The 72,089-nt window shown below is 35.2% G+C and overlaps 3 protein-coding genes across 3 annotated transcripts; all 3 read right to left on the bottom strand.

Annotated features, from left to right (window-relative positions):
- Nucleotides 1-28,502: 28,502 nt before the first annotated feature.
- Nucleotides 28,503-33,022, bottom strand: LOC127260356 (uncharacterized). The gene is made up of 8 exons (XM_051288082.1): nucleotides 32,962-33,022; nucleotides 32,715-32,867; nucleotides 31,402-31,705; nucleotides 29,947-29,993; nucleotides 29,793-29,854; nucleotides 29,628-29,719; nucleotides 29,442-29,531; nucleotides 28,503-29,359 (listed from the first exon to the last, which is right to left on the bottom strand). The coding sequence occupies exons 2-8, from the start codon at nucleotides 32,715-32,717 to the stop codon at nucleotides 29,286-29,288; spliced, it is 672 nt and encodes a 223-aa protein (XP_051144039.1). The 5' UTR covers nucleotides 32,718-32,867; nucleotides 32,962-33,022; the 3' UTR covers nucleotides 28,503-29,285.
- Nucleotides 33,023-53,698: 20,676 nt separating this feature from the next.
- On the bottom strand, nucleotides 53,699-55,089 carry LOC127260351 (mitochondrial uncoupling protein 5-like). Its single transcript, XM_051288069.1, has one exon. The coding sequence runs from the start codon at nucleotides 54,833-54,835 to the stop codon at nucleotides 53,894-53,896; it is 942 nt and encodes a 313-aa protein (XP_051144026.1). The 5' UTR covers nucleotides 54,836-55,089; the 3' UTR covers nucleotides 53,699-53,893.
- Nucleotides 55,090-70,818: 15,729 nt separating this feature from the next.
- On the bottom strand, nucleotides 70,819-71,283 carry LOC127260259 (uncharacterized). Its single transcript, XM_051287970.1, has one exon. The coding sequence runs from the start codon at nucleotides 71,281-71,283 to the stop codon at nucleotides 70,819-70,821; it is 465 nt and encodes a 154-aa protein (XP_051143927.1).
- Between the last annotated feature and the right edge of the window lie 806 nt (nucleotides 71,284-72,089).

Raw genomic sequence — 72,089 nt, 5'->3', positions numbered from 1 at the left:
AAGTCGAGAGAGAGAGAGGCTAGAGAGGGTAAGCTTTTTGAGAGAGAGTGAGTAAGGTATCGAATGAATTATATCTCTCACACTCCAAGTATATATATATATATATACAGGTCGAATGGACGGACAAGATCAAAGCCCCAGATCGGACGGCCAAGGACGTGGCTAAGAAAAAGACGCGGATCCTAGTCTGGTCGGATCAGGACGTGGGTCAAGGTCGGGAGGTATAAGGTCGGACAGTGGGTATGACTTCGGACGGTACAAGCCGGGACTAAGTTGGGCGGACGGTCGAGGTCGGACGAAGTCGGACGGATGGTCGAAGTCGGACGGGTGGTCGAAGTCGGACTAAGTCGGGCGGACGGTCCGACTCAGGACAGATCTCTGAATCAGGAAGTAGTCAAGCGGTCGGTGAAGTCGGACAGGTCGCTAAGTCGGGACGCAGCCGGACGGACAGTGAGGTCGGGACATGGGCCAGGCCCGAATGCGCTCGGGCTGCGAGACGAGTGTGTATTTGTGTATTTACTTTTGGGGTGGACCATAAGGACAAAAAAATCCAACAATAATAATAATAATAATAATAATAATAATAATAATAATAATATTCACATATTTCAAATTAATTTTCAAAAATACGAAGTTTTCAGAAATCCATATCCTTATTTAAATTATGTTATAATAAGAATGTTATAAATAAAACTTTTCGCAAATCAAACATTAGATCGCAGCGGAAAAAATATATCCTTACATAATTCTAACCATTGATCGGAAAATTCACAAGTTCAAAACTATGTTCTGATACCACATGTAAGTTTAAAACAAAATATAATCGATTTGAATTCGCAAATCTTAAACTTTATGATTCTCACAAAATCATATAAATGCGTATATATACTGACCTTGGTTGGAAACCATTCTCCCAGAACAACAGGTTGGATTCTCTGGTTGAGACGATGAATTGGATGCTCTTCTTTAGACGATGAGTTGGATCCTCTTCTTTAGACGATGAGTTAGATCCTCTGGTTTCTCTCTCTTAGCCTTAATGCCAGAACGCGTAAGTTTAAATTCTGTGTGTGATAGAATAGATATGTTTTGGCCTTCTATAGGCAGAGAAAGGACCAAAATCCTTTGCGTTAAAATCATTATCCCACGTTCTATCAACGTGGGATAATGATAAAGTGGTATTAAACCACTATTAATTTGACTAGACCAATTCTACTTAATATTATCATTTATTTATTTTATTTTATTTAAACCATCCATAATTAATAAATGACGCGAGGTCGTATCTTACAGGATCTTGCCGTGGCCGGCGGTGGCTGCGGATTGGTTGCCATCATCAATGTAAAAAACATCTGCAGGGCTTCCGAAATTGCTGTTGATCAGGGTAAAGGAGCTTTTGGAAAAATAATGAGTTTTGTCGGCAATGAACGAGTTGTTCCGCGCCCCCTGGTGTCTTAGAAGTCTCTCTAGCAAATTTTCAAACCTCACTCTGTATCAAAGAAAACGGATGCTCGTTGGGGATATCTTGATTCCACCGAAGGATTATAACCTGGCCGAAGCGTAGTATTTTAGGGGCTGCTAGTTTAGCCGCTAATACGGTTGTTCAATCCATGCATTCCTATTATTGGCCCAAGAACATTTGAGAAGTATTTTTTCAAGGACAGCACAGGATCGTGGAAAGCGGACCGCACTTCCATTCGAATACTCTCCCAAATATTTGGCACTGAAATGAGAAAATTATGCTCATCGGCCTCCGTCGAGGTAGGCGCCTCTATGTGCGGCATGTTCTTCAGCATTGTCGTGGTTTTTCACTGATGCATGTGTCATCCTTGGATTCTTTATTATTCTTGAAATTCATCAGATTATTCAATGCATAGCTTCGCAAATTCATGATATAGACGAACACGACGTGTCCCACCAAGCTTGCCAAACTGTTGTCGCTCAAAAATCTTCTTCGACGAGTTAGCGAATTGAGCCGGTAAAAAATATGATGAATTCTACAACTTTCTCGAAAAATGATTTAGAATCGTGTCGGGAATATTAATAATAAAAAAATGGAAAAAAAAGAGAAAGTAAACAAGGAAATTAAAGAAGAAAGCAATAAATAAATAAATAAATACAAGCAAAGCAAGAAAGTTACGATAAACTTGAATTGAATTTGGTGATGAATGTTGTGTATTTCTAGAAAGAGAACTAAATGTCGATATGTATATATATATATATATATTATCTCTTTCTAATTCTAATCCAAAAATTAGTTAGAATTTTATATTATCTATTATCTACTAATATCGTAGCAAATTTCCAAAATTAAATAATTGATCCAATTAATCTGAGCTGAAAGTAATAAACTTGCTTTAATGAATTATCATATCAAAAACTCTATGTAAATGTAAAAGAACAATCTATATGCGTACAGTTTATACAAACAATTTTGAAAACTTGTATAGTGACTTTTTCAAAAAAAAAAAAAAATTGTATCAAATTTATTTATGTTTTTCATAAAACATTAACTAAAATACTAATTTTTTACTATTTTTATTTTTTCTTTTCAAAATTTCAAAACCCTGTCGACGCAAGGGAAGTTTTCAAAGAATGTTGAGTATGCTTGCCCTCTTAAATTCATCCTTATTATGATTTGGTTGGTATTTAGTTATCCTCCCTCCGACCCGTGAAAATTGGTCTCCTGTTTTTTTAACACGAAGTTTAAGAAATATTATATTAGATGGTTAATTAGTTTGATTAATTTATACCGTTTTCGTTTCATAACAACTTATCTATTTTTCTATTTTGATACAAAGTATTCATTTTTATTTTTTTTTAGTAATTGTACTTTTTACTTAATATTACAAATATCTTTCTAATTTATAATATATTGCACAAATATCATTACCTTTATATCACACAATATTAATAAGGTTATTTTAGTTTTTTCTACTTTATTTATACCGCATTTTAATATAATACTAATATTTATAAAACTCAAGCAAATAGATAAATAGATATGGGATGGAGGAAGTATAATATTTATAATGTATTGTTGTTTTAATTATTTTTATTTAGTGATATTTGTTGATGTAATTTTTCAACAAAAATAAAGTAAAATTCAAAGATATAGAAAATATCCTTAAACTTGATTAATTAGTGCCTGAGATTAGGAATCTCTAAACACTGTATGGTACAGAAAATAAACTGAAAAATAAAAGACTGAAATTTAAAGTGGTGATCCCCAAATCTGACTTTGCTTTGTTGAAGTTGATTGAAGATGCCTTGCCAAATGATGATCCAAATCCTTAAATATTCTCTGGGAAACCGTACTGAAAACCGTCACCCGAACGGTTACAACGTCTCCTTCCCAACCGTCTTCCAACCCTTCTCCTGCTGACACGTGTCCTCAGCAGACCGAAATTATCCCTGTATTTCACTCTTTGAGCCGACCACAGACCTTCTGCCCTTTAGGCCCGACTGCCAATCCTCCCGACTTGCAAACCATCTGACTTGTTTGGATTAGCTACAGACATCCCGACTAACAAACCATCCGATTTGTTGGTCCTGCCGCAGAGTTCCGACCTGAGAACTTCCCGACCTGAGGCCTCCCGACCTGCGGACTTCCCGTCCTGAAGGCCTCCCGACCTGCGGACTTCCCGTCCTGATGACTTTCCGTCTTGAGGACCTCCCGACCTGAAGACCTTCCGACCTGAGGTCTTTCCGTCTTGAGGACCTACCGACCTGAGGTCCTTCCGTCCTGATGACTTTCCGTCTTGAGGACCTCCCGACCTGAAGACCTTCCGACCTGAGGTCTTTCCGTCTTGAGGACCTCCCGACCTGAAGCCCTTCCGACCTGAGGTCTTTCCGTCTTGAGGACCTACCGACCTGAGGTCCTTCCGTCCTGATGACTTTCCGTCTTGAGGACCTCCCGACCTGAAGACCTTCCGACCTGAGGTCTTTCCGTCTTGAGGACCTCCCGACCTGAAGCCCTTCCGTCCTGATGACTTTCCGTCTTGAGGACCTCCCGACCTGAGGTCCTTCCGTCCTGAGGACTTCCCTTAGAAATAAACCTATTTTCCTTGAGCCAGTTCAATCAACTCTATTGCCAGGCCCATTCTTCTTTTTACCTTGGGCTTTTAACCTAATTCTAAATTTCGTACGTAACAACTTGCCCGCCGCCAAAGGACTTTCAAACGCCATTTAACAATCGATGTTTGGAAGTTCATAAATCACCATCCTCTGAAAAATTCCCTTAGCAACCGCACCAGTTACTGCAACACTCCTGATTAACTTCCTTCTCCGCAATATAAGCCTTTGTGAATCACGACCTCAAACACTCCAACCATGGCGAATCGATACATTCCTGCCCTTCCCTTCGACGGAACCCTCCCAGAGGGCCCGTTTTCAGCCTCGAAAGTACTAACTCCGACGATCCGCCCATACTGCACGACTCCTGAAGACTCAAACCGGATGAGGGAAGTTTTGGAATCCCGAAATTCCTTGGCTATCAACAACCCTAACTACCAAGCAGTTCGCATTCGAGACAGCATCAAAACCCATCTCACAGACCCAAAAGATCCTTACCGCTCTTGGTATCGACGGGTAGCGGAACACTTCCAGACCCAATGGCGATCTCAAAAAATCGACCAAGCAATACTATTGTCCACCATGCCGATCAATCTGCATGAGAAGGTGCTCTTGGCCATGTCTGCCTTCTGGAATGCGGAAAATGGGACTTTTCTCTTACCATCGGGCCCCTTTGGTCCAACTCTTATGGATGTGGCAATGATCGCGCATCTCCCAGTCGTGGGTGAAGACCCTGTGATGGGAGCCCTAGATGGGCAGGAGCCATCAGAAGACCATCCAGGGTGGTCTTTACAAGGTGTGAAGGAATGGGGCTGGACAAAGTTCGCAACCGATCAGCAAGGGGCTCCAGGGACCCCCGTGACCGACCGGGAGCATACTGCCTTTATCCTTTTTTGGCTTTGTAGGTACGTCATTGTTTCCCCTTCTAAATGCGTTCTTCCTTCTCATCTCGACCTGGCCATTCATATCGCGTCGGGTCGGTTCTTTTCCCTTGGCACCCTGTTTTTAGCCAATCTGTTTGAAGGACTCACCAGGGTTAGCCTTCGTTTAACAGATAACGATAATAGAAAATTAGACACTGCCGCATCGGGTCCTTTTTGGTTTTTAGAACTTTGGTTCCGTCTTTACTTCCCCAACGCGTTCAACTTAGGATCTCCGCCCACTATGCCAATATCCGAAAAACATTTGGGATTAGCCCTCAACCGACTCTGCTCAGGACGCAATAAACTCCAATCTTCCGATCCAATAATAACCACAATTGTAACGGATACCCGCAGTAACTCTCGATTTTCTATGTATAAAAAATATGCGGGTTATGCTCCCGACCATTTTTGGCCCTTTCCGGCACCAAATCCTCTTCCGACTCCTGAGCCTTGTCCTCATCCCACCTATCCTTTTGCCTGGGACGTTGCCCTCAAACCCAGGTCTCTTTTTAGCAGCAAAAAACTTGATAAAAAAGGGCAAAAAACTTTTTGCACCTTTAATTATGAACCTCAATTCATGGCGCGCCAGTTCGGCTGTTGCCAAGGTATCCCTGGACCCGTCGCTTGTCCGCATATAATTTTTCAAAGTCCTGACCGACGAGTCCTACCTAATTCAATTCCTTCTTATATCTCCCAGCTCACCACGTATATAATTTCCAATTCTTATATTCCTTTCCGCTCCAACCCTGAGACTGTAGATACATTCAATGAATGGTGGTCGGTTGTATGGCCCCTGATTTCCCCTGATGAGGATCGGTTGCTGAACATACTCCTTCCCCCCCAAGGATTGGTTCTAGGGGCGGCTAGACATACTAACACTCAGCAACAAACAGCCGCCCCGGGAATCGGATCTAGTGTTCCAATGCGAAAAAGGAAAGCTTCCCAGCTGCAAACACCCCCGACCTCTGGGGCCGACCAGCAAGCTCCAGCGGACCTTGGAACTACTAAGACATCAGCAAGGACCCGACCCCGAATAGGTAATTTTTCTTAAAACCGTGAACCAATTCACTATATCTCAACTTTGATTTCACTCATTTCATTCACCAGAACCGACCTTGGTAACACCGACCACACAAACGACGCCAGCCCCAGCCGACCAACCTTTAGTCCAGACTGAGGCATTTCCTCTCCAAACCCCTACTCCACTTCTCACTTTGCCAATGAGCAGTCGGGCGGAGGACCCGACGAGGAGGCAAACTCTTCCTCCCGTACCGAGGAGTGGTCGGGCCAGGCACCCGACCAGGAGGCAAACTTTACCAGCACTGCCTATAGAACCAGTAAGTTCTCTCATCAACAATACTTAGGATTCTAATGATCAACCTTGATATATTTAACAACAACATTTCCATGATTTTTCACAGACACCTTCACCCATCACATCAGCAGCAGGGGTCTCTTCAGACAGCGAAGGGACTACTTCCCAGATGGGTCGACCGCCATACATGGCATCAGACTCATCCATTTCGAAGGAAGAACCAGCTGCCCTTGCCGAAGCTGACCCTCAAGACGACATCCCTGATGCTGCTGATCCCGAAATCGTCCAATCGGGTGCAGTCACGCTGGAAACCGAAAATGCCACAGCTGCGGCCATCCCAGTTGCGCCTGAGATACCAGCAGCGGCTTTGGCTTTAGACGCAGCTGCCCAACCTGCAGCCGCCCAGCCAGCAGCGGCGCTCCCTCCAGCAATCGAGTGGCAGGCAGAAGAACCACCTGTGGCAGCCCAACCTCCAGAAATAGAAGAAGTGTCTTCGTCCGATTCGGAGACTTCTGTGAATTTGGTAAGATTAAACCAAGCCATGCCACAATGTTTCTTTCTACAAAACACTAACTGTGTTATATACTACTTTCCATAGGGACCCAGGTCGGCACCTCAGCGACCATTCGCAGCAGCCGACGAGTCGGTTGCTGTTATACCAGCTGTCCGCCCTACTCGACCGACCTCATTGTTGCCCCCTTCACTGACAGCAGTTCGCCCAGAGGTGACACATATCTTATCTGAATAATTTTGCACCTTCCTTGGAATGCTTATTGAAACTGTAAGATTCGCAGGGGCCTTCGGACTTAGCCATCCTATCGACTGTCCCGGTTCCAGCGGAAGCCCAAACTATACTCACTGAGGCCATTAACCATCCCCTTTCAGAATTAAGATCCGACTTATTGGACAAACTCATTCAGACGGTTGGTGGCCTTCTTTTTTACACTCCGACGGAATCGGAAGCCGTCCCCATTCTGCATCGGCTGATGGAAAGACTTACGGAGCTCAAGACTGAAGTATTAGTTATTGGACTCCTGTCGGCCGAAACCCCCCAGCCTGTCTTCGATCAAACAACACTGGAGAATTCTTTGGCTAAAACCCGAGAATCCCTTCAGCAGACTACTGGAAGGCTGGGCGGTCTCCTTAGCACGAAGGCTCAAGTTGATGAATCCATCCAGAAAAAGGAGGCAGAATTGCGGGAACTAAGGAAAGAACAGTCTATCCTGGATAATCAAATTACCAATGAGCAGCGTCTGCTTGAGAAGTATACAAAGAACGAGGCCGAATTGGATCAAGAGCTGAAAATCCAAGCTCGATCCCAATTCATCAGGAGATATCAGACGGCTGCTAATACTAGAAGGCTATCCAGGGATGAAGTCAAATGGACACATATAAAAACTGCCCTAGGGGCACTTTTGTAACACTGCCCCCTCTGTAACAACATTTGACTTAGTAATACAGTTTTCCTTCTTCTCACAAAACAAGGATCACCTTTCAATTTCCAACTTTGTAGGAACCGAAACAAACTCCTTCCTTAAAAGAACACTGTTTCTCACATTTTAAGAAACACATTCCAGAGCATAATTTGAAAACCAAAACACTTGAAGTGTTAACAAACATGGCGAATGACCGACCTCATGTTCCATCAAGCAACTGGGAAGGTGTTCTTCAACCCTTCTTTGTAGGTAATCACCCTATTGGAGGCCATGCAGAAGACTTGTTACATATACTCAAGCAACTAGACTTCAAATTCCGATTCTCCCAACGAGGTAGAAGAACCATTCATCGCGTCATCCGCCTAATGGAAAAAATCATTGAGGGGTATGAACCTCTTCGTGACATCCTTGGTCGCATTCCTGACCTCCATCATCACATGGAAATGATTGAAAATCACGCAGCAACCATACTTCCAGACCTTGGTTGGGATAATATATTTTCCAATCAACGAAAAGTCTTTTCAAGATTGCGTACCATTGTTGACCGTGAATATCAAGCCATAACAGACATGCAAGCACGTACCAATCAAGATTTAGACGAAATGCAAAGCCAATGGGAGAGGTACCGACCAGATTTGGAAGATCTTATTGAAGAAGAACCAGAACTAATATCCACTCACTGGGATGAAAATTCTGATTCAGAGGCAGAAAATTTCTCACAAATACATGATGACTAACAGAAATGAACCTTTAAATAGGTTCGAACCCCACAAATGGGTTCTGAATAATATTTTGTTTCAGGCAGTTTTGTTATCTGAAAAGGCAGGATAATACCTCTTCAGATATTTAGCATTAATACAATCATGTACTCTTCTACCTTCATGATTTACAATAATGAAAGCGCCATTCCCAATATCTTTTTGAACAATGTATGGTCCTTCCCAATTCGGTGACCACTTTCCCAATTGGTCAGTTTTCTTATATGTAGGAAGGATGGTCTTCCAGACTAGGTCTCCTTTTTGGAATGTCCTGTGAAGAACTTTCTTTCCGTAATTCCTTGCTCTGATTTCACTCTGTTTCACACTTCGACTTATTGCATGAAGTCGGTTAACATCCAAATCCTCCAACTGTTGCAACATAAGTTGTTGGTATTCTTTTGTAAGATCACCATCAGTAAACTCTGTTCGGCCAGATGATACTCGGATTTCGGCTGGTAAAACAGCATCTTGGCCAAACGTGAGTTGGTAAGGTGAGAACCCTGTGGCCGTATTTCTGGTATTCCTATGTGCCCATAAAGCCTGAGACAATAACAAATGCCACTTTCTTGGGTTCCCTTCAACCATCTTCTTTATAATCCCAATAATAATCTTATTTGCTGCTTCCGCTTGTCCATTGGCTTGGGGATAATAAGGTGACGAATGATGTAATCGAACACCGAATTCTGCCAAGAAACTAGAGAACTTTTCCCCTGTGAAAACCAGGCCTTGGTCGGTTGTTATAGACTGAGGAATGCCATATCTGTAAATAATTTGATTCAAAACGAAGTCTATCACCTCCTTCTGATCTACATTTTTCAAAGCAACCGCTTCTACCCATTTGGTAAAGTAGTCAGTCGCGACCAATATGAAACAATGATGTTTCGATGAAGCAGGATGTATCTTACCAATAATATCCATAGCCCATGATTTAAAAGGCCATGGTTTTGCCAAAAATTGCAATTCGGTTACTGGCAAATGGTTTAAATTTCCATGTCTCTGACATTCCTGGCAGCCTTTGGCAAATTGTATGCAATCTTCGAAAATCTTTGGCCAGAAAAAACCCAAACGATGAATGGCCCATCTCATATTCAGACCTGCCCGATGAGCTCCACATATCCCACCATGTACTTCTGTCATTACCTCTAGAGCTTCCTTAGACCCCAAACATTTCAAAAGTAAACCTTCAAATGATCTCTTATACAAAATTCCATTTATCAATTGAAAACGTAAAGCCTTCAATCGTGTCGCAATCGAAACACTCGCACCTGGATTCTGTAAATACATGATAAGCTCTGTTCTCCAATCGGTCACTGTTTCACTGGCGTCTTTGTGTCCGACTGTACCTACGCCGTCGGGCTCATGCCCGACAGTAACTACGTAGTCGGGCTCCTGTCCGACAGTAACTTCGCTGTCGGGCTCCTGTCCGACAGTCTCCTGCCCGACCATAACTTCGCAGTCGGGCTCCTGTCCGACAGTCTCCTGCCCGACCATAACTTCGCATATTGGGTCGGTCTTTCCTTCTATGCCCGACTTAACCTCCGACCACATATCCTCCAGAATTCCTTTACAGGCCCTTTGAGCCAACTCATCAGCACGTTGGTTTTCTTTCCTTGGAATGAACTCCATTATTACCTCTGAGATTTTTGTCAGTAACCGACCCACAATGTCCCTGTATCTGCGAAGATGAGGGTAATTGCAAACATATTGATTGTTTACCTGGTTGATTACTAATTGAGAATCCCCTCTTATGATTACAGACTGGACCTTCCTGGTTATTAAAGCCTCCAAACCCAAAATTAAAGCTTCATATTCTGCCGAATTATGGGTCATGGCTTCCAATCGTAGTTGTAAGTTGATCTTTTGACCGTCAGGTCCTTGCAAAAAGACCCCTGCCCCTGATTTGTTTCCAGAGGTAGAACCATCAAAAAACATCAACCATGTTCTGGTACTTATATAAGGTACACATCCGACCTGTAGATCATTCAAATATGATGAACAACTAAGTGGTCGGACGCTATCACAAAGAGAATACCCGACTTGTGAAAATTCTGCTAAGAAGTCGGCTACTGCTTGTCCCTTGATTGCCCTCAAAGGGGAATGTTGAAGATCAAAAGGGGCCAATTTGATGGCCCACTTCATGAGTCTGCCCTTCATAGTAGGTCTCTGCAAAATCAATTTGATAAGATCCACCTTTGATATGACCTCAATTCTTCTGGGCAGCAAATAATGCTCGAGTTTAGTGCAAGCGAAGACCAATGAATAACACATTTTTTCTGGCATAGTGTAATTCAGTTCTGGTCCTGTAAGGGTTTTACTGAGATAGTAGATTGCCCTTTCCTTCCCGTCATCACCATCCTGAGCCAATAAACAGCTAACCACTTCATATGTATTTGCCAAATAAAGTTTGAGCGGCCGACCTTGTTTAGGAGGCATCAAGACTGGAGGGTGAACCAATGCCTGCTTGATAGCATCTAAAGCCGTCTGTTGATCTGGACCCCATTCAAAAGCATTTTTCCCAGCTTTCAACAATTTAGTAATGGGTCTGACCTTGCCAGCAGCATTAGAAATGAAACGCCTCAAATAGTTCACCTTACCCAAAAGACTTTGGATTTCTTTAACCGTCTTGGGTGGCCGACTGTCAAGAATGGCTTTAGCCTTATTGGCATCGATTTCAATTCCTCTCTCATGAACTAAAAATCCTAAAAAGCTCCCGGCTGATATTCCAAAAGCACACTTGGTTGGATTCATCTTCAACTTGTACTTCTTCATTCTTTCGAATGCCTCTTCAAGATTTCTCAAATGTTCGTTAAAACTGGAGGATTTAACAATAACATCATCAATATAAACTTCCATAGATTTGCCAATTAAATCATGAAAGATTGAATTCATGGCTCTTTGGTAAGTTGCCCCTGCATTCTTTAACCCGAATGGCATGACTGTCCATTCATAAATACCTAAAGCCCCTGGGCATCTGAATGCTGTCTTAGGAATGTCTTCTTCTGCCAGAAATATTTGGTTATAACCTGCATAACCATCCATCAGACTAAGGATTTTATGCCCTGCTGCTGCATCTATCAACATGTCGGCCATAGGCATCACATATTCGTCCTTAGGGGTAGCTAGATTCAAATCCCTGAAATCGATGCATATCCTAATCTTACCATTTTTCTTGACCACTGGCACAATGTTAGCCAGCCACTCCGCATAACGGCAAGGCTGAATGAAACCCACTTTGAGAAGTTTTTGGATTTCTTCCTTGATTTGAGGCATCAGATCCGGGCTCATTCGCCTTGGAGGTTGTTTGTAAGGTTTACAACCTTCCTTGATAGGCAATCGATGCTCTATTAGACTTCTTGTCAAACCAGGCATCTCTGAATAATCCCATGCTAAACAATCAATGTTGTTTCTAATAACTTCGAGCATCATTGTCTGTTGCTCTTTAGACAAATAACCACTCAGCCTGATCACTTTTGGAACCAATTCGGTTCCTAAATTAAACTCCAATAATGGGTCTTGTGATGAAGCTGTTGGTTCTGTTTTTTCTAATAAATCGGGCCAACGAAATTGTTCATCTTCTTGGAGGTGAACATCAAGAATCTCTTTACTATTTTCTGCTTTATGTAATAACTGCTTTAAATAGAACTTATTAATAAGAGAACTACATACTTCTAAACTTGTATCATCCATAGCAAACAAATTATATGGGAATGGGTGTGGCTTTATCATGAGCCATACAATAAAGGTGTTCTTTTAATAGAACATCGAGTTCTGGCCAGTGACTTTATAACCCTTGTTTGGGTATTCCCTGGCCATGTATAACTGAGACATCGGAGCCAAATGACTGGAATAAAACACTGACTCTTCAACTTGTTCTGATACATCGAATGGGTTGTCATTCGCTTCCATTTTGAAGACCTGATTTCCTTCCCAGAACATTAATTGTTGGTGCAGGGTTGATGGCACACATTGAGAGGCATGAATCCAGTCTCTTCCCAGCAAGAGAGAGTATGTAGTATCTGCGTCCACAATAAAGAAAACAGTGGAGATCTTCTTTGGTCCGACTTCAATTGTGGCAACCATCATGCCTTCAGGCTTAGTCGGCTGCCCTGTAAAACTTGTCATTTCGAATTCCACAGAAGACAGATCATGAATTCCTTTCCCTAGCTTCTTGAGAGTCTTCAATGGCATAACATTAAAGACTGCTCCATTATCCACAAAAACCTTTGTGATTGGTTTCCCGCAAATGTGAGCATTAACATACAGAGGTTTCAAATGGGAGGCCGCACCCTCTGGAATAGGAGGAAACACAATCGAAGGTGCCTCCGGCTGAGGCTCGGAATCTGAAGTCTTTGCCCACTCTGTTTCCTCTAATTCATCATCTGCCAAGAATGCCCATAAAGGTTCGTCCATAGTATCATCTACCAGACTCGCCCACATCGGTTCATCTTTCATCTGATTAATCTCTGTCATTCGACAGGGGATTCGTGGCCCCAGACGAGATTTAACAGATCTCGAATTTTCCTCTGTAGTTACAACTTCTTCCTTTGTCTTATTCCGAGATTGAACCGTCAAAGATTCTATACGGAATTCTTCAAGAGATGGATTGATGTTGACCCGTTCACAATGTTGGCATCTAAAACCTCTAATTATTTCATCTGCCATTCCTTTACCTTTCCCCTGTCCCGACGAACTTCCTTTGGTATAGTCGGAAGCGCCTAATCCGTCGTTCGGTTGCTTTCCTGAACAGACCCGACTGGACCGACTTTTTGGAGATTGAATGGCTGCTCCCTGCTCATTGGTCGTTTGTTCTGTAAAGACTCTAATGGACTGATCTCCTGCCAAGTGGTCGGCTGCTTTTTGTTCGTCGGTTAGTTGTTTTGCTGAAGGAACTCGTTTCCCATACTTTGCGGCGTACCTGCGTTTGGCATTGCGAATCTGTGTACGATTCATACCTGGGAAACGAGGATCTATATCAACGGGTAAAGGCTTTTTATTTCGAGCCCAATTGTTCCCGACTGAACCTGTTTTTCTGGTCGGGTGGTCACGCACTAAAACCTTTTCTTTCAGCTCCACATTAAAAGAACCGTCTGGACGGTCCCATTTTTCAGCGACTGGCCTTTCAACAACTTTGAGTCGTTCTTCCGGTCGGCCACTGTTTGGCTGACTTCCTTTTTTTGTTCCGGGGCTTGCCTGAGTTCGTTCCCCTGTTTGTCCATCATTGGCCGAACTTTTCCCTGTTTCCGAACTTGGTTGGATGTCAACCATTGCCGTTGTGACTTTCGGAAACGGTTGCTGGTCTACACCTAGAGTGATGTATTTGAGCCGACCTGTCTTGATGGCCCTTTGAATTTCCTTCCTGAAATGAGTACACTGACTTGTATTATGTGTGAAAGAATTATGCCACTTGCAGTATGGTCTCCCTTTGATTTCTTCTTTAGTGGCCAGTCTTTGCCCCTTTGGAATACGGATCTGCCCATCAGTCAGCAAGATATCAAAGATTTCATCAGCTTTTGAACTATCAAACGTCGGTTGCTCCTTTCCTTCAGATCCTGGTACTGGCTTCAATTTGGGGCATACATAAGGTTTTCCAGAAAGGATTTCGGCTGCCATCTCTTCTGACTGATTAAAATCAAAGTCACATGTTTCTGTTCCCATACTCGCCATATGTTGGCCTCTATTACGCCTGTTATTCTGATCTTCCTCTCTGAACAAAGACTCTAAACGTCCAGCCTTAGATGCAAGACTTGCCAAATCCTCAACGTCCAGGGCAGTGAGTGCCTTTCTTAAGCGAGTATGCATATTCCGGACCACTAAATTGGTCATCTCTTTCTCACTGATTACTGTAGGACATCGCCCCTTCATCAATCGCACCCTTTCTATAAACTGTGAAGCAGATTCTTCCGAATACTGTCTCAATTCTAGTAAATCAGTTAAAGAAACAGTTGGTAAAGGATTGAAGAATCTGGCATGAAATGCCATCTCCAGTCCTTCCCACGTCTGAATTTGTCCAGGGGGCAGACTTGCAAACCACGAAAACGCTGTTCTAGTAAGAGATAAACCAAACAGTTGCAACTTATAAAACGGGTTATTACCCACTTCTCCCAATTGTGCTGTGAAACGACCAACATGTTCTATGGTGGAAGATCCGTCCTCCCCTGAGAATGCATGAAAATCGGGTGGTCGATAATTCCTTGGGAGAGGGTGTTCATTAATGATCCTTTCTGGGAAAGGTCTCTGATATGCAGGGCGGTTAGCCATCTGAGGAGTTAATCCATACTGATCCCTTAATATAAGTGCAATCTCATCAGGATCTACATGAAAGCGTTGATGATCAGGAACATGGAACGGATCCTGCACAGGCATATGAATAGGATCATGTATATATCCTTCAGGCCTGTCCTCCCTTGTATTGTTCGGCTGCGGATTGGTAACCCTTGGTCCCAGTGGAACAGTGTTGGGAAAAGTCAGAGGAGATTTTCCCCTATCCATTCGGTTGGGATTTGTGGCACTTGGGAATGTACTATCCACGAATGATGGCCCTGCGAAATTTGCCTGTAGTCTGGATGGTGATACTCCTGGTGGAGTTTGAGTGGGTTGAAGACTAACCCTTGACAGTGCTTGATCTATCATGTTCTGCATCAGACTCTGTTGCTCACGCAACATGTTCGTTTGTTGCTCACGCAACATTTGTTGAACATAAGACCACCAATCAGTTGGTGGTTGTGGGATTTCCCCGGCATTTGGCACAATAGGTGGTGGAACGGATTCTCCCACCGGTGCCGAAGATGATTGAGGTTGTGAACCTGCCATATGGACCCTTCCGATGATACGGCCGGATCTAAGACGTATGAAATTATCGCCGGAATTGGAATGAGCAATTTTGTCTTGCTCCCACTGTGGTCGCCAATTTGTTGATGTAATTTTTCAACAAAAATAAAGTAAAATTCAAAGATATAGAAAATATCCTTAAACTTGATTAATTAGTGCCTGAGATTAGGAATCTCTAAACACTGTATGGTACAGAAAATAAACTGGAAAATAAAAGACTGAAATTTAAAGTGGTGATCCCCAAATCTGACTTTGCTTTGTTGAAGTTGATTGAAGATGCCTTGCCAAATGATGATCCAAATCCTTAAATATTCTCTGGGAAACCGTACTGAAAACCGTCACCCGAACGGTTACAACGTCTCCTTCCCAACCGTCTTCCAACCCTTCTCCTGCTGACACGTGTCCTCAGCAGACCGAAATTATCCCTGTATTTCACTCTTTGAGCCGACCACAGACCTTCCGCCCTTTAGGCCCGACTGCCAATCCTCCCGACTTGCAAACCATCTGACTTGTTTGGATTAGCTACAGACATCCCGACTAACAAACCATCCGATTTGTTGGTCCTGCCGCAGAGTTCCGACCTGAGAACTTCCCGACCTGAGGCCTCCCGACCTGCGGACTTCCCGTCCTGAAGGCCTCCCGACCTGCGGACTTCCCGTCCTGATGACTTTCCGTCTTGAGGACCTCCCGACCTGAAGACCTTCCGACCTGAGGTCTTTCCGTCTTGAGGACCTACCGACCTGAGGTCCTTCCGTCCTGATGACTTTCCGTCTTGAGGACCTCCCGACCTGAAGACCATCCGACCTGAGGTCTTTCCGTCTTGAGGACCTCCCGACCTGAAGCCCTTCCGACCTGAGGTCTTTCCGTCTTGAGGACCTACCGACCTGAGGTCCTTCCGTCCTGATGACTTTCCGTCTTGAGGACCTCCCGACCTGAAGACCTTCCGACCTGAGGTCTTTCCGTCTTGAGGACCTCCCGACCTGAAGCCCTTCCGTCCTGATGACTTTCCGTCTTGAGGACCTCCCGACCTGAGGTCCTTCCGTCCTGAGGACTTCCCTTAGAAATAAACCTATTTTCCTTGAGCCAGTTCAATCAACTCTATTGCCAGGCCCATTCTTCTTTTTACCTTGGGCTTTTAACCTAATTCTAAATTTCGTACGTAACAATATTAAAATAAAAATAATTTATTTTATTATTTTTATGTTGAATATTTTATAATTTGAAATTAATTTTTTTTTAAATTATTATATCATCGGTATAAAAAATTAATTATACTAATCTAAATATAATTAAACAATAAAACATAATGTGACTATAAAAAATAATTTAATAATATTTTATATAAAATTATTTCAAAAATAAAAATTAAAACTGAATTTAGTTATTGATAGTGATAAATATGACAGATAAGTTATGGATTTATTTATTCTCACAAAATCTTAATCACAATTCTTAATAATATTCACTCCATCCAATTTAATTTTATTTTTGTCAATATAGAAAAAAATTGGATAAAATTTACCGGACGGAGTATACATTATTTTTATTTACAAAATAATACACTTAAATGTTTTAATAATATTTTTAGAATTCTCAAGAACAAATAATAATAATAATAATAATAATTCTAAATACTAATTAGTATGCAGCTTTTTTCTTTTTTTTTTTTTTTTTAAGAAGTAAATTTTAATACAAAATATTAAATCAAACACTAATAAAAAATATTTGATATGTTTTATAATTAATATTATTAAAAATATATATATCCAACATATAAACGTCAACATAATTTATATATTCTACAAGCTTATCAAAATTTAAAAGATTAATAAAAAAATTATTTTTTATATTGTCAACACACTTCTAATAGTTAATATAAAAAAATATCTCAAATTAAAAATACAAACAAATATTTTCTTCGTCCCGCCCTAATGTATACATCTTTCCATTTTCATCTGTCCCGGTTATCATATACATTTTTTTTAGTAGCTATGAATATCATTTTTTGTTTCAAATATCCTTATTTTACTATCATATCCTTACTTTTATAAAAAAAAAATAATAATAATAATAAATACAATTATCTTTACATTATTTTTAACTACTTATTAGCATTAAAATATTATTATTATATTATTTCTTAAATTTCGTACCAAAAGTAAACATATCTTATAATGCGAAACGGAAAGAGTATATTTTTATTTTTTATATTATATTAAAAATAATTTAATATATAAGAATATTATATATCAATACTTATTTAGATCATTTCAAAATGTAAAATTTAATTATTCCAAAATTCATAGTCAATTTTCAAATATATGACCAAATAGATTCTAAAAAAAATTGAAGTATGTGATTTAAATTATTATTTATTAATTATTGATTTATTAGAAAAATAAGACTAATTTGACTAGGGCGAAAAAGAAAATGTAAACAAACTTGGCGGAACGGAGGGGATATATCATACGAAATTAACTATAATAATTTGTGAATGAAAATTCAATTAATTAAAATAAAATTAGATTGGTATTTATCTGCAAATACATATAATTACTGTTAGCAAATAGTCTAAAATTGCTGACATAAACATCTATTAGTGGCTAAAAAAATGGTCGAGCTTGTGAAATTATCTTGACATTGGTCGGGACATTGTACTTGTATGTTCAAACTCAAGTAACATTATTTATTTTATTTTTTATTTTTAAATGATGTGGGAATATGTTCGAACTAAAGTAATATTAATATGAATTTATTTGTCGTCACTATTCAAAAGTGCGCACTGAGTAAATTTTCGATCGGATTTAATTTCCTGCAAGCTAGGTCCGACAGGTAAATTAGACTAGGCGAACTATATATGGGGAATTTGAACCACATGACCTCACAGTCATAAATTCACCTCACACCACTAGACCACGAATGAAATAATGGCTCATCATTATTCCGTAAGGGATGCCCCGGTGGTTTAAGGGTTGGACGTGTGACCGTGAGGTTATGGGTTCAAACTCCCGACGCCTCACGTCACCTGCCACGTTACCCGTTGCGTATTTTCGATAAGTACTGCAGGTTCTCACGTAAAAATAAATAAATAAATAAAAAATAATGGCTCATCATTTACTCTTACACGACATTAATGAAAAAACACAAAAAATAAATAAAACCGAGTACTCGAAGGGTGTGTTTGTTTGGGGGATTGGATTGGATTTAAATTATTTATCCAATTTTTTTTTCCAAAAACATCAAATCAAATACCTATTTTTCATTTTTTGTATTATACTAAAAATTAATTTTACATTCAAAACATTACATCAACGCCTATTTATATCACATCATACAACTATTCAAATTCAAAATTTTTAATATTCAAATCCCAAATCAAAATCCAAACCCCAAAACAAACACACCCGAAAAGAAAAGCCCTATTGAGAATCAAATCAATACCACTTTTGAGTAGCCCTCAGTCAAATTTTCTTGAAAAAGGGTTGCTTAGCTACACGAACAAGTAAAAGATTCCAGCAGCTGTAAAAATTATATATTTTGGAAAGACATAAAAGATTTAAACAAATCAAATGGCTGAATTACATAGAAGGAATCAAATAAATAAATAAATAAATCCCATATTTTTGTGACACGACACAGTCAAAGTTTAAAGTACAAAGACAAGAAAACGAAGAAAGTGTTCAAAGCTGAAACGATCGACCGATGAATTAATTAATGTCCAAAAATGTAATGTTGTGATCGATGAGTCAAGAAATGATTGGTTAATTGGGCTACTCAAACATGAATAATACTACTATTACATATATATATATATATAGGGATTTCATTTTTATTTTTATTTATTTTCGTGTTACTGTTGTAGTGATTTATGTTGTGGGGTTTTACAGACCAAATATATTTGTTTTTGTTTATTTAATTATTTATTGGTATTTGGATTTATTGAAAAGATTTTATGTATGCGTTGCTGTTGGGCTTGACCACTAATGAGAATAATGTGTCGATTACATTACATTGCTGTCTTCAAAATAAATCCCCAAGAAAATTGACTATTATTATTATTATAAGTATTATTATTATTTACCTTTTTTTATTTAAAGATAATGATTGTGGCATGTTAGAATTTTGAGAAAAATAATATAATTGTCTTATTGATCATGGATTTATACAGAGGCAATACAAAACGAACTCGATAAATTTAATATAATAGGGAAAAAATTATTTTTGGTCCCAATATAATCAAAATTTATCAATTTTGATCTCAATATAAAAATATTATCAATTTTGGTCGTAATATAACTAAAATTCATCATTTTTTGTTCCAATGTAACCAAAACTCATTAATTCTTTGTTCCAATGTAAAATTTTTATCAATTTTAGTCTCAATATAACCAAAACTCATCATTTTTTGTCCCAATATAGTCAAACATTATCTTTTTTGTCTCACCGTCAATAAATCGACGAAAAATGCTGACGTGAACTTGCAAGATTGTGCAATTTCTTCAAATATAATTTACAATAAATAATTATATTCATTCACAAAGATTTAAGAATTCAATACAAAATATTCTATTTTATATAATCAGTCATTTACTCATACTTAATATAAAAAAAAAAAAAACATCAATAAAAAAAACAAAAAACATAAACACTTAATCAATATTCAGTATAATATACATGAAAAATATAAAAATATCTTTAATTGTTATCTCACATTAAAATCGCTAATATCAAATAGTTATTTTGCCGAACACTCTAATCAAAACAACTAATATATTCTACTAGCCAAACCAACTAATTGAATAAATTAATAACTATTAGCTAATTGTCAAACACATCTCATGTTTTGTGTTACGTAAGAATAAATATTGATATAATATTTTACATGCAAAATTAATTTTTAATGTAACATCAAAATAAAATAGAAATTTTATTTAATTTTCTGGAAAAAGAAAATAACAAGAATAAAATTCGAACTGAAAATCCAAGAGTCAAATAAAAACTAAATGTTTATAACTTGTAAGATTATAAAAACATTTGTTTACATTTGAAATTTGTATTTTATAAATTAGTTTAAGAAACATACCGTGCTACAATATTAATATTCATTGGATAATATTCTAAATAATTCAATGAAAACTTTCATATTAGTATTATTATTATTTGATTACTTTGTGTTTTAATTTGTGCATTGCATTATTAATAAATATTGATGAAAACATTTATGGTTAAATTATATGCTATGTGAAAAAGAGAAATAAAACGCACAGAGTTAGTTTGATTTTGATTTGAAATGCTGGTGTGTGGATGTGAAATAGGAAGAAGAAGAAGAATGTGAGGAGTTTATTCTATGTTGAAAAAACAAAAAGATCCATCCTCATGTGATACATTTATGAGTAAAAGAATTGATTGATTGGATTGGGCATTGGGCCTAATATTGGTTTAGGTCATTTGGTGTATATATATATAGTTAAGATTGAACCTTGGACTTTGGAGCTCGTGGGCCGGGCCCATTTGCGATAAAATTAATTAATTCAAAATTTGTATTTTATCGGATTAATTTATTTTGACAGTTGAAATTCAAATTGATGGGATAAAGGAATGTGGTTGCTATTTGTGGCACTTTAATTTAATCTTCTGCTTTAAATTGAAAATAACACTCACCGTAAATCCGAAACATGAATCAAAATTTAGTCGGCTGCTCTTATACTCTCTGTTTTCCTTTTCTTCCAATTTCCTCCGAAACAACTTTCAAAAAAGGTTTTTTTTAGTTCGATTTGTGGTGGGATCGTAGATATCTAATCGATTTGTGGTGGGATCGTAGACATCTAATCGATTCGTTTTATCCTGTGAAGCAATCGGTGGCTGACCGAATTTGCTTGAAAGAGATCGCATGCAACGCGAAACTTGAATCTTCTTAATCAGATCTGTTATCTGATTTCGAATTGAAACATCTCGATTTTCAATATTACATATTTGATAACATAAAATTAGGGTGATATTTTAAATTTTAATTTAAATAGTATTTTGATATTATATTTTATAATAAAAAATACTATATGTTATATTGGAACAGTACAAAATAAATAATAGAATTTTTATTAGAAATAAAAAAATAAACATACCCTTACTTTATATTTTGAATAATCACATTAAAAGTTGTAATCAATAGACACAAAACGGCTGTTTTCAAGGCTAGTTTGCCTCATCATCCAAATACTGTCTTAAAAGATAATTTGTTAACGTTAACAAAAAAAAAAAAAAAAAAAAAACACTTTGGTAAGCTTGATTTTATCAAACCATAATAATGTTGTATTCTTTTTTAGGTTTTACAACAAATTTTTACTATTCAATTTTTTTTTGTTCTTTCATATATATATCAAATTAAATAATTATTTTATATATATATATATTATACTACAAATCTATTTTACTTTCAAAATATCTTCAAACCCAAAAATCCAAACCTAGCGACAAACACTATTTTTAATTAGTTATTTTGTGTTCTTTCGTAGTTTTTTTTGCAAAATGTTTACTATTTATTTATTTATTTTTTCATTTTAAAATATCAAATCAACTAACTATTTTTTATTTTATATAATACTAAAAATTAAATTTATATTTAAAACATTACATCAATATTTAATCATATTAGATCAAACAATTATTCAATTTCAAACATTTACCATTAAAAAATTCAAACCCAAAATTTAAATCTACGAACAAACACATTGTGGGTTAGTTTTATATCAAAGTAATGCGGTGAATAGGAGGCGGATCCGGTGCCGATGGGGCATCCATCACCACCATGTTGATTCAATCCGAACCGTTCATCATAATTAGATTATGATGAACGGTTCAGATTACACAGGGGTAATATAGTAATTTTTATTTTAAAGATTTACAGGCGTATAGGAATCCTTCGTTTTCAAATCATTAATCTTTTTCATTCCGTCTTCAAATCGCCTTCTTCAACGAAACCCTTCCCTCGCGCATCATCTTCAATTCGTCTTCTTCAACTCTCTGTACCGTATAGGGATCCTTCGTTTTCAAATCATTAATCTTCTCATTTCCGTCTTCAAATCGCATTCTTCAACGAAACCCTTCCCTCGCACGTCATCTTCAATTCGTCTTCTTCAACTTTCTGTACTGTACTTCAAATCGACAACACTGGGTGCGTCCATGGAGGCGATTTTCGGTAAGTTCTGTTTTTTCCATTGTGCAGTTTAGGATAAATGTCCATCTTCTTCTATTTTACCTATTTTGAGTTATGTTTTTTCCATTGTGCAGTTTATGATAAATGTCATCTTCTTCTATGTTACCTATTTTGAGTTCTATTTTTTCCATTATGCAGTTTAGGATAAATGATTGGGGCGAGGACGAGGTCGTGGGCAAAACAAAAATTAAGTGTGATGGTTGATTTGTTGATTTTGATGAATTGAATTTGAAGGGATTGTTGGTATTGATCGATCGATTTAACTTGAATAGATTGTTGGTGTTGATCGATGGATTGAATTTTAATTGGTGATTGATCTGTTGATTATATTTTCGTAACAATTACTGCTTAATACTCATGCTGCTTGTTAAAACACAAGATGCTGACCGGTACATAGTAAAATGCTTGACTTAGTATATATAAATGCTGGCAGGTTTAGAATGAATGCTGCATGTTTCTAGCGGAAACAAGGTCTGTTTTCGCGAGTTAGCAGAAACAGACATTGTTTCCGCTAGAAACAGATTTTTTTTTGTAAAAGCTGGTTGCTCTTTGCGGAAACAAGTTTGGTTTCCACGAGCTCGCGGAAACAAGTTAGAATTTTTTCTTAAAAAAATTGCATGATTTCAGTAACAATTTTTAAAATTGACAATTAGTTTTGCAGCATTTTCTGGAATGATATCCATATCATTTGATAGTTCATTGACATCCTAAATACTTGTGGAAATTGCTTATTGGTACTCAATAAAATGCTTATTGGTATTCGAAAAAATGCTTGGTCTTATAAATGTAAGTACTTAATATCAATTATTCACAATACTTTGCAGCTAAATCATATATGAATTGACAAAAAATCATTTTTCTTGGATTTATCCTGCTGGTTATCTCTCTTATTCATCATTCGATGTTTCTTTTGTCTCTTAGAGTTGCTGATTGACATATTTCTTTTAATTATTCTTTTTGGATTGTCTCTTGGGCTTCAATATTAAATGGTTTGCAGTGGTTATATTATGTACTTCTCTTGTAGCATGAAAAATCGATTAATTTAATATTATATATATTTCAATTAATATAAAATATATATCAAACGTAACTTTTATTTTCATCTGTCAGCATTCCTCCATACAGATTTGGGCATGTAACTATGTTGTGAAGCAATTCATTGAATTTATGTAAGAATGGACTGTAATTCTTCGACTCAGATGCTATTAACTTTGCAGAATTCATGAACAAGTGGCACAATAATTTGTATCTTCCTGAAAAATCCATTTCCTCCCGACTAAATGTTAAGCTGGTGTTGTGCTACTGTAACATCTTTCTAGCATCTTTTCTTCATCGATTCAATATGTATTTGTTTGGGATATTTTTGAACTGTGCACACCTTGTTGTTACTAATACATTCATCGTGCGTATTGAATGACAACACAACATTCTAGCAATTTTCCAAATATTGCACATGCACTCAATTGAAGATTCTTCTCAAAGGATCTTTGGTGTTGCTTCTGAAACTATTGAAAGACATTCAGTATGTAGAACATAGCTGTAGATTTCGTCAATGGATTGAACATATGATTTGCAGCCAACCATCTATCCCGTGCGAAAAAGATCCTGTTGTTCATTTTTTTTTTCTCTATGATTCTCCACCACTCTTTGAAATTGATAAAGAAATTGAACAATATTACTGTCTGGCTGTAAAAATCTGCTCAGCATATTCACGTTCATTAAACAGCATATATGAAGAATACATTCAACATACTAATCTATTAATTTGAGCAGACGGTCCAAATAAAGAAGCATATTCACATTTTCCTTTCCTCCAGCAATTATTTTCACAAATCATACGATGATCTAATTGGTAGTCCAATTTCTTAATTTGTATTCGCAATGATTAAATGTGATGTATTAATCCTACGATTGAATACAAACATGTGCTTGTATTTTGTAGGATGTAGATTGTGGCTGTGGTTTTCTTTAAAGTATGTCATTTATACTTTGCATTCTCCTTGTCAAACTGAAGTCGTATATTTGAATTACAGTTTGTTCTCGTTTCATGACTACAATGCATGGTTTTGATCCTTCCTAACTCGCTGCATTGTTTTGGATAAATCTCAGGATTGTTTCGTTTCACATTGCTACCATCTTTGAACTCTACTTTGTTGCAACGATACTCCATTTATTGTATCTGGTGCGGTCTTTTTTGAAATTTTTTTGCATTTTTATCCTCACTGAAAAGCCTATATTGTGTGCATATTTACAATAGAAACTGTATGCATCATCCGGTTTTGTAAATTCCATTGCATGTCAATCTATGGACTCTGCACATATGGAATGTTAGATTATGTTAATCAAAATGCTGACCACCATATTTCAATATGCTTTCAGATAAATTGCAAGATGCTGATATCTGTATCAAATACAATCACATATCATACTGGTAATTAACGCTCTGATTGAATTGCAAATGCTAAAGTATATTTACGAAATTCCAATCCGCTGAACATAATGGCATAATTTCAATGAAATCGATCACATAAGGTACAATGTTCACGATTTCAAGTCAATTGTTGATGGGTAACTTACGCAATTGAGCGATTTCCCGTTCCAACGCGTCTGGTATTGAGGAAGGCACTGGATCATCCGAAATTGCAATCTCTCCGATGTTTCCATTACTTGTTGAGCGGTTGAATGCGGTTGGAATAATAGATAATTGATTTTGCTCACCTTTGTCGATATCAGCCATTGAAGAATGGATGAGAGTGAAGAATGAAGGATGACGTTTCTCCCCCACCGATTGCTGCGTGAAAGAACAAAGGAGGGTGAGGTTTGATGTAGTTACATAAATTAGTGTTATTAAAATTACAATTACACCCTTAATCTAATATTAGCCATTAGATTAAAAATTTTAATCCAATGGCTAATATGCAATCAGCATAATGCTGATACTTAATTTTCAGCATGTAATCCCAGCCCCGGTGAATAGGTCTTTATAGTGGGTATCATATTGATTTAATAAAAATTATTTGATCATTTATGTGTTGAATTTAAGGGTTTAGATTTAATAAATATAATTTAATATTATATATATATAATTTTTTAAGTGGTGATTTGATTTTGTAAATTGTCTTATTTATATTCATATATATATATTGTAATTTAGAATTCTAAGTTATTTTTACCAACATATATTGGATATATATGAACATGTATACTAAATATATATGAACATATGATGGTCGATATATATAAATATTGATGAGTAAATGATGATAAAATTGTTGTTTTGAGAACTTCAATTGATTGCTTACAAAGATAGTTTCAGGAATATGGTGGCAAACAAATATTTGCAAAACTTTAACAATAACATAATGATATACATGGTTCGGTCAAGATGACTTATTGTAGGTATTAAAAATTAAATGTCTAAATTTAATTAGATATCATATATTCGAAGAAAATAAAATTTTGATACAATAAATGTGATATTTAATTATGCATATATGTTAATTTTTGTACAATAAATATCAACCATTAATGCAAAAAGCCGTTGAAGGATTAAAGCTCCAAAAGCCGTTGAAGGATCCATCAAAGCCAATGAAGAGCCTCCCAAGTTCATCCCAAAGCTTCAAGGTAGTCGTCGCGTTCTTCGTCAAAAGCATCAACCAGATCCTTTTCGATCCGAAAGTAAAAAAGACACGCCGCCAAAAGTATTATGGAGCACCAAATCCACTTTCTCAAAGATCAAAGTCTCAGATTATCCAAAGAAGACATCAAATCCAAAGTGGACGATCGAATCGCCCACACGGAGACCAAAATTCTCTAAAAGACGGCAAAACCAAACCAAAGATCAAAGTCTCAGGTCGTCCAAATAAGACATCAAATCCAAAGCCGACGATCAAATTGCCTACATAGAGACCAAAGCTCTCCAAAAAGCGGCAAAACCAAACCAAAGATCAAAGCGTCGGATCGTCTAAAGAAGACATCAAATCCAAAGTCAACGATCAAATCACTCACACGGAGACCAAAGCTCTCCAAAATGTGGCAAAGTCAAACCAAATATCAAAGCCGTGGATCGTCCAAAGAAGAAATCAAATCCAAAGCCGATAATCGAATCTCCCATACGTAGACCAACGCTCTCCAAAAGGCGGCAAAACCAAACCAAAGATTAAAGCCTCGGATCGTCTAAAGAAGACGTCAAATCCAAAGTCGATAATCAAATCGCCCACACGGAGACCAAAGTTCTCCAAAAACAACAAAACCAAAGCAAAAATCAAAGTCTCGGATCGTCTAAAGAAGATATCAAATCCAAAGCTGATGATCAAATCGCCCACACGGAGACCAAAGCTCTTCAAAAGACGGCAAAGCCAAACCGAAGATCAAAGCCTCGAATCGTCCAAAGAGGACATCAAATCCAAAGCCGACGATCAAATCGTCCGCACGGAGACCAAAGCCTTCTAAAGTCCGGCAAAGTCAAACCGATGACTAAATCTCTTCGGATCAAAGAAGCCATCGAAAATCAAGTTGGAAAATAAATCGACCGGAAAAGAGAATAAAATGACCCATTTAGAGAATAAGATCCGCTTTAAATCCAAATTAAATATAATCTGTAAAATTTTTTGTGTTTATTAAAAATAATACAATTTTTTGTCTACACCTATGTCAATGGGCAAAAACGGATCAAATTTTCACTATCAAGAGAGAATACAAAATAGGCTCAAATAACGATTGTAAAGCCCACAACTCTCTATCTCCCAAAACATCCTCAAGTCAAAACAAGTAACCTACAATTATATATGAAAATACTACTTGCCTAGTTTTTGGTGTGTATCTAAAATCCAATCCAAGGCTACCAATTTATAGGAAAGGACTTATGACAAATTTGTCACTACAAGCAATGTAGGACAATATTTTTCTTGAATCTAAAATACACCAATGTGGGATAAAGCCACGTAACAAATAGACATATTGAAAAATAAAGTTCCCGGATTACCTCAAAAGAAATTTTCAAGGGAGTTTCAGTGTGTGATTTACGAAACTAATTAAAAAGTATAATGTAAACTATAAGAATGAAAATACAAAAAATAATAATTCAAAAGAGGAATGATGAAATGGCATAAGATAGGATACTTGAAACATAAAATAAAATACAACAAATCGAAGGAGGAGATTAAAAAACAAAAAAAGAGCTAAATAATCAAATTTGGATTGATTGGAATTCCGATCCCTTCAAATGAATATGTTTTGTTTTTGTTTTTTTTATCCACACACACATATTCATGCATTTCACAAAAATTGATCCAAGTTAAATAAAAGTGTATCTATTTTAATTATATGATGGTGAAATGAGATTGAACACGGCCGTGTTGGCTTGAATATTACCATTTTGGATGATTCAAAAGGATGACTAAGCATCCAAGACAGCCAACACGGCCGTGTTGGGCTCAACACGACCGTGTTTATGCCCGCGTTCTGAACAAAACTATGTTTATGCCCATGTTCATGACTCTATTCTCAACACAACTATGTTCTAGGTCATGTTTATGACAATGTTCTTGACACTGTCATGTTCTAGGCCATGTTCACGACTCTGTTTTCAATATAGTCATATTATAAGTCATATTCACTATTATTTTCACTTATTTGTTAAAATTATTTGATATATATTAATCATTCAACAAAAATATTTTTTACAATTATTTCATAATATAGAAAAATAATCAATATTTAATATTTTAAAAAATAATTGCAAAAAATTATAAAAATAATAATATATTAATATATATTTTTAATACTCGTAATTATATATATTTTTCAAAATTTATAATAAATTTTTTAAAATAAATTTAATTTATAATTTTAGAAATATAAAATAATTATAGTTTATAATTTAAAATAAAAAAATATAAATATTAGAAAATATTTTTGTTGAATTATTAATATATATCAAATAAGCGTAAATAACAATAAATATGATTTACAATACGACTATACTGAAAATAAGGTCGTGAACATGACCTAGATAATGGTTGTGAACATAGCTATGTTGAGAAGATAGTCGTGAATATGGCCTAGAACAGAGACATGAACACGGCCATGTTCAATGCAGGGTAATCAATACGAAAGTGTTGGAGACACCTAGTCACCCTTTTTAGTCATCCAACACGGCCGTGTTCAAACCAATACGGCCATGTTCAATCTCAGTCAATTATCATGAGACTAAAATTGATAAATTTTCATTTGTGTGCGACCAAAATTGATAAAAATATTTCAATTGAATCAAAATTGATAATTATGATATTAATTTTCACTTCAAGGCATCATTACTAATTAACATCCAGATTAACGTCTCCATTGAAGACTCCAGTCAATGATCTACTTAATTAGGTTCGGCCGGGGGATTTATCCAGTACGCAATCTCGGGTAGCGACTGCGGAAGTGAATAACATAAAGAAACCAACAGTCACAACTAATAACAAATATAGTTTTATCAATTATCTATTAGAAATTACCTTCTATCAAAGACGCATATAGAAAAAAGATAAAAGAAAAATAAATTCAAAAGAGATCTTAATTTCTACAATTCCAAATAAATTTTTGGTAAACATAATTTGAGAAATATTCTATGAATAATACACAAGCTCGAAAATACAACAAGACAATATTCTATAATAACAATAATAATATTCAAGCTCCATTGCATTAGAAAAGAACAACTTAACTTCGAATATATTTCTTAATAAATGTTCTTTATTGAAGTAAGTCCCAGCAAACAACACACAATGATATCTTGTATGCCAGAACTTGACTGACGTCCCATATAACTGAAATTAAGAAATATCATTAGCTTTTGTAATGCTTTTCCATGTAAATCAAATTAATCATGCAAAACAACATATCACTAACCAAGCATGCAATCAGATGCAGCAATGGCATCAGGAATATATTCGACAACTTTATGAAATAGTGTGGGAATTAAGCAGCAGAAACCTAAGGCTTCAAACCAAGAAAACATAGGTAGTTTTACTATCTGTCCCAAGACAACTAATAAACACCTCTGTCACTATAAACAACAAGAATTTTGATGCTGACCTATTCTGACAAAGTACCAACATATTGAACCAAATAGAAATTTGATAGCGCTCTTGGGCTTCGGGACGTATCCGTTGCGCAGCATGTGAGGTCTACTTATAAAAAATAATTTAAATGAGAGAAAATGTAAGGAAATTGAGAATAGCAAGAATCAGACATCAAAACCTGAAACATTCTATTTGGGAATTGATATTTCCAAGGCCATAAAGAGCAAAAACTGTTGATCCCTGTTGTACAGAAAATAGATCTCAAACAATGTAAGATTTATTCTTTATCTGGATACAATTTCACAGCATATGAGTTACAATAGAATTGTTACCTTTCTTATAAGAACCGGGTATAGAGTAATCTGTCCAACACCGAAACCTGAAGAACCATTTTTTTCAAAATAGTTGACAAGATTTTATGCGGAAAGGATAACAACAGGAAAAATGTCCTAAAGCAATAAAAAACAAAAATAACCTGTAAAATATGCATGGCCTAAAGCAATAAGAAACAAAAACAACCTGTAAAATATGCATGGCAGATAAAGCAAGCAAGAAATAATATAATATCAAGTGTCAAATCATAGTCATATTAAATATCGATATCCAAGGAAAAACAGATAAAGTATGGTAATACCAAGGTCAGTTCATAAAATCATTGAAATGCCAAAAGAAAACAAGCAAAGTATAAATATTTTTATTAGCAATGTTAAATTCATCAATAAAATTTTATGTTGCACTAACAAGGTTTAAAAATCAAATAAGTGCTATGTTAGAAGGTAAATTATTAGAGCAAAAATTTCAGTTTCATTTAGAAAACATATTGAGCTCTATATAGATGATAACAAATTTTCAAAGTTCACTATTTGGTCACTGGCTAGTGGCTACTTGGAAAGTAATTGGTTTATCATTGAAACAGAGTCAATGGATGATTTCAATGGATTTTACTTAGGTAGACCTTAAAGGCTTATTCTCTTAAAAAAGATCTCCACCAAGAAGAATGAAATCCACATATCTTTGAAAAGTAAATAATAGCTTAAATAAAAGAATAAACTCACCAAGATATTACGAGTCACATTACAATATTTCTTTAGAGATGTAGAAGACAAAAGCTTGAGATACATTAACACGCATAAAATTAGAAATTGCATAACATAATATATAAAAGAGCATGAACGCTTTTACAAATAGAAGCCACATAAAAACAATCCAAACCCTTCCATGCTTCCAATTAAACAGCAATCACTGAAGCAAATACATGTGAATATGCTACGAAAAGCACTGGACTCAAAACCTTTTTTTTTTTTTTTTTTTCTGCAATTGAGAAAATATCCCTAATGGCAATCCGTGGAAGTTAGTATTCTTAGCACGTTGTATCTTTGCTAAAACTTTAACTTCATAAAGAAAAACAAAAAATAACAAAATTGATCGCATATAACAACTTAAATTTAAAGCAAAATTCTCAAAGACGACTCTCCAACCCAACCAATAAGATAAAAATCTGTAAATAATTTGAAGTATTGATAAAGTACCCTTGACAACTGCAAAACTTGCTGAAGTCTTAAAGATAACCACTAATATAACTGATGCAACTAGGATGTCCATGTGATTCCATAGAAATTGAACATGAATTAGCTAGCAAACCTATTCTGGCCAAGAAAGGGGCTAACATATTGCAAACCACGATAACTATTATCACAAACTACACCCAAATCGAAAGCAAAGGAACATAAAACTTAGAAAATCCTTCAAACATGAATCAAACACAAACAAAATAGAACAAACATTACCCACATAGTGTAGCCCTACTTCTAAACTTTGGGAACGATCAAACGGCTGAAAATTTTCTACTTCACGAGTTGGGGAATACGTCGACGGCGTAGGAGCTGCTCTCGAGGGCACCAACGGCGAAATCGATAGAGGTGGGTGGGAGATATGGTTGAAAACATGTAAGAAGTTAGGGGGGACGAGGATGATGCTGTTGCTGCTCCGGGAGAGACATTTGGAGGAAGGAGCTCTTTCTCGGCCAGAGGGCGACTGTGAAATCGGCGATGATGGTGATGTGCAGTGGTTGAAGACAGCAGGAACACAACCCTTTGGAGAAAGAAGGAAGAAATTCAGCCAATATTTAATATAAAATTGAGAAAAAAAGAAAGGGCAAAAGAGTAAAATCAAGTGTCAAAAACCTAGATTTGTATATATTAGTATTAATATATATTGTTGAGCTATGCTTTTAAGTTATTTTACAAATAGTGTTGAATGGATGTTAAACATGTTATTTATACATAAGATTGTCTATATATTCTAAGTTATTTTAGCAAATGATGCTTAAGTAGATGTTAACTATATGCTATATCTATTTATACACTACAAAAAAAAAATAGTATATTTGTAACGGAATTCCGTTCCTAAAGTTCACGTAGCTAATGAAAAAGTGGATTTAAAAACCGAAAAATCTTGTTACAAAATTAATATTTTTTTGTAATGATATATCGATGACTAAATACTAAAAATATTTTATTCGTATCTATATGTGTAAGATTATTATTTATTAAAGGATGATGAATTGACATTAGTGGTTGTCTATCTACGTTTATATGTTGCTAAATAAATATAAAAGATGTATGCTTTTAATATACATTTATATATATATATATATTTGGACTCTATGGGTGTGTTCCTTTGGCCCTTTGTTTCCCAAACTTACTATTGATTCGCTGTGGATCAACATATTTTGGCGCGAGACCAAAGTTTACACCGACAGAACCTGCAGCCTAGAGCGTAGGCCATGACTTTTTCTAAGGGTGTGTTTGTTTGGGGGTTTAGATTTTGGATTGGGATTTGAATAGTAAAAATTTTAAATTTGAATAGTTGTATGATGTGATATAAATAGGGTTTGATGTGATGTTTTGAATATAAAATTGATTTTTAGTATAATATAAAAAATGAAAAATAGGTATTGATGTTTTTGGGGGAAAAAAATTGGATGAATAGTGAAAATCCTCCAAAATCCTTCCATCAAACACACCCTAAATTGAAAGTAAAGCCTGTGAGTTGTAAATCTCATACTGCAATCATCTCTTAATCAACCTCCCAAACTCACCATCGGTCGAACCGGCTGAAGGAGAACCTCTCTCGAACAACCGACGGCGTAGTAAGGTTGAAAGTTGGCGGCGAAATCACCGGGCGGCGGCGATTGGGCGAAGGTTGGATTTGATCCGATAGTTTTTTCGGATAATTTTGAAGACAGCGTGCTCTGTAAGAAGAAAATTTAAGAGAATTAAAAAAAAAAAAAAAAGAAGAAGAGGAAGAAAAGGAGGAAGAAGAAGAGCGGATGAGATGAGGAAGACCTTTGCGGCGGCGCAGGCAGTTGAGTGGAGACGAAGAAGAAAAAAAAAAGAGAAAAGAAAAATCGAATGAAATTTGGTGTGTAAATTTTTTATAATTAAAATAAAATATAATATTATTAAAAATTATCATATTATAGAAAAATAATACTAATATTAATAAATAATTATTAAAAATTATCATATTATAGAAAAATAATACTAATATTAATAAATAATTATTAATAATATATCAAAACAATATTAGTAATATAATATGAGTATTATTTTTTATATTTATTTTCTAATTAAAATAAATTTTATTTTATAATTATATTTAATTTAAATTATATTATTATTTAATATATTAATACTTTCAATTTTTTAATTTAAAATTTTAATTCAACTATTTATTAAATTTATAAATATTCACATTATTAATTTTTTCTCTTTTATTGAATTTATATTACTTTTAATTAAATTATAAATTCATATAAAATCAATCATTACCTATCAAATCATTACCTATAAAACATTTTTAAATTTAAACAAAATTTACTAAACCAAAGAAACGCAATTTCCCAAAACTATCAAAAATTTCAAATTCAATCCCAATCCAAATCAAATCTTCCCAAACCAACCCTAAAGAAACGCACCCTATATGATTGAGTCAAATAATTATGGTGCTAGTTTGATTAAATTATTAAAAATATTTATAAAAAGAGTAGCATATATTAATATAATATATAAAAAATATTTTAATAGCAAATTATATAATTATATATAGTAAAATATAATTTTAGTTTTAACATAGTGTTTATTTAAGTCAATCAACAAATATTGAAAAAGAAAGTAATACATACTAATATAAAGAAACATATTTAGATATTAACCGCTTAATCTTGTAGATATAATTATATGATAATTAACAAATTTAAATAATATCAGCTAAAATATTTATTCAAAATATATTCCAACAATATATATATATATCAAATATTTTAATATCAAATTATATAATTACATGTAGTAAAATATAATTATAATTTTAGCACAATATATTGTAATTTTATCACAATAGTACCATAAATAAATTATACAACACAATACAATATATAATTTACACACCAAATTTTAATATAGTATATAGTGTAATACATTATATGGTTGCATGTAATACAATATCTTCTAATTTTAGTACAAAATATAACTCGCACAACACATATTTCTATATAATATTATATATGTTGTTTGTCTTGTGATGATTCGCTAATTATTTCAAATTAATGTTCTAACTTAGTAATATGTTATCTGTCTGTTCGGTGATTATTTGATAATTACATTAAATTGATTTACTAATTTGGTCAAATCAGCACAATAATACACTCAATTAATATTAGCCTTTAGGTTATAAGCTAATTTAACGGCTAAGAATTGATCCCTATTGTTCTGATTAACATAACAACGGCTCCCTAATATTATAGAAGCTCATCTACGTCCAAAATATAGATTTTATTTATATAATTATTTATAAATTTTGGAATTTTGAAAAGGTTTTAAAATAATATAAAACTTAGATATTTGATTTTATATATTTTTAAAAAATAATAATAAAATGAAAATAAAAATGAATACCATTACAAAATAACATTCATATTGCTTGGTAGAGATTCATAAAGTATATTTGAATATTTATAATATTTATAATTTATGTCAAACTAGATATTGTAAATACCAACCACTGCATAAATATATTAACATACATTTTATCTTTTAAAAAACATAAATTTATTATCAAAAAAAAAAACGACATAAATTTATTATCCAAAAAAAAACATAAATTTATTATCCAAAGAAAAAAAAAAGACATAAATTTATTTAATTACATAAATAGATAAGTGATATTATAAATTAAAGTAGATATGTAATAGTATATATATATATATTTGTTGATTTGGATTTCCTTAACAATATTACAAGTAAATTCAAAATGAATTCGAATTTGATATTTTGGACTTTGAAAAAATAATTCTAATCACTTGGCCTAACTAAAATTGTAAACTAAATTTTAATACGTGGAAAATAGTAAAATAGTGATTTCTAATGGCATTTCTTTGAAATCTGAAGATTTCTTTGCCATTTGAGGGGAATAACTTTAAATAAGGCCTTCCAAAATCGTCATTAACCGTCCATTTTTTGTTACTTTATCGTGCATTTAACCGCCAACAGTTCTTCACGCTGTGATCTTTGAATTCGGGGCAGTGGTAACAAACTAAGCCAGATTACCTATTTCTTTGACACAATTGGGATGTTCGGTCACCAGTCGTGGTGTCCGAATAGTATTCTTGCTTCGGCCACTCATCTATATGTCTATTGGTCAGTTGCCTAAGCATTCCCTCTCAAGTCGGTCACTTATACCTGTCGGATGATCTTGGCTTTAGGCCAATTTCAACTGGGCCGTAAATAAAATTCAATTTTATGGCTCAACAACTTGCCCCCCGCCGCCTTAATTTCAAATGTCACGTCTCGACTTCTGTTAGACGTGATTGCTGAAATAGTGCATTCACTGTTCCAAAGTTGCAGTAATGATGATGCCTTGTCAGCTGTCACTTCACTTATAATAAAAACCCCAAAATCAAACGCATCATTCAATTTCATAACTTGTTGCTAAATTCCTCAATCCTCCGCAAAAAGAATCCTCTATTCTTCAGAAATTTTTTGATCAACTATGGAGTACGTTCCTGCCCTTCCATTCGATGGCTCTGCACCGGAAACCTCTTTCACCTTGTCGTGCGCTTTTGCTCACATCGTCCGTCCTTATTTCTTAACGGCAGTCGATGCTATGCCGGTAGTAACCTTTCTGGAGGTCGGTGAGAGCCTCGCCGTGAAAAACCCCCACTGCAATCCAGCATGCCTTCAAGATAATATTTCGACCAACCTCAGAGATGCCAAACCCACCTTCAGGATTTAGTATACTCGAGTTGCTAAAAAATAAGGTGAGCAGTGGCGACGCTAAGCTTTGGAGAAGACCATTAATTTCTCCATTTAGACCTTTCAACTTCAGAACGTTGTTCTTCTTTGAATGACGGTCTTTTGGAACTTAAAGGTAGGAGTTTTCTTGCTTCCTGCTGGCCCAATTGGTCCCACCTTCCTGGATGTGGCAATGATCACCTATCAGCCAATCATGGGCAAAGACCCTGTGGTCGAGACCTTAGATGGAGAGGGTCCGTCATCCGACCACCCCGAATGGCCCTTGACAAGCCGAAGTCAAAGGTCACTGCGTGGGGCCCGTTCATTGAAGTGCATTGCTACCAGAAGGACACACCCGTGAGCGACGAGGAGTACATCACCTTCCTACTATTCTGGCTTTGTAGGTATGTCGTCTGCCCGCCTTCAAAATGTGTTACTTATGTTCACCTAGATATTGCTATCCATATAGCTGAATGCTGCTTTTTGTCACTAGGAACCCTCTTTCTTGCCAACCTTTTTAAGGGTTTTGCCAAGGTTGGTGTTGGCCTCTCTGGCAAGGCCAAAATCAACATTGTTTGTTCGGGACCCTTTTGGTTTCTAGAATTATGGTTACGACTCTACTTCCTTTCTCTTTTCTTCGGTCATTCTTCTATTGTCCCAAACCCCGGCAGTATGCTCGGTCTAGCCCTTCTTCAACTCTACCCCTACCGAAACCACTTATTTGATCCCATAAATACTATATGTTTCATTATCACAACCGACCCAACCGAAATACATTAGTTTCCCTACCGAAATTACACAATTTATGTTATTGAACTATTCTGGCCAATCCCTTCAAATGATTTTCCATATCCTATCCCTCTCGATCTTCCACACTTGACCTATACCTTCTATTAGGATGTTGCCCTCAAAGCCGAACCCTCTTCTCAAGTAAAAAGCTTGAAAGGAGAAAGAAAGTTTATTCTTCCTACCATTACAAACCTCAATTTCTTACCCCTAACGGTTTGGCCAGACCATACTAGATAAAACCCTAATCGATTAGCTCTTAATCTACATCACCTCCAACTCTTATACCCCTTTCTTGCTGGTTTCGGAGACTGTCGAAGAGTTTCAACGGGTATATCATTATTCTTTGTCGCTTTATATATATAACTTTGTGCAACCCTAACTTTGTGCAACCCTAACCATAATGGGTGGTACCAACCCTCCTTTAGGACTGACTAACCCCGAGCCAACTGTAGACATGACCCTAGTAGCCATCAGGGACGAAGCCGAAAGAATTCCTAGGCTCACAGTAGAGCAACCTAATAATCCGCCCACCGATGCCCTAGGTCTAGAAACCACCAATCCGACCGAAGCCGCCAACATACCTTTACTTCATTCTCTTTCTCTGTCTACCGCCGAGACGAACAATCCGCCCATCACGAGTGGTTATAATGTATTTTGTTTATCACTCATTATCTTTTTTAGTAGTAGCCTCACATGCCTCTTTCAGGATCCTTCTTCCGAGCACCATGCTTCTCCACTTACTCAAACGCTGATGAATGACCCTCCGATTGAGGCATCAGTTGCAAGGCAAGCCTTCAGAGACCATGCAGTGACAGTTTCCAACTTAAATCCCACACCACCCTTTTCACATTTTTCCGACCGTAAGTTGGTCGCACCTGGAAAGAAAATGGGTGTAAGTATCCCATAACCATCAGTGTCTAACTTACTTATACTCTGAATGCTAATCCCTTCTATATTTTCAGGAATCTTGTCCGCCGCCCCCTACCGACACTTGGACCTAAGTCGGAACATCTACCACTTTTGTGCTTCATGAGATTCCGATTGCCTTAGCAGAGGGGACCGTCTTAGCTCGCAAGACTGCCACTTAGCCTTCCCTTTGTGTCCAAACCTCAATGATCGGTCAGGAAACATTCGTGATCCCAACGTTTATCCCCAACTAAAAATTTGAATCAAGATTCCTAATCCACTCTCTCTTTTAGGGACAAGGGGATATCAAACATTTGGTACTACTAACTCTGTTCAACCATATTTGGGAGGTATTATCGGTATATTCCAACAAAAGTTTGGCTGACCTGTCGGATTCAGAACTTAAAAAACTAGCTGACGCTCTATACAAGCTGATTGTCATATCTGATATCGATCTGAACAGTAGTCAAATTTTGGCTGGAATATACATGAGAGTTACAGAGCTAAGTTCTGAATTTTCCTAGCTTGAGATATAATCCACCACCGAATCCTATGAACCGAAACCTGGCCCGACCTCCATGCAACAAGTTATTGCCAAGATCAACGATGCCATCGACCACTCTCGATCGCGCATCGACATCCTTCTCTCATATAAGGATGCTCTAATGGAAGATATCTTAAATACCAAGAGAGAGATGGATCGGCTAAATCAACAACTGGAAGGCCATGAAAGCACTGGCCGAAATTGACCAGTGCTTAACCGAAGAGTAGGGGAATATCCAAGATCAACAGGGACGTCGGGCCGAAGCGGAACAAGTGTTGCGAACTTCTCTGCATATGCTCAGAGAAAGCTGAATGGGATAGGTCTCTAGCCTGAAAATGGTTTGGTTCTCTGGCCTAACAGTGGCTTGACATTCAAACTGTACTAGACACTCTTTTGTAAATATTATATTTCATTAACCTAATTTCCTTTCCATTTCTAACACAAAACTCGGATTTTTTTCTTTACTTAAAGTTGCTCCATTTGTTTTGCATGATTCAGCCTAACATGATGCTTTATGTTGTATAAAAACCCAACATAGTAAAGCATGCTTCAACCCACACAATCTCCATCATGTCATTTCCCCAGATTCGCGTACTCAATTGGAATTGGGAAAAATGCCTTACAATTTTTTTTGGTTGGTCAACACCCGGTTTTCCCCATGCTGAAGACCTAATTCAAGTGCTGAAATAACTTGACTTTATGTTCAAATTCTCCTAGAGAAGCCAAAAGACTTTGCATCGGGTTAAACGTTTGATGAAACGTATAGTTGACAGTTATGTAACTCTTAAAGACATTTTGGGTCAAATCCCATATCTAGATCACCACATGGATCTTATCGAGCACCACATCATAGTTGTTTTGCCCGATCTTAGCTGGAACAGTGTGTTTTTGCAATAATGGGCATCCTTTTCTCGGTTGTGCGTCCTTATAGACAGAGAATGTCAGTCACTTGATGATATGAAAGAATGAACCAATTGCGATCTCGAGGAAATGCAACAACAATGGGAACAATATCATCTCAACTTTGAAGACCTCCTGGATGAAGAACCCACTCGTCTGCCAAACCAATGGGGCAAAGGTTCCGAATCTGAGGAAGACAATACCTGCATCACCATTTCGGATAGTGAGCAACCGGCCTTTCAATAGGTATGAACCTATGCCCGGTTCTAAAATAAAAACTTTCAATCATTCTGTAGACTACCCTGAAAATGCAGGATAATACATTTTTTAAGTATTTAGCATTAATACTCTCATGTTCTGATATTCCTTCTCCATCAATAATAATAAAAGCTCCATTCCTGATTTTTCTTTGTATTATGTATGGCCCTTCCCAATTCGGGGGCCATGTCCCGAGCTGATCGACCTTTTAGTAGGTAGGCAGGATGGTGTTCCATACCAAATTGTGTTCCTTGAAAGATTTGAAATTAAATTTCTTGTTATAATATCTGGCTTGAACGTGATTCTTTCTGACCATATGGTCGATTTCCGTCAGTCAGGTGGTGTCCAAAAGCTTCAACTACTGCATCATCCCTTGTTGATATTCTTCATCAATATTAGGAACAATCAACTCAATTCGGGTTCTTTGGACCCTAACTTTGGCCGGTAAAATTGCATCATGCCCGAATGTGAGTTGGTAGGGTAAGAAACCCGTAGTCGAACTCATACTATTGTGGTGTGCCCACAAGGCTCGAGGTAACAACTCATGCCATTTCCTGGGATTATTACTTATCATTTTTTTAATGATATTAATGACAATCTTATTGGATCTTTTGGCTTGGCCGTTAGCTTGTGGGCAATAGGGAGATGAGTGCTGCAACCTGATGCCAAAGTCGGCTAAAAACCCCACAAACTTCTCCCCAGTAAACATCAATCCTCAGTTTTGTTCTTTATAAGAACAAGTACCCTTGACTGGTGAGCTTGAAGCTCTACCATGGGTATTCGTTCACCAATGTTAGTAAAAGCATAGCCTGAATACAACACATATTCTTCTATTTCATTTAAAGAGCATAAAGGATTAGAATTAGCTTTCATTTTCAACACCTAATTGCCTTCCCAAAACATTAGTTGTTGATGGAGTGAGAAAGGTACGCACTGCGATGCATGGATCCAATATCTCCGCAATAACACTGAATATGTTGTATATGTATCCACAATAAAGATAACCATCGAGATGGTCTTCGGCCCAACCTTGATTGGTGCAACCATCATTCCTTTTGGTCAGTTGACCAATGAATCTAGTTATCTTGATATCTACTGGGGAAGAATCGGACGTACTCTTGCCCAACTTTTTGAGATTTTTCAATAGTATGACATTGAATACTACTCAGTTGTCAATAAATACCTTATCAATTGGTTTCCCACAAATATGACCACTCACGAAGAGTGGCTTCAGATGTGGGCTCGTTCCTTCAGGGATGGGGCGAGTACTATCCGCGGTGGACAATTTGATTATGCGTCGGGTATGGCTAGTGATTTTGATTTTGATCCTCAGCTCAATGCAGCTCCTCTTCGCTCAGATGCATCCTATCATGCTAACTTGTAACAGGGAAAAACTGTTCACTAAAGAGTTTGGAAGAGGTTTACCTTCGTTCGGCACTCTTTGCAACTTCATAAGTGTTTCTATTTTGGATAGACCAAAAGAACCATAAGTGGCTTCATGAATTTTTTCTGATCCTTCATCCTTCAGATTGATGTTAATACGTCGGCAGAACTGGCCCGAAAAAACTTAGCCTTCTCATTTAAGACCTCTGGACTTGTGTCTTTGCCTTCATCAATTATCTTGACCACCCTTTGGTTAGTGTAAGCATCGACTGAGATCTCCAGTTCGGTTTGGGAATTTTGAATCTTTCCCTTTTTTGCATTTTTTGTATTATGTATGGCCCGTTTTCCTATAAAATGGCATACCTGTATTTGGCATTACAAATCTGAGTGCGATTCATTCTTGCAAATCGGGATCGATATCAATAGGTAGGGGTTTTCTATTTTGACTCTATTTTCCAGGATCAGTGTGGTTTAGCTTGCGCATTTATTGCCTTTGCATGAGTCCTTTTGGCCTCTATATCATATGATCCATCTACTTGGTACCATTTCTCGGCCACCTCAATTTCTTGTGGTCCAAGTTCTTCCTTATTTTGAATCATCTAAGCCACGACCTTCCGATCCTCGATGTTTATTCTAGCGCCTGCAACTGCAACTGTAACCTTCGGGAAAGGTTATTGTTCCACTCCCAGTGTATCATACTTTAATCGTCAATCTCTTATTGCTTTATGTATCTCATTTTGAAAATGCTTACACTGACTCATACTATGTGTGAACAAATTGTGTCATTTACAATAAGGTCTTCCTTTGATCTCTTCCTTGGTTGCGAGTTGTTGCCCCTTACGAATTTGAATTTGTCCGTCCCCCAAGATCTCGAAGATCTTATCCACTTTGGATACATCAAATGTAGGCTGATCTTTGTTAAACTTCATTTCGGGAATAGGTTTGAGCTGGGACACACGTATGGTCTCCCTTTGACAATTTTTGTTGTCATTTCTTCTATCTCGCCTTATCCATCTCTCTGAACAACGATTCTAACAGACATGTCTTAAAGGCTAATTGTGCTAGATTTTCAATATCGTTAAACATAAAGGCTTTTCTTAATCGCGCATACATGTTTCGGACAACTAGGTTGGTCATTTTCCTTCATCGATAGCAGTCGGACAATGCCCTTTGATTATCTAAATATGCTCAATGAATTGAGGAGCGTTCTTTTCTGGCATCTATTTACTTTTCAAAAGATCGGTAAGGGACACTATTGGGACCAGATTAAAAAAACATGTCGAATGCAGCTTCTAAACCTTCTCAAGTCTGTATTTGCCCCGGTGGAAGCTTGACAAACCATGAGAATGTCGTTTGGGTTAATGAAAATCCGAACAGTTGGAGTTTGAAGTAAGAATTATTCCCAACTTCTTATAATTAGTCTGTGAACCTTCCGACATGATTGATGGTTGAAGCACACTATCTTCTTCAGAGAATGTATGCAAATCGGGAGGCCAATAATTTCTTGGAAGAGGATGTTCATTAGTGATCCTTTCTAAAAACAACCTCTAATAGGCTGGTTGATTAGCCATCTAGGGATTCGTTTCGAAATGTACCCTCAAAATTTGTGCTACTTCTTTAGGATCCACCCTCAGTGAAGGGTGATCAGGAATAATAATGGGGTCATGGGCCTGACCTCCTGGTCCCTCCTCTTATGAAAATATTGGAGGGACAATATCGAATCTTGCTCATAAGGAATGTTGTTAAAATAAATAAAATGAGTCTTTTCTTTATCCATCCTATTAAGGGCGGTAGCACTTGGGATAGTACTTCCACATAAGATGGGCCGACAAAAATTTGCTTACAGACAGGAGGATGACAACCCTGGAGATGTAGCAACAGGTTGTAGAAGAATTCTTGAAAAGGCTTGATTGAGCATGTTCTGCATCAAATTTTGTTGATCACGTAACATAGTTTGCACCACCCCAGTTTGTTGGTTGTTCATTTGCTGAAAATATGCCAGCCATTCGGCCGGTACTTGGACTACTTTTCTTGGAGTTGGTATGGTTGATGAAGCTACTGATGTAGGAACTTCGACATAAGCACTAGAAGTTTGTGACTAGGAACTTGCTATGTGGATCCTTCCAATGATTTGGCCGAACCAGAGACGTATACATTTTTTTTCAGGTGCAAGATCAACAATTTTGCCTCAATTTTTTTGCATGAAAAAATCACTCTATGGATTGAAACAATCCCGCCGAGCGTGCTTTGGCATATTCATTTTAGCTATGAAGAAATATGGGTTTCAACATAGTAATTTAGATTATACGTTGTTTGTTAAGCACATAAAAAAACTCATAACCTGCTTAATTATATACGTTGATGATATGATACTTACATAAAACAATGAAGAAGAAATGAAAAAGATAAAGACAAACTTATTTACAGAATTTGAGATGAAAGACTTGGGCAGATTTAATACTTTCTTGAAATTGAAGTACTAAGGTCAAAGCAGGGAATTTTTATTTGTCAGAAAAATATGTTCTTGACTTGTTGACAGAAATAGGGATGATCGATTGTGAACCCATATATACTTCTATGGCTTTAAATAAAAAACTTCATATGAAAGAAGGAGAAAAGTTGGCAGACAAAGAGAAATACCAATGGATTGTTGGTAAGTTGACCTACCTTTCATATACCCGTCCATATATAGATATGTTGTAGGAGTGGTAAGCCAATTCATGCATCAACCTCAAGTCCCCTATATGGAGGCAGTGTGGAGAATTATTAGATATCTCAAAGGAACGTCTGGTCATGGTGTTTTATTCGAATCAAATGGGCATCTAGAAACTCAAGTATATACAGATGCAGATTGAGCAGGAGATAAAGGACATCGAAGATCAACATCCGGTTACTTCACTCTAGTCGGTGGCAATCTTGTCACATGGAGAAGCAAAAAACAAAAGGTGGTAGCTGAAGCATATTTCATAGGAATAGCACGGGGAGTAGCATAATTTTTATGGATTCTAAAATTGTTATAAGAAATTGGTTTCATCCCTAAACAAACTAGCAGAATCATGTGCGATAATAAAACAACCATCCAAATATGAGAAAACCCAGTTCAACATGATCGAACGAAACATATAAAAATGGACATACACTTTATTAAAGAAAAAATAATGCAAAGATCATTGAATTGTCATTTGTTTTATTAGAAGACCAGCTTACCAATGTTCTGAAAAAACCGGTTAGTGGGAGAATATTCAACGATTGTTTGGTCAAGTTGAATTTTGAAGATCCCACTATTCAACTTGAGGGGGAGTGTTAAAAAAAGGGGAAATTATGATTGAGAAATTCATGGGATCATCTCATCTTTTTCCGGTAACCGACAATTTTTTCTCCTCAATTACAGCTCCATGAAAACAGTGTATTTCTTTATATATGTTTATTCTTTATATATCTCCATTGTAGTACCTATAAAAGAGGTATTTTCTTGTATTTGTAAGTAAGTACACCAAAAAAGAAAAGAAAATCAATAATAATAATTAAAAAAAATTCTTTCAATGTCAACACAATCAATTGTGAAATGATTAAATTATTTGATTATGTAATTCCTAGGCTAATCTTGTCAACCTATTTGTCAATTTATCAAACAATTGCACAATTATGGATGCAAATGTTTGAATGGTACACAATTGCTAAACCAATAAAAAATCCGGCCGCGATAGAAGATTAAATAAAACAATTGTAGGCATGCATCATATAAATTACATAAATATCAATTAAATAAACAATATTCAATTCAAATCAAAACATAATCTCACAAATCTGAATCCGAAATCTACATTAACCCTTGGACGAGAATAAAGAAACCTAACTACCCATGCTCAAAATAAAGAAAGCAATAAAATGAAGATAATGATGATCTCCCGGTGGCTAGCTCTATTCTAATGCCTTGCCCAATCCTTCAAGCTATGAAATATGAGTGTAAGTTGTGATATCTCATCCAAGGCCTTGAGCCCCCTTCTATAGATGATGGGTCTTCAATCGCTCCCTCTCAATCACGCCAACAACTACGCCTCAATTCCCGTAATCCATCACTTTCCTTAACATGCGAGCTTAAATCAAGCACTTTCATAATTCTTTGATCGAAATCTTGGCATGGGCGCGAATTACTCCATTCCCTTGCACAAATCAATAACATGTGAAAAATGAGTAGATATCTATCCAAAATATTAATTATATTTTATAATTTATTTATAAAAATACATAATAATATACACTTTATCACTGGTACTCAACTTATTCTATGAATTTCACTCAATAACTCGAGATATTTTTTATATTTCACGTCGACGTTTAATGAAACAAATTGTTATATTTTGATCAAGTACTAACACTTACTATTATACAGGTTTAATCATCCCATAGTTATGGATCTTATGGTGATATATAATATAACACCCCAAAATACAGGTATGTCACACACAAGCGCTATAACAATAACGTGTATCGACAAGCTCTGAAGTTACCCATCCTAAAATTACTCTAGAGCAAACACCCTTAAATCTAGAGTTTTCTTAGTGGGACTCCCGAAAAGGAATGTCATATTATTGAGATAAGTACTCTAATAATTCCATTTAATCACTATTAATCTATTTAATCTCTATTTAATCTCGAATGGCCCTAACTTTGCCTCATCCATACACTGGAGTCTATCTAACACCGGCTCAACTTCGGGGTTATCATATCTTTCCCCACTAAAGAATACAACATCCACATTGCACTACAACAATCCATCAACTTCTAGGCCCCTCAACAGTCAAGTCAACGATTGTGGGTTGTCGCAGGTAGGCTCTGATACAAACTGTAACACCTTGGCCCGCAAGCCACACAGACCTGGCATGTCGGGATCGTAGATTGGCACCACAAGTTAACACAAGTCCTTATAGTTCATTTTATCCTTACTCATGCGCACTTTGGGAGACTTCCTAGGGGGGTAACTGATAATACTAATTTTGGGCATACTTTTCTAGCAATTTCTATAAGCATATGTCGCAATTTTAGACTAAAATTGCCATTAATTATGTCAAAATGCCTTGGTAGTTGTACTTTGATATCACTTTCTTGTGTCATTTGATATGCCTTGGTATTTTTTAAGTGCTTCAGATACGTTTTATGGAGGAAAATGAAGAGATAAGAAAGTGTTTTGATAAGTAATGCCGTCTAGCATATGCAATGCTTCGTTGCAATGTTTGTAGGTGATAGAATCGACTGGAAAGCTATTTTTTAAGGAAGGCTAAGCTGATGAATATCCGCGTCTCAATCCATGTCAAACTAATATGGGGTGTTGATTAATAATTTGCATCTGCTGGATTGGACGATGAAGAATCAATTCGCCAGCTATCAAATGGTATCACCAATCTTCTAGAATATTTGTCGGTGCCTATAAATAGGATTCAATTTCTGCTTATTAAAAAGATTACACAAGTTTTAAATCGCACTTGCATTAAAAAAAAAAAAAAACTCAAGCTGTAAGGAGTTTTGAAATCTTAGAAGCGGGTGTTCAACAGAACTCATGACATGAGTCGTGTGCTCACCACCCATCCCATTTAATTTATACACTTAGATAAATTTATAGATTTGTAGTGTAAACACATTGTTAAATTGATAATGTAGTTGCAATATTCAATTCTTTAAATCCCTTAAGTAAATATCTTAATTTCTCCATTGCACCATTACCCACGGCTGATGCATATGTAAGATAATTACTTCGCGAAGTACTTTGTGATAACTTTGACCAACATATGAATATAAGTAACATAATAGAAGCTAGTTAGATGAATCTGAAAGTAAATCATGCTGCAAGGTAGACTCGGGACTTTCACAAAAGTGATTCATTGAAATTTCAAAACCTATCACAACACTGCTATGCAAATATACTCTTTCTCTATGGACGGAACAGTGTGGGAAGAAATTTCAATGCCTTAAGGAAAGAATTATTCTTCCCACATTATTCAAGTTCCTGATTGGAGTCAACAATTTGAGCTAATGTGCAATGCAAGTGATGGAACAATTGGAGTTGTACTTGGTAAAAAACTGGAACAGAGGTAACATGTTATTCATTATACTAGTAAGATTCTGGATGGTGTCCAGTGCAATTACACCACTATTGAGAAGAAATTCCTTGCAATTGTATTTTCATTTGAGAAAAATCAAATCTTATCTAGTTGGATCCAAGATAATTGTTTATAATAATCATGTTGCACTTAGAAATTTGATGGAAAAGAAAACTTCAAACCGTATTTGATCTGATGGGTATTCCTTCTACAAGATAATTCAATGGTTGATCATCTTAGCAGGCTATCATTTGTTTAGGTATAAATGAATATTTTCCAAATAAAAATTTGTAATTTTTGCACGGTATTTCACCTTTGTTTGTGGACTTTTCCAACTACCATGCCAATGCTATTATTTCTTCCCATCTTAATTTCACAGAAGGAAAACAGTTTCTAAGCCTTGTCAATCACTAATTCTGAGAGGATTCCATTTTGGCGATGATGGAATCATCAGAAGCTATATATCTAAATCAAAGATACAACGTATTTTGTACAAATTCCATGGATCAAATGTTGGTGATCATTTCGCTAGCCAAAGGACAACCGTAAAAGTACTTCAATCCGGATTTTATTGGCCAACTATACATATAGATGCTCAGACTTTTTCTAGATAATGCAATGCATGTCAATGATTGGGTACTATTACTAAACGTGATGAGATGCCACAACAAGGCATTTTTAAAGTTGATATGATCGACGTATGGGGAATTGACTTCATGGGCCCTTTTCTGAAATCCCATTTGAACCTCTACAACTTGGTCCTAGTAATTACATAAGCAAGTGGGTTGAAGCAACTGCAGCCCTATTAATGATGCGATCCAGGTAACAAAATTTATTCAAAAACATTTTTTCTCAGGATTTGGTATTCCCAGGACATTTATTAGGGATGGTGGCACCTAGTTTGTCAACAAATGATTCGTTGCACTTCTTTCCAAGTACAACGTACATTAGAATCTTGCTACTACATATCATCTACAATCAATTGTCAAATTGAAGTGAGTCATCGTGAGCTAAAACAATTCTGTAAACTATTGTCAACAAAAACAAGAAGGATTGGTCATTGAAATTGGATGATATATTTTGGGTATATCAGATAGCATTCAAGACCCCGATCGGGATGCCGCCATTTCAGCTTGTTTATGGGAAATCATGCAACTTGCCTTTAGAAATAGAGCACAAAGCATATTAGGCAATTTAAGTTATGAATTTTGATATCCTACCTACACAAGAGAAGAGAATGAATTTTTTGAAAGATTTGGATGAGTTTCGCTCCCTCGCATATGAGAATGTCAAGATCTATAAGAAATGAGTTCATTTTTATCATGATAAAATGATTTTCCATGAACACTTCGAAGAATGAGACGTAGTCTTGTTCTACAATTCTAGATTGCACTTATTTTGTGGAAAGTTGAAGTCGCATTGGACAGAACCTTATGTTGTAAAGAAAGTCTTAGCCAATGGTGTTGTGAGAATCTACAATCCTAATTCTTCAAATGATTATAATGGTTTTCTATTTAATGGGACACATTAAAAAACATTTATTAAGCACTTCTCTAGGATTCACGAGTCTACACTGAACCAAACACATTTATATCCTTTATTAGAGTTTTAATGCTTTTGAGTTATTGTTTTTTTTTTTTTTTTTTTTAAGCACATTATAGTCAGATTCATCTCATTTTAGAATAGGTTAAATTATTTTTAGGTTAGATTCTATGAGTCTCAACTGAAGCAATTTGTAGGCTATCCATGTGATTGCGACCAATTACGACATATTTTTTGAGATTACACTCTGACCCTTGTAATATTTAAAAATCCAAAATAATTCTAAAACCCTTATACTCTTTCGATTTTCCTCTCACATAAGATCACAAACTCTACAAATCCTCTGAAGATTCTTCCTTAAGACAGAATCTAAATCTTTCAGAAAATCGAGTGATTCTGTGACACCCCAACCCGCAAGCAATGCAAAGTCGGGCATGTCGAGATTGTAGACTGGCCCTAAAAATCAACACAATTTCTTTCAGCGCGCTTCTATCCTCACTCGCGCGCACCCTAGGAGACTTTCTAGAGGGTCATCCATCCTCAAATTATCGAGGGCAAGCACGCTTAACTCTAGAGTTCTTTCAATAGGGCTTCCGAAAAAGAATGTGCACATTGTTGGCACGAGTAGTCTATACAATCCAATTTTTGGCAACCCTCTCGGCCAAGAAATTTGATTGTTGGTCATTCAGTACTAGCTTCATAAGCATATAATTCGAAAAGCCCAAAGACCTCATCGTCTTGTAGCAAGGCTTGCATTTGTTGAAAGAAAATCATATGGGCATCAAGTTGTGCCAAACCTTTCAGCATAACTGGTTTTCCTTTATGCTTAAATTCCATCAAGTGTTTAGCATAATCATGAGTTACCTTGCCTAAGCCCTACAACCATTGCATTCCCAAGACTAATTTAGCACCTTTTATGAGTAACACATATATGTCCACGAGAAACTTGACATCTTGTAGAAGAATTTCGACATGAGGACACACGCTAGAGCAAACTAATGAGTCACCACTGCCAATGTACACCTTGAAGGCTTTGATAGGTCGAACAGGGAGTCGTAATTTTTCGACCATCGATGGTTGCATGAAGTTGTGAGTGCTGCCACTGTCAATAAGTACTTTTATTTCTTTCTCATTAATTGTGCCCAAAATATGCAACGAACGTGGACTTCTGTGACTCATCAAGGAGTTCAAAATGGAAACATCTCCAGTTTCAACCATTTCATCACCTATGTCTACTTACACGATTGGCTTGTCCTCTATTGGGTTCGCTTCATCATTGTCATCTGTCATAATTAAATAAAAATGACTCTTGCACTCATGCCCTTGAGCCTATTTTTTTTATCACAATTAAAGTAAAGACCTTTTGCGATCCTCTCTTGCCTTTCCGATGGAGTAATTATCTAGAAGGAAATTTGAGGTGTGGTTTGTGGAGTAAGGAGTAGAGGGGATTTGGTATTAGATTCCGGTAATAATAAGGACGGTTTTGGAGCTTGCAGGGAATATAGTAGAGGTCGAGGCTGAGCAGAAGCAGTACATGTACTGTGACCCACACTAGATGGTTGCGCCCCTCTATTATATGTGTGGAAATTCCTCATAATCTCATCATTTCTAGCCTCATAAAGCTTGGAGAGGGCAAAGGCTTCTCCCAATAATGTTGGTTTGACAATCAAAAGTTCACATTGTAACAGTGGCTTCAATCCGGCTACATAGCATGAAATCAATAAGCTATCTAATAATCCCGTCACCCTATTAATAAATTTCTCAAATTCTGCCTGATATGTAGACACAGTGTCCCGCTGAAGGGTTTTGCATAACTCACATTGAGGGTCGTCAAATTGTGATGGTCCAAACATGGTCCAAACATTAGCCAAAAAACTATCCCATGAATTTATTAAATTATTACCTTTCATCCAACGGAACCATTCCGACCCAGCCCCATCAAGATGGAAGGAGACGATAAGTAGTCGTTGCTCAGCCGGTGTGCCATGCAAGGTAAAATAATGTTCAACTGCAAAGATCCAAGCATCTACATCGCTTCCATCAAATCTCAGGAAGTCCAATCTCATAGATCGTAACCTAGAAGCAATTCCCCGTGCTGCAACGATCTGATTTCCAAGATCATGTGTCTGGTGAGCCCCAAAAGATTGTTGATTTTTTACAAATCAAATTTCAGCCGCTAGGGCTTCCAATTGCAGCCACAATCGATTCATTTGTTCAGTTATCACTCCGCGAAATTCAGAACCTTCAGCCATCTCTCAACAAGAGCACCAATGATACGCTATTGAGATTTATAGAGCACATTCATTCTTCATATGCCGTGTTCAATTGAGATTTATATGTCTGATGCCCCGAGGAGTCGCCTGGTCGACCTGAAGCTGTTGTTCGTGAATGCCCCGTGAAGCATGCTACTGTTTGGATCTGTTCTGTCTGACGGGGTTTGTTGTTGGATTTCTGGAGGTCCGACGTCGCCAAAGGAGCATTTACATTTTACTGAAGGGAACACCCGTAGCTGAATCGTCCATCTGAAGACGTTGTCGATCGCCAATTTGTGTCGTCCTCAATTGCAATTGAGAGTCCAGAGTGAATTCAGTTGGCAAAAAAAAAGGGTTTGTGTTCATCAAATTAATTTCAAAGAAGGCTATGTTGTTGTAACTGAAATTAAGGGTGGTTTGTTTGGTTATTTGATTTCAAACTTCATATTCTCATTTATGCCAATTGTTTTGATCAATGTTAATTTTAGAAGTGTATTCAATCATCATTATTATGTACAATTTCGTTAAACTTTTAAAATTTGAATATATTTAATCCTATTTTCAAAAGTTTCTTAAAAAAAAAAAGGATAAACTGTTTTTTTTTAGTCCTGTAATTGGACTCCTTATCATTTTAGTCTTGTAAGTGGAGCATGTTGCAAACTAGTTCCATAAGTGAAAAATTTTCGTTGTTTTAGTCCTCCGGCGCCGAAGATGCCCGCGTGGCTCGCCGGAGGTAACGTGTCCGCCAGGTGTCGCTGACCAGGCGGACACGTGGATTTTTTTTCATTTTTTAAAATTTTTTTAAAACTTATTTTTAATTTATTTTAAATTTTGATTTGTATTTTTTTTATTTGGTACAATTAAAAAAATTAAAAAATTAAAAAAATGAAAAAAAAATAAATCTACGTGTCTGCCAGGTGTCGCTGACCTGGCGGGACACCTGGTGGACACGTCACCTCCAGCGAGCCACACGGGCGTCTCCGGCGCCGGAGGACTAAAACAGAGAAAATTTTTCACTTATGGGACTAGTTTGCAACATGTTCCACTTATAGGACTAAAATGATAAAGGGGTCCAGTTACGGGACCAAAAAAACAGTTTAACCTTAAAAAAGTATTTTTGTTTGCAAAGTTTTATATCATTCTAAAATTTATAAAAATAAATATTATTCTATTATTTTTTTTTTTTAAAAAAAAAGAGACTTTTAAAAGTGTTATATTACTATAATTTAATAAAATTGATCATTCCGATGAAAAAATAAAAATTAATCTACACAATTTTGTATGGAAACAAATATTTCAAAAGAAAATTTACTAATATTGTAAAAAATAAAACAAAATATTAATCTATATTATATTTAAATTTAAATTTATGGATATATTTTATTTTAATTAACTATCAATCAATATATCATTATTAAAAAATCAACTAACAACAAATCCAACCAAAAAATTCAACCAAACTCAAATTTTAATTTGCAACCAAAAGCATCCTTAATTATTACTATATTAAGTATTGAAAAAAATGAGTAAAAAAACTAGAATTGATAAAATGTAAAGATATAAAAATGTAAAATTTGTATATAATAATAAGGCAAAATAGCAAATTTGCCAAATTCTAAAATTCCAAAAAATCTACTTGTAGTTTCCAAAATATTGCAAAAAATTCCCCGTCCATTAGAATTTAAGGGCGATTGTATTTTACGCGTCTGCTATGCAATTTTTGCTATATAAATCGATATATTTCTATATAAAATTACTAAAATATCATAATGATTATTTTTTTACAGCAGCTTCTTCTTATTTCTTATTTCTTCTTTCTTATTCTTTCTTCTTCTTTACTGTTCTCTGTACTATCAATTTATTCTTCTGTTTTACCAATCCCAAAAATTTAATAAATCAATTTGACATTCAGATTTAAAATCAATCGAAAAAAACGAAAAGAAGTGCTAAAGAAGAATTAAGGAAGAAAGCAAATTGGGGAGGAAAAATAAAGAAAAAAAATTGGGGAAAAAAAGAGAGAAAGAAGAAAAAAATTGGAGGAAAAAAAAGAGAAAAAAAAAACCAAGAAGAATTGGAGAAGAAAAATGAGTACGGAATAAAATTGGAAAAAAAAAAAAAAAAAAATTGAAGGAAAAAAAAAAAAAAAAACCTAGTCCAACCTTTTTTTTTTCATTTTTTTTTTCTTTTTCTTCTCCTTTCTTCCCTGCTCCAGCTCTGTTTTGCCCCGTCATTTTCTTTTTTTTCTTATTATTTTTCAATTCTTCATTATTAAAAAAAAAAAATTGGAGATAAAGAATAAGGAAAAAAATATAGGAAAAATGAAGAAAAGAAAAAACCTGGTGGAGCTGCAAGAAGAATAAAAAATTGGAGAAAAACCTAGTGCGCTTGTGAAGAGAATTTGAGGAAGAAGAAGATGAAAAAATCGAAGTGTTGTTGGGGAGAAGAAAAGAAGAAAGAAGAGACGAAAAAAAAAGATAGAGAGAAAAATAAAATAAAATATATATAAATAAGGATATAACGATCAATAAAATTTAACTTCCGTTATTCAAATTTAGAGAAGGGAGAGAATATGCAACATTATATAAACATAAATAGGCTTTTTAGAATTTTAAAACGACCAGAGGTTTTCAACGAATTCGAAAAACTATAATAGAGTTTTTTGCTATTTTTTCTAATAATAATAATATTAAATAAAAAAAATATTAATTACTCCCTCCATCCACTTACAATATATACATTTTAGTTTTGGCGCGATATTTAAAAAATAATAGTATTTTAATTATAATGAATAATTGAAAGTAATGTAATGACATTTTTGCACTTATTTTTTTGTCTAAAAATAATAATATGATATAAATTAAGAATATTTATGGAAAAAATAGTTAATGTAATTGAAAGTCATAAAATAAAAATATGTATATTTTCTAGCGGGAAAAAGTATTAAAAAATTATAATTTGCTATTATTAATTTAAAAAAAAAAGAAATAATACTTTAATAAATAATAGATTAGAGGTTGATTTATATAGAAATTTTTTAAAATTTGAAAGTTCAAAAAAAAAAAAAAAATTTATATTTGATTTAATGTTTTTTACTTATGTAATATTTTTTGAAAAATAAATAGTATAAACTGAATGAAAATATATTGTGAAATCAGTGCGTACATTTTCCTAAAAGTGAATTCAACTTAATATTTTGATGCTGGCTTGTAGCTGGAATACTTTAATAATGTGTGTATATAATAGTATAATTTGTTCGGCATCATCGTCGTCGTCATCATCATCATCGATAAAAATAATATAACCACCAGACGTGGTCAAAAATCTTTGAGCACTTTCCGGATTTGTTCCAGTGTGACAAAGAGCACCACAGTGAAGGGCCCCTGCCGGGAAATCGTGGGTATAAACCCTTTGTAGAGCGCCGTCGGGCCCTCCGCCCTCACCGTCTTCAACGCGCAGTCCATGGCGCCGCTGTACGGCGGAGCCGCCCCTGCCTCCACCTTCATGTTCATCACGCGCGTCTTAATCACGTCCACCGGATTCGACGCCACCGCCGCCACGAACCCGGCGGCGAAGCTAGCCGTCACGTGCGTCCCCAGCCCGTCCTTCATCACGTGATGCTCTAGAAGCATCTCCTTGAACTGATCGTACGACGCCAGCTGCGACGCCGTCACGATCATCGCGCGGTTCACCGTAAGGGATGACCCGCGCCACAGGCTACCAATCCCCTCGCCCTTCGCCATCCGCGTGATCGCATCCACCACGCTCCTGTAGTTCCGCCTCTGCGCCGCCGGTAGGCGTCCGTCGGCCTGCATCCGCACCATCGCCACGTCCGCCGGATTTCCGACGGCGGCTCCGATGCCACCGGCGACCAATCCGGCGACGATCTTCCTCGTCAGCGGCATGGTGTTGGTGTTCGGATCCGTCCATCTCTTCTTCATCACGTCGTACAACCCCATCCTTGTGGTCGAGTACAGCGTCTGGCGGAGAACCGTGGCGGAGACTCCGGAAAACAAAGCGGCGACGCCGTCCTGCTGAACAATCCGCAGACCGACGGAAACCGGCCCAACACGCGGAGGCGGTGGAAGGTGCAGGTGGTGCGCGGAGGAATTCTGGAAGGCGAGCGCAGGGCGGAGAGACTGTGCCGGCGCCGATTCCCCTTGCAGCTGCATCCGAACCTTAATTAAATCCAGCGGATGTGTGCTGCATCCTGCAACAATTGAGGCAATGCCTCCTTCAACAAATCCTTTCAAACTCATTATAACTCAAAATTGGGGGAAAAAACCCTAACTCCTCAAAAAATCCAAATCCACCCAAAATCGAAGATCACAAACAAATCCGGAATCCAAAAACCACAGATCAACAATCAACACACCAATTCGAGGTGGAGTTCATCTCACTGGAGACCAGGAGATGCGAATGGAGACCAAAAGCTACGGAGGAGAAGTGAGGAACGTTAGGTCTCTGAGACATATGCCGTAAGAGAAACGAATGATGATTTATGCGAATGGGGGCGGAGTGGTATTTATAGGGCAACCGGAAAGAAGAAGGAAGCCCACTAGGTTTTCATCGCTATTCACACCCGATACATCTGAGCCGTTAATTTTACAAAAAATTACGGTCAGGATTTGTTCCAGGAACTTGTAAATTATTGAATAGATTTTTAATTACGGGGTAACCCCTAAACTTATTAATTATTTGTGTAAACGAAAAGGCAAAGCTGTATTGGACGCGGATTGGTCTATTACGGTGGGGGTCAGTCGTTGAAGTTTCCAATATTTTATTAATTTGGCCAACTGGCTCAAAAACACGCGGAAAAAATGAATTGGAAACAAAAAACTTGACCTTTGAAATATGTTTCTTTATTTAAATTTTTTTTAAAAAAAAAAAGAAAAGAAAAAAGCTAGTGAAGCATTAAATAAATTAATTAGAAATAATTGACATCGGTGCGACTTTACATGCATGAATGAGAATTTATTCTTCCATTAGTGGAAAAATAATGCAACAAATTAATGAGGGTAACGTACTATATATTTTGTAGACTTTTTTTTTTTTATTTTGTAGACTTTTTTTTATTTTGTAGACTTAAGAATTGAGCAATGTGTATAATTATTCCCGACTCCTGAGGGCAAGCATAATATTTTTTTATTGTATACAAGATTACATCGTAAAAAAAAAAATAAAAAAATAAAGAAAAAAAAGAAGCATTTTATGTAGTAAAAATTGGATTCAAAACAATAATAAGCACGAGATATATGTATATCCCACAAATTGTAGCAATATTCTTGGATCATTATTTGGGGTGTAAAACTATATCCTCACGAATTTATGCCATGAAACAAATTCTTGAGTAGGATTTGCACATTTAAAAGGGAGAAAGGAATAATTCAAATCGCATAAATAGTTATACGTACTTATATGACACTCTTGGATTTTTTGAGGCCCTGAACAAACATAAATGATAGGCCCTATAAACACACGATTAAATATATTTTTACAATAATGTCATTGACATTAGCGTCGGGTAAACAAGAAGTTGGAGGTTGTAGTCAAACGGTGTTGACTTGAGAGAAAAATGGAAATCGAACTAAGAGCGCTTCACAGTAGTGTCCGGATATTCGAATACTGAAAAAAAAAACTAAGAGAAGGTGAAATAGAAAGAAAGAGAGAGGGAAAAGTGAGTTTTGTTTTTGGTGGGTGGGCGCAGCGTGGTAGGACGTAAAGAGGAGAAGTGTAGGCGATAATTAAATTTGAAAAGATGCAGTGCAATGTGATTAGGAAGAACAAATAGAAGGAAAAAAAATAAAGATATGATTAGATTTGAAATTTAATTTAAAAAAAAATTAAATTAGATCATTATAAAGAAGAAAAAATATAAAGTAAAATTTAAAATTTAATAATGATAATGGACTAACATTTTTAAAAAAGGTTCTCTCTTAATTACGGTAAGAGCCGCCGATGCGTACTTATGATTAACTTTAATGTTACACACATATTCATGTAATTTAAAATATCTTAGACTGATGTAGGAATTCTCGTTTTGAGAATTTAGAAAATCAAATAATAATTAATTGTTTAATCTATTCTCAAAATCGAATTATGGTGAGTCAAAAATAGATGAGATAATACGATTATTCATATCACATAATTATATGCCATATCGAGGTGTGAATTCGGATCGGACGTCGAACCTAATCGGTGAGCTCACGGATCGGATAGAGAAATCCAGAAAAACTCTATTCATACCAAACGGATAAGTCATATTTTAAAATTGATTTCCATATCCAAATTTGAGATCATATTTTATGAGATTTGACTCTTGATATCATAATAGATATGATTATTGATATGGATGATACACCATATTTAGAGAGAATCCCCAAAAAATTTGTAATGTAGAAATTTTATAAATAGGCATGACCCTAAAGTCAATACACAAACAAGTCTACATACTACCATCCTGAGATACTCTTCCCCATTCCTTCTTTATTCTACCAACTATCATACTCTCTCTCTATTCGTTAGACCACTTGTTTGCGGTGCTGCTTCAAGAGAATATAAGTCATTTTCTCTTTGGAAGTGATACGGATATACCGGAGCACTACCAGTCATATTTCGCTATACAAAAAAAGATATTCCTCAACTCGGCTTCCTTCTTGTTGCCTTATTATCACCCCATATTTTTCAATCGTCGCAGGGCGAAATATAGGTGATAATAAACCCTACTAATTAACGGATAGCCTCTTTGCCACTAAGACCTTCGAAGCCACCTTCAACGGAAGACAAAAGGGAAAAAGAGAATTTTCGTCAAAGTCTGCGCAGCCTCGGAAAAACAATGATCCTCGCTTTGTTAACTATTGAATTAAGATGAAAGTTTTAGAGAAGGTTCGTGACTCATTATTCTTCCAATCCAATAGTGGGTATTCCGATCAGACGTTTATACCTCCACCAGAAAATTACAAAACTTGGCCATACATTCCTGCGCATAGTCTTCGGCAAACTTGATCTAAAGATTGGATGAACAACCAAATTTCTCTCTATCGTTTGAAAAGAAACATGAACAAGAAAGTTCTTTTATGTCTTATCTTCTTTTAGGATTTTTTGTGTGTTTTCTTAATTTTAATCTTTATCCTTTAGATTATATATTTTATTTTTGATTCAATATTGGTAATTTGGATTTTTATGTTTTCACTTATTAACTCGTATAATTTTGTACTTACGAGATATTGTTCCAAAAACCCAATCCTAGAATGGAAACACAACAATGTTGTCAAAGTCTGTGAGGTTAATTGATTGTGAAACTAAAAAAATTTGATGGTTCAAGTTTGGAAAGACTCGATCTGTGAGTAAAAGGCTAAATTTTTCTCTCTTGAATTTCTTGGTAAATATTTCCTGTGAAATTGTTGATAACATGTTGAAAATCTAAGTCGATTGGCTATATATCATTTCATTGTAATTGGATAAATTTTTTGGAATTGATTGTGATTTCCTTGAATTTTCCTATTGAATTTCTTGGAAATATTTGTTAGTTTCTTGATTGCTTTCTTGATAAGTCTTTGGAATATTTTGTTAGTTTTATGAAATTCTGGTAATTATAGTCAATTTCCAGATGCATAATGACCAATGGAAGTTGTTTGTTATTATTGTCAATTTGTGAATCGCTTCAGAGATGCCTACAAAGTGGTACTCCGAAGAAGTCACTATCCTTTGGAGAATACGTCATCCTTTCCAGACAAGTTGGATGCGATCGAGGGAGACAAGGAAAAGTTTTGTATCTATTTTTGCTTTATTCTGAATAGTCTCTATGATTCTTTTACTCTGTATATCGCCATGCAAAGAGTATTAAAGAGAGAAAAAATAAAACTGAAGATGGGGGTAGTAAGAGGTACGTTGTATCGAGAAACTTGTTGTACCATATGGTAGACATATGCTCGGTTGTGAAAAACGTATAAAAGTTTGAACTCTTGTTACATAATGTCCAAACCGATGGGACATTGTGTCCGATGCCTTTACATGGCAGTTGTTATTGAAAAATTTTCTCCATCATAGAGAACTTTAAGAACTACCTCAAGACTTAAGCAAAAGACTATGTTATTTGAGGACCTGATTGTCAAACTCCGTGGTAAAAAGGACAATCAGAAGAATAGTTCAAAATTGAAGGTCTTTAATAATAGACCAACTTTAGCGGAATGAGACAACCTCTCGAAGAAGAGGAGAGCCTGACTAAGGCTGGTGAGGGCAAAAACGTGGTTCTCAAAATTATGACCGGAAAAGACTTGAAACCGAAAGAAATAATGAATATCATACTGATGAGTTTTATATTATCTCAGAACATGTGAGGGGAAGCCTATTGACGACAAGTACTTCCCATAAAAATAAGGATGCATATCCTTATTTGATGTAGAAAGGTCTTGAGCCTTCTACCTAATGCCTCAGGACATGTGAGAAAAAAGTTGTATTAACAGTAAAGCTTTAATTTCCTCAAAAGGGTAAGGTGTAATTCCTTACAAGTTGTGGGAACGTTGCAAGCCTTTCAACAAGTGTCTTTGGACATGAGAGGGAGTCATATCGACAACGAGTTAAATTGTTAATTCTCCTAAAAGGAAAGGATGAACATTTGTGGAAAGGCAATGAGCTATCTAAAAAATACCCCAAAGTGTGGGAGGGGGGAGGGGGGGTGTTTGGCTAAGGTGGAAGTACCTTTGCCAAAGATAGTCCCTATTGGTCCAAAGACCGTTGACTGTGTATTCATAGGCTACGCCCTTAACAGTAGTGTATACTATTTTCTCGTTCACATATCAGAAATCTCTGACATCAGTGAAGGGATAACGATGAAATCAAGGAATGCGACTTTCTTTGAAGATGTATTCCATTATAAAAATAAGAATGACGTTCTTGAATGTTCTCGGAAGAGAATATGTGAGATGACTACCAGATATAATTTTTCGGAAGAAGAACCGAGACATAGTCAGAGGATGAAAATATCCAAAGACTTTGGTCCATATTACATCACTTATATCTTGGATAATGAGCCAAGGACAATGAAAGAAACATTGTTAGGGCTAGATGCTAAATTCTGGCAGAAAGCGATAAATGACAAAATTAATTCGATCATGCAAAATAGCACTTGGATCTTGACCGATCTCTCAGAAGGTTGCAAGCTCCTAAGATGCAAGTAGGTTCTTAAAAGAAAATACAAATCCGATGGCTCAGTTGAGAATTTTAAAGCCTGATTGCTTGTTAAGGGCTCTAATCAAAAAGAGAGAGCGGGAGATAACTTCTTTGACACATATTCTTTCATGACTAGAATCACCTCAATTAGGGTGCTTCTCGTGATTGATGCACTGCACAATCTAGAGATTCATCCGATGGATGTCAAAACAGAGTTCTTGAATGGTGAACTAGAGGTAGAAATCTATATGAAACAACCCAAAGGATTCGTAGTATCTGACCAAGAAAGTAAGGTATACATATTGGTCAAGTCCCTATATGGACTTAAGCAAGCGCCGAAGCAATTACATTTGAAATTCGACATACCATGTTTTCGAATAGATTCAAATACAATGAGTGTGATAAATGTATTTACTACAATGAGGATTCCAGTAGCTTTATGTTGGTCTGCCTCTATCTACACGATATGTTGATCATAGGAAATGATCAAACACTCATTGTTTAGAAAAACAGAGATGTTAAAAGGAAATTTTGACATGAAAGATCTAGGGTTGGCCGATGTGATCCATGGGATCAAAATAGTTAGGCACCTAGAAGGAATCGTCCTAACACAATATCATTATGTGTCGAAAATATTGACTAAGTTTAACGCCAATGTTAGGTCAACAACAAAAACTCCGCTTGACCCAAGCGTGAAGCTAAGCAAAAATCAAGGTGATCCTGTAGCTCAAGAGAAATATGCAAGAATAATTGAGAGTCTTATGTTCCTGAGGAATTTTACTTGCCCTGATCTTGCGCACTCAGTAAGCAAACTGAGTAGATACACTAGCATTCCAAGTAAGGATTATTGGACAACTATTTTAAGGGTTTTGAGGTATTTAAAATATGCTAAAAAACTGTAGGTTATGTTATTCGAAATATCCTCTAGTGCTTGAAGGATATTGTGATGGCGATTAGATATTGGATTGAAATGACTCATTTTCCGTGAGTAGATATGTGTTCACAATAAGATGAGGTGTTGTGTCATGTAATCGACTAAGAAAACATGTATAGCTCGTCCTCCGTGGAATCTGTCTTTATCGCCTTAGACAAGGCATGAGAGAAAGCAGAATGGCTTTGAGAACTATTACGGGAGATTCCATGTTGGAAGAAACTTGTGCCCACAGTAACTGTACACTGTGAGAGCCTTGCGGCTATTGAAAGGGCATATAATATGATGTACAATGGTAAGTCACGACATATACGTTGTTGATACAATACCGTGCGAGAATTGATCTCACAAGGGGTAATCTCGTTAGACTACGTGAAGCCTAAGGATAACCTAGCGGATCCACTGACCAAATGTTTAAATCGAGATAAAATTATGAAGTTGCTCGGAGGAATGGATTTGAAAAATCACAATATAGAACAATTGTAGTGGACACCCAACCATGATGAGTGAAGATTCCACAAACTTAGTTCATTGGAAAAACCAAACTATAGAAGTTCACATTGCAACACTTGGAAGACACGTCCTCCACCATTCCTCGCGAAAGAAACAAGCAGACAACGAGTGTTGACTTTCCTGTCACTGGTGAAGGTTAAGCACTGAGCTTTTAATGACTCCCTACAAATCATAGGTAGAGTATGACAAGATACTCTTGGGAGGTCACCTATGCAAATTTGAAGTGGGGGCCGTTTCAAGTGAAGTACTTGTGAAGACAAGGGTGTTTTCCACGACCCGAAATGGAAACAAACGTGAGAACAGGCGAGAGGTGAGGTGTTGTTATTTTTTATAATATTGTCTAGGTGTATGTTGTGGCGAAATAGTTCAAGAAAAAACTCACTAGCTTCCCAGTATATCCGACGATATCGAGAAAAAAAGGTTCAAAGCCAAAAACTACATTTCCCTATATAACATCTCTTTGAGGATAGTTGTGCCCTTACAACCTTAGCATTGGCTATTTTCACTCATGTGAGGGATTGTAGGAATTCTTCTTTTGAGAATTTAGGAAATCAAATAATAATTAATTGCTTAGCCTATAATTAAAACCGAATTATGGTGAGTGGAAAATAGATGAGATAATATGGTTATCCATGTCACATAATTATGTGTTGAATCGAATTGTAAATTATTATTCAGCATCGGACTGAGTCGATAAGCTCAAGGGTTAGATAGAGAAATCCAGAAAAGTTTTATCCATACCAAACGGATAAGTCATATCTTAAAATTGATTTCCATATTCAAATTTGAGATCATATCTTATCAGATTTGACTTTTGATACCATAATAGATATGATTATAGATATGGGTGATACACCATATCTGGAGAGAATCCCCTAAAAGTTTGATATGTGTAAACTTTATAAATAGGCATGACCTTAACCCTAACCCAATATACAAACAAGTCTATATACTCTCATCTCCTCTCTTTTCCAACCATCCTACTTTCTCCATATTTGCCAGACCTCTTGCTTGCAGTGCTGCTTCGAGAGGATATAAGTAATTTTACTTTTGGGAGTGATACGGGTATACTAGAGCATTATCGGTTATATTTTACTCTGCACGAAGAGGTCTTCCTCGACTCGGCTTCCTTCTTGTTGCCTCATTATCACCATATATTTTCCAACAACTGAATAATACGAATTATTTAAATTAATTGATACATTAACATTGTATATATGGCATGATGGTCATGGGTCAATATAGTACGGATTCAATTTTAGCTATGATATTTAATTTTGATTCAATGACATTGAAGTAGATGTATGAAGTAATATTTATGTTCACTTTTGTCCATTCTTGGCGTATTTATTTTATCATTTTAGTCGGTTCATCCTCAATAAATTTATTTTTTCAAAATATAATTGTACTTCTACATAATTACAAAAAAAAAACAAAAATCATGAAAGAGCTGGTCCTCCACCTTTTGAATGAGTTGGTTGTCTTCAATTATTGAATCATTCAAATGAATTAGACCGTAAATGTGTCTTTATTCACATTGATGGGGAACTCTAGACCAGCGGGAGCCGCCAACATCATCAGAGATACATGCGGGGTGATAGTAGTGGCCTTTAAGACGCCAATTCCAGGAGCGATTAACACTTTTTCCGAGCTCTTTGTGATTTGTAATGGAATGGATTTGGCGGTGGATCAGAGGACATCCCCCCGGCGAGTATGACGAGCACCCTTCCCGCCACCCGGACTTTTCCCCTGGAGGACATCACCCCAGCGTTCCGAGAGTTCCTCCGAGCAAATGCAAGCGGACTCCCAAGCTTCAGGTTCCGATAATTTCCCCTACTTGGATTGGTGTCGGGACTTTATATGCGAGGTTGATTTTTTCTTGTGTTGGCTCGATAGTTATAGGTGTTAGCTCCTCTTGTTGATGTTGTTTAAACTTAGTCTTATGGCTTTGGTCTTAAACTCCGTTGTAGCTTTATAGATAAAACTATGTATGACTTGATCTTGGTTTTTCGCCAGGTGCGTAGGCCGCCCATTTTGGGTACAACTGTTGATATAAATTTTTTTTTAAAATGGTCTTTATTCAGACTTTAAATTCATGGGTAATTAAATTACATTCCTCCAAACTTTAAAAATCCTGCAACATCATGGAAATTGAGAACATGTTAAAAGAATAATAAATAGCTTCGAGTGCACGATCCTCAATAAGGGGATCCATTCTCACTTTAACAGGCTCCACTTTATTGCCATTTCTAGTTTTTCTAATCTTTTGATATGTTGACCAGATAATTATAGTTTATCAAAGTTCCTTCATCCACCAGGACTTTGCCTATAGCCCAGCCATCCAAAGTAACTGCAAAATAAATAAATAAATAATTATAGATGTGGCATAGCTTCCTCGTTAGACTTCTTGAAGATTACATCCTCTAGCTTATTTAATGTTTGATTATTAAACTCATTAGCCCATAACACAAGACTAGAATTTTCAAGTATAATTTACCCTTCCCGGATTGAGATTTAGCTTGTCGTACATCGAATTCTCTTAAAAGGAACCCAATAGTGTTAATAGGAAAATCTTTATGGTACTTCAATACCCTTTTTAAGCCTTAATCTGTCGCTAAAATAGTGAAACTAACTTTGTATTCCTTATCATCATTCATAACCCCTAACTTAGGCTCATCATTCAACGCATAAGTGATAGAGGAGTCCCCAAGAGTTTTCAAATTGGATCTGCTGGAGAATCTATCGTTGGACAGAATCCGCTTAGGCCTCTATTGTTGACGTGTTTGTAAGGAATGATGTAAGTCCTCCTTTAGTAGATTAAACATTTTAGTATGGTTTATACATAAAGGATCCTTAGTAGTACCTTATTAATGTAGTATTTTTTCCCAAATTTTATCTCTTCGATTGACATTGCATCCTACACTCATGTTTGCATAAAAGAAGTACATAATTTTCATGATATTTATTCCAAGCCCACCATTCATCTTCTGAAGCCTCTATTTGTCGTTGAGTATATTGTGGAGTAATTAGAATTAAAGTCCTCCTTGGTAGCCTATTGACTTACTCTATCCTCTCGAGTATGGTCTTCCAAGGTGGTTTCCACCTCTCTTGCAGTACAAATAACGTTTGCATTTCTGATTGTATTCCAAAGGAATTAATAGGTAACAAAAATATATTATCATTTTTATCATATTTCTCGGCCATCTTAAGGTGGCCTTCTTCTTTATTCTTTAAATCCAAAATCTCCTCGTCATTCCAAACAACTTAAGAGGCTATGAGATACCTCTACCCCACTCCAACTTTTGGGATTCTTAAAGAATTTATTCAGCACTATTAGTCTTGGAAGCCAAAGTCCAAAGATCACTATAACTCTAGAAGACAAGTTTTTCACATAATCAAATGTGCATTCAATTAATGACAATACTTACAATATGATCCTAGAGAATTTTGCAATACCCTTCTACCCTTCGGAATTACTCTAAAAAAATGCTTTATTGGCTCGTCCGGATTTTGTCACAAGTTAGTGAGATCTGTAATGGTTCCTTTCGGAGAAAGACTATCCAAATGCTCGTGAACTACACATTATAATTCATCCTAGGTTTTTATAGAGTTAGGTTGTAAAGAAGCATACCAATTGAATGTTGGTTCAGTAAAAGACAATAAGAAAAATTATAACTTATACCATTCGTTGTTTTCAAGATCTCTACCACATTGAGCCATAAATCGGCTTATATGATCTGTTGCTGACCTAAAATCCTCCCCGGAAAATAGAGTAAATTCCGGTAACCTCATATTTCTAGGTAGAGGATGTTTCTCAAAAAACTGGTCCGAAAAAGGTCGTTGGTACTACGCCCTTGTAGGGTATTATGAAAGGATTACCGTAAACTTTTCAAACTACATTTACAAATGTATTTGAATACTCTTGAGGATTTTTTTTTTTGGCACATTCCCTTGCTTCCTTTGTGGTTGGATTGCAACCGATGGATCTCGTTAAATCACTTTATTAAATGGACGCTCCTCTTTCATGAGAGAAATATCTTGGAAACCGTACCCTCCACCCAAATAGGTAACCAAATTCCTTAATGAAAACGGAGAAATATGATATCAATATATTTTACATTATTACAAAAAAAAAATCATTAAAGAGCTGGTGCTCCAACTTTTAAATGAGTTGGTTGTCATCCATTATGGCATCCTTCAAATGGATTAGACCGAAATTAATCTTTATTCACATCGATGGGGAACTCCGGACCAGTGGGAGCCTCCGGCATCATCCGAGACATATCTGGGGTGACAGTAGTGGCCTTTCAGGCGCCGATTCCGAGCGTTGAGATATTTTATATATTCAATTTTAAATTTAGTGGTTTTACATTTAAATTTGGTATTATCCATAGATTATATTATTTATATTTGAGTCTATCGAGTTTGTTTTATGTTGCCTATATGTAGACATCTTATTTTTATCATCAATATAATGCAATTTTTCAGTTTACGTAAAAATTTTCACATGGTATCAAAGTCTATTTTTCTCTTGGAGTAGATACAATATATCAACCATGTTTCTCCGGGTAATAGATAAAATGAAATAATAAAAAAAAACGTGTATATATATATACTTCGTGATAAAAGTGTTTCGCCACGTGTTACGTGAAAGAAATAATAATTATTATAAATTACTCTACAGTCGAAACTATGACATAAATTGACTTTAACTATTACTATACTATAATTTATTTATCTCGAATAGTGAAACTACTCTTTGTTTTTTTAGTGGACTAAACAATATTTGTAATTTATTAGTTAGTGAAAATGTATACTAAATTATTAATAAAAATATAATAGGATAAAGAGAAAAATAACAAAAATTGATAAAAATAATTGATAAAAAATAATTAAATAAATAGAAAAAGCTATGACAAATATATTATTTACTTTGTATTTTTTATGAATGCATTTTTATGTTAGATAGAAAAAATTGTATCGATAATATAAAAAATAATAGTTTGTACTTAATTATTCAACTTTTGGCTAAAATATATATCTATTTTATATATTGTATTTTTATTATAATACTTATAAAAATTGTACTTTTCAAAAATACTAACAAACAAACTGAAATTGTTTATTATATATAAATTATATATATTTAATATATAAAAAATAATAACATAAATTTGATAGATGAATAAAATATTATTTAACAGCATTCTCGTGTATAACATAGGTCACGACTAGTATACATATAATACAATATATATTTTAAAATTAAAACAAATTATTTTAATTTCAAAATAAATAAAGAATTGTTATATATTATACAACCATTTTAATAATTTTATCATTCTTTTTATTTTCAAAATTTTTAATTGTATTAATTATATTATTATTAAGTATATTAATCATAATTTTATTAATTGTGAGCATTTAATTTAAATTTATTTTCTTAAATATTTAAAAAATGAAAAAAAAACAATGATTATGTGGATCCTATTGATGTATTTATATAATAATAAGTTTTAAATTTTAGTAAATAAATTATTAATTAACAATTTCATTAATTATATAAATTATAAGTATATAATATTTATAGTAAGCTATTAATTATATTAATTAAATATATTTATTTTATTAAAAAAAATTTAAAAAAAAAGAAAAATATTTGGGTTTATATAGGATACATCGAGACCTGTCAAAATGGGTTAGCGGAGCGAATTCGCTCACAATCCACCATAATCTACAAATAAACGGATTATTTGCGGGCCAACCCGTGGCAGAACGGATTAAAATTTCATCAACTCTATCCAGTCTACTGGCGGGTGGCAAGCTAAGTGGGCTAGCCCACAGGCTTTTTAAAAACATTTAAAAATATTAATATTATAAATAATTTTGTAATTAATATTTAAAAATAGCTAAAAATATTTTTATAATAGAATTTAAATAATATATATTAGAAAATAATAAAAATATAAAAATTCTTAATTTTAGATATTATTAGTTAGTGTATTTCAAAAAATAATAATAAGAAATATTTTAAAAATAAATCATAATCAATTTTATGAATTTGTGAATAGATTCTAGAATAAAACAAATTATAAAAATAATAAAATGGAAGACGAACAAAATAAACGATAAAAAATTGAAATTAATTATAACAGGGTTAGAGAAGAAAAACAACATGTAGACAATATTTATTAATTTATTTAAATTAATGATAATATAAATTTTATTTTATTTGTCTTAACTAAAAATATTTCTTTTAGATAGATTAAAAATAATATGTTATTTATTAAGTAAAGTGTACAATATAATTTTTTTGACATTTTTTTTACTCTTTGTACGTTATTTATAAATTAATCGGGTATATTTGTAATTTATATAACATTAAAATATATTCTTATATTAATATTTGGTTACTTTTATTATAATTTTTTTAATATAATAATAAAAAATGATAAAAAAAATATATACATTTTAGTTTAGATAGGTGAATACTAATTATTATATTTACTTGGTCTGCGGGCTAACTCACCCTACTTCAGGCTAATTCACTTTCAACCCATGATCCACGTGGTTGGCCCGTTTAGGCCCGTATTTTAACGAGTTTAAAAAATCACAATTCTTTAAAAGTGAGGCGGGGCGGGCTAACCCGACGGACTCAACCCATTTTGTCGGCTCTCAAATATATAATATATAAATAATAATCACGATACACACAACTATATGCATATATATTTTTATACTCCCTCTATCCCGCAAAAATGGTCAAGTTTCTTTTTAGCATCCGGTTTAAGAAAATTTGATTATATCGTTAGTTATAATTTGATTAGTTAATGTAATATTTATAATGAAATGTTATTTTAAGTATTTTATATTTGATGTAATATTTATATAAAAGTTAAAATACATTTTTTAAAATTTTTTTAATATTTAATATTATAATTATTAAATTATTTTATTTTTAAAAATTGAAAATAAATAAATTTTAATAATTTAAATACCAATTAACAGCCATAATAATAACAAATTTAATATAAACAATACATTAAACATATCGAATTTGATTATTTGTAGAGATAGTTTGATATTACGTACGTACCAAAATTTATAACGCATATCTTATATACCGTACCAAAATTTGTTATATGTTATTTTAGCGTACTGAGATATTATACTAATAATTTGGTATATTGAATTTATAAATAAAAAATACCGAGTTACCGAAATAGCGCATACCATACCAAAAAAATACAGAAAATACCAAATATTGGTATACCGAACTTTTTCAGTATGGCATCGATATATTTTTTTAATATACCGAAAAATTTGGTACTGTATACAATATGGTCCGGTATTATTGATATACCGTATCGAGTCATTTTTACGCTGAAATATTAAAATTTAAAATAAATTAAAATTTTGAGAATATATTAAAAACTTACTTATTTCAGCATCAATACACGAAATCAGTGGCGGAACTAGGAATCTAAACAAGGGCCGCACTTCTTACACAAAATAAATATTAACACTAAAAGTTATAAATTTTAATATAAGCAATATTAAACATTGTTCAAATAAAACTATAAATTCGACACTACAAATTATAAATTCTAGTACAAGCAATATAAAACAATCGTGCAAATAAAATTATACATCCGACAATTGAATTCTTCGACTTTCCATATTCTGAAAACGGTGCAAAATAGCTTCATTTTTTATTTTTGCAAAAATTTCTTTTTCAATAAAGCATTGTAAACTATCCGTGAGAAATTCATCCCCTATTTTGTTACGCAAATCATTCTTAATAATCTTCATCGCGGAGAAAGATCTTTCAACAGTAGCGGTTGCAACCAAAAAAACAATGCCAATTCAACGAGTCGATATACCAACTTCAGAGCAGTGTGCCAGTTTCTTTCGACCATTCTTTTTGCAAGATCACCAATACTTTGAAGACCGGGAAAAAAGGCACACTCAGATTTTTTTACTATCGCAATATATTGTTTAAGTTCTTCAGTTAGCAAAACTTTATCAAAAAAATCCTCCGAATATAATTCAGCAAGACGCAGTAACTTATCAAAATCAAAGCTAGCAAACGAATCTCGAGGATCAAGGCATGCAATGCCACATAAAAAGTTCTGAACTTGACTCCGCAAAACGATTGTCAATTTCTTGTGCAATGAGATCAACAATCTTCCATGATAAAAACAAAAAAAAAAATATTTATATAATAAATATATCATAAAACACATGTAATATATTTAAATATTATATATATTTACAAACAAATACCTAAAAGAATATATCACATCGAAAAAAGTGCAAATAAGTCTTTGGTTGGTCATCGACTTTCCTTTCAAATCTAGCTCGACCAGACAAAGGATCTTCCAAATTCGGTAAAAAAATATCCTTTTCAAAGCAAAATTTTTTGATCGTTTCCAATAAATCATCCCAACCATCTTCTCTGTACAACTTCAAATCATTTTTCAATGTTCAAATCAAAGCCACGGCATTACCAATGTTCTGTGTTTTTTCTTGAAGGGCTGCCGACAATATACTTGTTTTTGCTAACAATTTTAACATGAAATGAGCAATGAAGACAAATTCGAAACTCATCATTTTACCAATTAGACCTATTGCAGTTCCTCGACTTTTTTTATCCGGGCCATCCTCCGAAATAGTATCAAGAACATCTTTTATTGCATCCCACATATTTAAAATTCGGTCTAATGTCCTATAATAAGAACCCCAACGAGTATCACCTGGACGAGCCAAACTTGTTTCTTGTTTTTTTTTTCTTTTCCTTTAACAATTTCACCACACTCAATCCGCCAAACAAGATCTTTATGGTGTTTTTGTCGAATCGCATCCCTTCTTTTACATGAAACTCCAACAAAATTCACAATACGGCTTAAATGATCAAAAAATCGCTTACTAATACCTGATCCTTTGAAGTTGCAACAACCACTAACTGAAGCTGATGAGCAAAACAATGAATATAATATGCTTGCTTATGTTCATTTAAGATGAGTGTTTTAAGACCATGAAACTCACCTCGTATGTTGGAAGCCCCATTATAACCTTGACCTCTCAAGTTAAAAAGTGATAAACCATTCCTTAAAAAAAAAAAAAAAATTCATCAATAGAACCTTTTAAAGAGTTTGAAGTAATATCTCACTAACATGTACGTCCAACGAATCGCTCATTCACTTCTATTCTATTGTTTACATATCTCAAAACAATAGACATTTGTTCCTTCACAAAACTGTCTCGAGCCTCATCAATCAAAATTGAGAAAAAATTGTCTCCAATTTCATCAAAAATAACTTTCTTCACTTCCATAGCACAAGCATTAATAATATCCTTCTGAATCTTAGGAGAAATCAACTGATTATTAGCCGGAGCATTTAAGTTCATCAGTTTCTTAACATCTTCATTATGATCACAATGCCAATTCAAAATTTTAAGAAAATTAACTCTTTGTAAAGATGTTTCCGACTTATTATGGCCACGAAAAGCAAAACTCTGTCGTAAAATCAATCGAACTACGTTCACAACCGCTGTCAAACGAACACGATAATCAAGCTCTATTTCTTTAATTCTTTGGGATAACAAGTAATCAACATTGTTCCTCTAATCCCTAAATGATGAAGCTTGAATTTTAGCACCATGATATGCACTTCTTGTATCGCCTACATGCTCTTTAAATTTGTCTAAGGCTCTTTTCCAATTTTTGAACCCAACTTCTGTAAAAGTAGTATCTCCACCATGTTTATGGCCTTTACTAAACAAGTAGCATACTAAACAAAATGCAGCATCTTTTTTAACACTATATTCAAGCCAATCAAATTTGTCAAACCATGCCACTTGAAACTTTCTCATAAATTTACCCAAGCTACTTTTTGGAAAATTGCATTCACGTGGTTGACATGGACCTTTAGCCAAATATCGCCTCCTCAATCCATCTCTAATGTTAACATGATAACTATCAATAGGTTGACGCAATCCTGGATCACCAACTATCTCAATTTCCGACGATAACTCTACTTCTATCCATGGAATCTTAGTTGGTTCAGCTTCTTTGTCATTTCTACTCATTTCAGTTGGACTAGATGAATTTGGAGTTGTCCTTTTGATTTAATAATAAACTTATCCATAATTTAATACCTAAAAAAATAACAATAAATTCATCAAATTGACAACAATAAAAATTATAGGAAATCAATTCTAATTCAAAAAATACAAAAGTATTGAACTAAAAGAATAATCTAAAGTATTTAAAATACCGAAATACAATATGAAATCAAATTCACCAACAATAATCTAATAAATAATAACACCAAAACTCAAATAAAAAAACAGTAAACAAACCAACAAAAAATAATGCAGTATTTAAATAACTTACAAGATGTTGTCTAGATTATAACTTTAAGACAAATCCAATGTAGTTGTCAAATGACCAAATCCAAATCCAAAAACTGCATACAATCAAACCATCAATTACTTCTTAATTTTCTTTCCAATGATTCAATCCAAAGTTTCAAATCAAATACCAATACAATTGTAATATATTTTGATAAAGTGTATCAATATAAATATTTGTACGTTTAAGACAATTACAATACAATTCATAAATAACTAAAAAAATAAAGAGAAATTAAAATTAAAAGTAATAAATAAACAATAATTTATATTTTAAAACTTACAAGAAATTTAGAAACTACAGGCAATGCAGAACTGCGCACAGAAGGGCGAATGGCCTACCAACAATCGCCGACGTGAAGGAAGGAATGAAGGAAAGAAAGAAAGGACTAGCCGACTCGCCTAGTTGTCAAAGATGAAACCGTGGAGCAGTAGCAATCAGTACACAAATTCACAAAAGAGAAGGAATTGAACGATTATTG

This window comes from Andrographis paniculata, unplaced genomic scaffold (assembly GCF_009805555.1).
Source record: "Andrographis paniculata isolate CXL003 unplaced genomic scaffold, ASM980555v1 Contig61END, whole genome shotgun sequence".
NCBI lineage: Eukaryota > Viridiplantae > Streptophyta > Magnoliopsida > Lamiales > Acanthaceae > Andrographis > Andrographis paniculata.
The sequence above is the reverse complement of the archived record's forward strand: the minus strand, read 5'-3'. Positions and strand labels throughout refer to the sequence as shown.

What these genes read in the sequence shown, in the direction of transcription:
- LOC127260356 (XM_051288082.1), bottom strand. An exon ending in TTGGTACTTTGTCAGAATAG is followed by an intron (nt 29,532 to 29,627) that starts GTCAGCATCAAA and finishes CTTGGTTTGAAG; the next exon opens with CCTTAGGTTTCTGCTGCTTA. An exon ending in TGCATCTGATTGCATGCTTG is followed by an intron (nt 29,360 to 29,441) that starts GTTAGTGATATG and finishes TCTTAATTTCAG; the next exon opens with TTATATGGGACGTCAGTCAA.
- LOC127260351 (XM_051288069.1), bottom strand. Translation starts at nt 54,835, where the DNA reads ATGAGTTTGAAAGGATTTGTTGAAGGAGGCATTGCCTCAATTGTTGCA.
- LOC127260259 (XM_051287970.1), bottom strand. Translation starts at nt 71,283, where the DNA reads ATGAGTAGAAATGACAAAGAAGCTGAACCAACTAAGATTCCATGGATA.